Raw genomic sequence first — 72,089 nt, forward strand, 5'->3', positions numbered from 1 at the left:
TCAGTATCATCCTATTTTGATTGCTGTTGATTTGTAGAGAGTTTTGAATTCAGGAAATGTGAGACCTCTAACATTGTACTTCATTTTCAAACTTATTTTGGTTGTTTGGGGTCCTCTTACATTCTATATGAATTCTAAGTTGTTTTTAACATTTTCTGCTAAAATGAAATGTTGATGTGTTTAGAAGGATTGCTTTGAATATGTAGATCATTTAGTGTGGTACTAACTTCTTAAAATGCTTTTTATTTGTGTCATCTTTAATTCATTTCACTAACACTATAGTTTTTGGTGTTTAAATATTTTATTTCTTTGGTTAAGTTTATAACTAAGTAATTTACCCTGTTGATGCTATTGCAAATCCAGCTGTTCTCTATATTTCCCTTCAAGGTTGTTCAGTTTTGTATATAAACACAACTGCTTTTTCTATGTTTATTTTGTATTGTACAGCTTTGCTGGATTGTTTTTGTACCAGCTTTATTGAGGAATCTTGAGTGTTCTCCACATACAAGATCATATGAAAAAGGCAAAGATAAAGCTTACCTGCAGAAAGTATCTGCTGTTTGCCATGTGGGAATTAGAATAACATCTAGTAGACTTATGGACTAGCACTGCTAAAGGAGTCCACTGATACACCCATTGGTGTATCACTGCTATCTCCCTGCACAGACTCCCCAGGAGACTTCTTAAGGGATGGCCTACACTGACAGATGCCTGTTGTGTGTTGCTGGCAGCTGCATATAAGAAACATGATTGGGGCTAGTGCCGTGGCTCACTTGGTTAATCCTCCGCCTGTGGTGCCAGCATCCCACATGGGTGCCGGGTTCTAGTCCCTGTTGTTCCTCTTCCAGTCCAGCTCTCTGCTGTGGCCTAGGAGGGCAGTGGAGGATGGCCCAAGTGCTTGGTCTCCTGCACCCACATGGGAGATGAAAAATCACTTGGCTCCTGGCTTCAGATCAGCGCAGCTGTAGTGGCCATTTGGGGAGTGAACCAAGGAAGGAAGACCTTTCTCTCTGTCTCTCTCTCTCTCACTGTCTGTAACTCTACCTGTCAAAATAAATAAAAAATTTTTTTAAAACAAGAAATGTGATTGATCTCATGTGCTCATTTCAGACATGGATACCTCCATCTGGGGGTTCCAGAGCCTTGTGTGCCATGGGATGGTGAGTCTGTGTACACCACATGATGGCTTGCTGCAGCTCAGGTGCTGCTGATACTGGAAATGACCCCCTAAAATTATATCAAAATGTGGCCCTTTTAAGTTCCCCAGAAGCATCATCTGGGATGCCACATATGGTATTGAAATTTGAGGAGCCATATGTTATCACTAAATGCTTATTTAAAAATCTTTCATATTAATAAGCCTGAGAGCATTCTTGCCTTGGTTTGAATCCTGGCTCTGCCTTCAACCGTAGGTTCCTGCTAGTGCACACCCCGGCAAGCAGCAGTTGATGGTTCAACAATGTGGGAGACCCAGATAGAGTTCCAGGCTCCTGGGTGTTGCCTGCCATGGCCTTGCTCTTACAGGCATTGGAGATTGAGCCGGCAGTTGGAAGATATCTATGTCTCTCTTTCTTATAATAATAATAATAAATGAATAACATAATAAAAAGCCTAAACCCTGACACTGAGCAGGTGTTGGCAAAAGTTCATTCCTAGAATTTCAGCAAACAGTTACCGCAGACACAGGCAATGACACCTATGCTTACATTGTCATCTCTTTTAAAACCAGCCTGGAGGCATCTGGGAAACATCCCAGCTCAGTTAGTGGAGGAAATGAGCACCCAGTTGAGCCTGGAAAAGCCAGCTGGGTGGTTAAAGTGAAGGCAAAGCCAGGATGTTGGAGCTGCTTCCTCCACTTCTATCACTTGTCATGTCACACAGGGTGTGATCACACTGGCCCTGCCAACTCCACAGGCCATTTAGGTTTACCTGTGGGGCAGGTGCTTAATTGGAGTTTAAGAAGCCCATGTCCCACTCTGGAGTGCTGGAGTAAAGTCCTGCAACTGGCTGTTGACTCCAACTTCCTGCCAATACTTAGCCTGGGAACCAACAGTGATGGCTCAAGTGATTGGATCCTTGAACAGAGTTGTTGGCTCGGGCTTTGGCCTGGCCGAGCCCTGGTTGTGGTGGGTATTTAGAGAGTGAACCATCAGATGAAAGCTTGCTGGCTCTCTGCTGTTCAAATAAATGTCTACATGCAAAATTTAAGTGAAAAATAAATTTGCCCATAATATTGCTAGTATTCACTTGCTTTAACCCAGGGATACAGTAACAAGCAAGATGTGTTTAATTAGGGACTTGTGTTGTGAATCAGCACGTTAAAGCACCACCTGTGATGCCAGCATCCCATGTCAGAGCACTGGTTCAAGTTCTGATGCTCTGTGCCTGATCCAGCTGGTGTATATCTGGGAGAGAAGTGGGGTATGGCCTGAGTGCTTGGCTCCCTACCACCCACATGGGAAACCCCAGTGGAGTTCCTGGCTCAAGACCTAGTACAGCCCTGTTTTAGCCATTTGAGGAGTGAACCAACAAATGGAAGATCATTCTCTCTCTCTCTCTCTCTCTCTCTCCCCCCTCATCTCCTTCTTTCTCCCTCTCTCTCCATTTTAAATAAGTAATCTTTTTAAAAAAAGATTCAGTGATCCACCCATCATCCCCAGACATGCATGTTGATTGCTAAGCATTCACCACCACCAACAGCTAGTGGAGCTGTGTGATTTGGGAAGCTTGCAGTCTTGCAAAATAAAAGTCATCACCCCCACTTTACAGAGAGGAAAAAAGACAGTCTGACACTTGCCATAGGTGAAATAGGTATAGAGAAGGCCCTACTTCCAAGTTTAGCCTGATAGGGCTGCCAGATTTAGCCAAGAAAAAAACAGAAGTACCTGAAACAATAACACCCAAATGCCCAGTTCCATTTGCATGCTACATAAACATTGAAAGTCCTCTTAGTGTAATCATATCCCAAATGTTCCATGGAATGCAATATATTTGTTATGTTTTTTTCCATTCATCTGACATGTGAATTAATCTCGTTGATCAGAAATGCAAATGCATCTAAATATTGCATAGAATATTAAATAAACTGTTGAGAAAATTCATCTTGGAGTCCTGTATTTTTCCTTTAAAAGATATTTTAAAGATCTATATATTTATTTGAAAAGCAGAGTGACAGCACAGGAGGGAGAGACAGAGATATGTTCCATCCACGGATAGACTCCTGAAATCCTTGCAACACATGGGGCAGGGCCAGGCTAGAGCAGTGAGCCAGGGCCTCATTCCAGCTCTCCCATGTGGGGGGCAGGAATCCAATTACTTGAGCCCTTGGCGTTGCCTCCCAGGGTCTGCAGTAGCAGGAAGCTGGAGTCAGGAGCAGAGCCGGGCATCAAAAACAGGCACTCTGATGTGTAACAGAGGCAGGGGAACTCCACTTTTTCAATAAGTTATCCTTTCTGTTTTGAATTCCCTGTGGTACTGAGTAAAAAATTTCAATTGAGTATATTTGTGCGGTCTATTTAGGTTCTCTGTTCTGTTTGTCTAAGTCTGTCCTTTTCCCAGTGTCACAAATTCTTGATTACTGCATCTATAGAGTGAGACTTGACATTGACTGCAGTGAATCTTCCCACTTTGTTCTTCCCACTCTCCCAAGACTGTCTTAACTCTCCGTATGAATTTTAGAATAAGTTCAGCTAGACCTACAAAATCTTGCTGGGATAATGATGGAATTGCTTTAGAGTTATTTACTAATTTGGGGAAACCAGCACCTTTATTACATTTATCCTGTAATCCACGGGCACAGTACAGTTTCCAGTTCTTTAGATGTACTTCACCTTTTTTAAAATCAGTATTTTGTTATTTGGAGTGTACAATATTACACATATTTTGTTAATGCTATACATAAGCATTTCATTTTCTCAGATTAGTTGAAAGTGGCATAGTTAATTTCAGGTTCTACATCTCCATTGTGAGTATTCAGAGAGAGAATCAAATTTTTCATGTTTTTAAGCTGGAAAACATGCTAGAGAGAGAGAGAGAGACACTCAGGCAGCATGGCCCTTTGCAGTAGCCAGGAGAGGCCAGGCCCACACAGCTGGGACAACCTGTCCCCAAATCATCATGACATGAAGAGTGCAAGTCCCACTCACCTGGACCTGAATCCATCCCTGTGTCCTGAACTTGCTTGCTGCCTAGAAAACAAACTCCAGCTCAGCTGGTCACTTGACACAGGAGTGGCCTCTAACTGCTGTAGAATATGGAAGGAGCAGTGTTTGGCAATGATGACATCATGGAGTGTAGTCACAATGGCACCCTCCTAGATCAGCAGGTCTCAGGGTCAGGGTTCCCAACCTCCTGAGGAATAAGAATCCGCTAGCAGGGGGCCTGTGGTCTCTCCTGGAATCAAGAGAAAAGGGCAGATGTGCAGGAGATATACGTCATGGGCTCAGACCCGGTTCCCTCTGTCACTCTCTGGACAATGTCCCAGGTCACTGCCACCCTCCACCCTCCATCCTCCTTTTCCTACTCTACAATTATATTTTGTATTGACTTTTGAGCACTTGCATTTTGGATTAATATGAGTGCAATGTGTGCCCTCACAATTGACATACAATACCTGAGGTCCCCGTACTTTGCCTACCCTTGCAATGACCAGAACTGGGGAATCCATGTGGCACAACCTCCTGTCACATGACAGGCTTACCCTAGCACTGCTGATCCAGGCTGTGCCTCTTGCCCACCTCCCAGTTTCTCCTTGCTGCTGCTGTTGCTGTTGGATATCAGAATCCAGAGACTAGGTGGAGGGGTGAGGAAGGCTGCCTGCCACCTGCCTGGGACCTTGAGCCATCAGGGACCAGACTATCTGCAGGAGGAACAGGGACTCTGTTCTGGACACAGGCAAGAGGTGAAGTATTGAGTCACTGTGACTTCACCACCAGCCCCTGACACTGGTGCTGACCACACAGACACTGATGTTGACAATAAGCATATGGGGTCAGGAGCACCCACAATCCCTAGGGCTCCCAGATAAGGGACATCCACATCTGGGGGACACCTTCACTGTCAGCACCATTAGGCCCCTTCCAGCTCCTCGGCCAGGCATGGTTGCCTCTGGCTCCTGCAGGGACAGTGAATGCCTTGCAGGATTTGTGGAGCCTCCTGGGTCCTGCTGTGGCCAAGCTCCTCACTACTCTCCCTGTCCCAGGGGACCTGAGCTGTAATATCCCACTGGGGACAAGTGTGAGCCTGTGTGTGTGTGTGTGTGTGTGCACAAGCCCATGTGTGTTCCTAGCTATACAGGTTCCATTGCTGCTGTTGTATTCACCAGTCTCCTCATAACCCTTGTCTGGTCTCCCCTGGAGGTGAGGATGGAGGAAGGCCAAGGGCAGGGTCCTGTGAGGAAGCTGGGCCCTGGCTGGTGGAGGTGACTGTGGTGTGGTGCTGGGTGTGTTCTGCAGGGCAGGGATCCCCACCCCGCCCCAGACATCACCACATTCAGGGGCTCCAAGGATGAACCACTTCCCAAGGTCTCAGGCAGCTGGGTTACCAGGTGCTGCTGACCAGGCCATGGGTTGAGTAATACAAGAAGAAAGGTGGGAGAACTCACTTCAGGGACATTGCTTCTGTCACTCAGAGGGTCATATGGGGGCACCTCCCATCTGTCATCCCCCCTCTGCCATCCGCCCTCATCATTGGAGACTAAACAGGGTGAAGTCATGGCAAACATGTCCCTGCAGCCTGTCCTACCCTCCTGAGGCCCCACAGGGTCCCACTCCCTGCTCCTTAACCCTGACTTACACTGTGATAACCCCACACCATTGCTGGCCTGGCCAGGGCATGTGACCATCAGGGTTAAGGAAATGACACAGCTCCTCCTACACAGAGGAGCCTGAAGCCTCCCAGCCCTGCTCCTGCCAGGACAGTCATTCAGGCCTCACCTAACCTGTGCTTAGTCTTGGACCCCACCCTCTCTTAGGCTGCTACACTCCTGCCTGACAATTCTCCATCATCCCCTCATGGTCCTGCTTGTGCTGACCTCCTGTGAGTTCACAGCTTGCCCAGGAACTGAGCCCACAGTGTCCAGTGTCTCCAAGGACTGCACTTCCACAGTGTCTGCTCAGGACAGGCCACCAGCGTCCTTGTCCCAAGGAGACTCTTCATGTCCATGAACTCACCAGTTGTCTCCATCACCCACTGGTCTACTTCTTCAGTTGTTAAATTATAGTATATATAGTAATTATTCTTAGTCATTTTGTTTCTCTGCTCTAGGTTGAATCCAAAGATTTTGTTCAAATAATTAAAAGAAGAAATATTTATAGAAGATAATTCACATTTTTCCATTTCTAATGTTTAGGTGCCTATCAACAAACACTGTGCATTTTCTGTGAATCCATAGAGTCTTGTGGTTTCTGGTCCATAACATGAAGCATTTATTGAATGAATGAATTATTTTGAAACAAACAAGTGTCTGTTGCATGTTACAACAATGTAAAAAAAGCTCCAATATAAAAACATTTTAATAGGTTGTGAAATATATAATTATAAAATCTCTAAATATTACCTATAAAATTAGTATCTTGTTTTAAATTATTCTATAAAAACAAAAATAACACATTGGTAATAACTCGTGAGGTTCAAGAATATTCCCCATCAATACTATAAATCCCAAACACATAAAAATCCTACAGATATTATTTACATATTTAAACCAAACTATGATTATAGTAAACACATTCATTGATCAAGTACAATACATCAGAATTGTGGCTTAGAGACATTACGAATGCAATTATAGGTGCAGTTTCATCAATTTTCATAAATCTTCTACCATAGCTTCCCTAGCACTGTCTTTGTGCACCCATTCCATATATATGGTAGTGCAGCACACATCATACTGAAGACTACTTCCCTTTATTACTGAGCTGTTTATGTTACTGAGAAACAGGCCAAAATTTAATGCCAGTGAACACAAAAATGTAAAATTAAAACAAAATCTTGAAAATATCATTCTGATTTTTTTAATTTCATGAGTAGTATTTCATCTTAGGTAGCATCAAAATAAGCAATAAGAATTTATATAACACAAAAGATCAACTGTTCCTAAAATATTTATATTTTCAATAAAAATAAAAGCACTTTGTCAGTAAAGAAATAATGTCATATCTATTGCCAGTTTTAGGTTGTCAGAGATTTGAAGATAAGTGTGCAGCATAAAATATATATATATATTGTAATATAAAATGTGGTGTAAAAATTGTAAACAATATTTTAAAGGGATCATGCAGGTGAACGTAGTATAAACAGCAATATACTTGAATGACTAAGGTGTGTTCACACTGTATAAACTACAGCCCGTACTCACACGGTTTACCTGGCACTGCTGCTCTGCATCATGATCGGTCCCTCCATTAGAGAGACTGCAGCACAGGATTCAATTGTTTAAAACACTCTGAAGCATGCTAGTGAGATCATTTAATCCATAAGCAGTGCCCTCAGCTACTTCTTTGCTAGGAAACACATGAGCAAAACCTGTGATTCCCTTGCAGGCTTGTGCAATGGCAACCAGAAGGAAGACAGCAGAAAATCTTCTGGCAGGGAAAGTAAGATTCTGTGCTAGTCTTCCTGTGACATGCTTGCACATTATGTGACCTAAACTATGACAGCTGTATTTTAAGGACATATTTTCTTTCTAGAGGAATGTTTAAAAGTGGAGTCTAAAATTAAAAATTGTCATCCTATAATTCAGTAGTCTACGATCTGGGTTAAGTTTTCACACATGAGAACGTGCATTCCACAGGCAGAGCAAAAGTTAAACAGTTTCAATCAAACTCCCTAACTGGCTTCTCTCTTCCTGTTGATTTCTACTTCACTAGGCTGGAGGGGAAAGAGAGGGGCGCTCCTCCAATCCACCCCCACCAGCTCCCACCAGGAGCAAGGGCTTTGTAAAGAGAAAGCTACACTCCACCCTGCAAACATGAATGTGCAGCAAGAATGAATCCTTTCTCTAAGGGAAGCCAGGCTGGGGACATCCGCAGGGAGGGAACCAGATGCAAATGCACAGCCCTGCTCCTCCTGGGTGGGGGGGCTCCCGGTTGGGGTTGCTCAGTGCTCCTGAGATTACAGTGTCAGGCGCAAGCAAGTCAAAGCAGCTTCCACAACAGGCATCTTCTATCAGACCAGTGCTGGGGAGAAAGGCGTTTCAAAGGGTGCTTTTGTAAAAAGTCCAAGTGGTTGCCAAAATTATACTCCAGGGGGCATGGGTGCAGCAAGGGGAGGCACGGGACAAGGGCAGGGGCGCGGGGACAAAGCTACACAGCCGGGTCAGCAGGAGGGTCCAGTGGAAACTGGGGGGCGAGGGCGGCCCTGGACTGTGGAATGAGGATGTGCCCTGAAGAGGGCTGTGAAACGCAGGGAGTGGAGAGGAAGGAAGGGGCTCGGGGCTGCTGCGCCCTTCATGGTCACAAACGGAGCACTGCATGGCCGTTGTCTGGCTGGGCGGCCCCTGTCTGAGCCCCTGGACCCAGTGCCCAGGCCTCGCCAGAAGGGTCTGTGGCCCTCACAGCCCAAAGGCCTGCCAGACCAGTCAGGATCCAGGCTCCTCATTGAGCCTCTGAGGTCAAACCTGCCCCCTGCAGATCTGAAAGTAAGGGACGCATCCCCAGAAGGGGGCACCATGGAGCCCACTGCCCAGGAGTTGTCCCACCTCCTCCCCTCCCCTGGTGAAGTGGAACTGAAGCCACCAGCTGTCACCCAAAGACACCCCTCAGGCGGCTTAACCACCCTAGCGTCCCCCAAACAGGCCCAGGTGAACTCTGCGGTGTGCAGCACTTCCTGGTGTTGCATGCTTGCTGAATTCCAAGCCATCTCAGTGACTATCAGGGAGGAAGCACCATCTTAACAAGGTGAGTAGAGGCTGCTGTGGCTCATACCTGTGTGCAACCACATTACTATGTGAGAGGAATAAATCTGTGGTCCCCACTGAATCTGAGCTGGCCTGGCCTGGGTGGTGCTCCCCCCCTCACTGTATCACAGGTGCCAGGAATCAGACTGCCAGGGTGGGATACTGACAGGCAGCTGGCTCTGGGAACACCTTGTCTCTTTCTGTGCAGGGGGCAAGTTCGTGGGCTGAGAGGGGACCCCCTGCCCTTTGTGAGTTTGGGAGCCATGTACACCATGAGTGTGGGAATTCTGTGACAGAGATGTGGAAATATGTAGAAAACTGCCAGTGTCTTTATTCACTTAGAAAGAAAAATATTTGTATGGTGCCACAAAGGACCTCAGCCAAAACAGACATAAGTAAAAAGGACAAAGCAAGAGTAATTTTTCCATGGATTCGAAATATAAAGATATTTTCAATACATTCAGGAAGGTGTGCGAGCACACTCAAGAAAGAACTGTACCAACAAGGTTTGAGTCCACCACTTAATGTGAACTGGAGGCATGGGGTGGTGTCTGGGGCAGAACTTAATTAAATATTCAAAGGGGGCAGGGTTGGGGGAGGGACCTGAGTACCACTCATTTCCTTGACCTTTTTGGGAAATCTCAGAAGTGTCATGGCTTCAGGTGCATGATGAGAGTAGGGTGCCAACCATGGTGAGTTTATTACAATGACTTTATAATGAGCTAAAGGCCATCATGGAGACACAGTTGGCAGCCCTGTTGGTTATTTCCAGCTGGCACCTGTTGTAAGTGCCTAAACTGCAGGAGCTTCCATTTTCCACTGCATGGAATCTGGAGTGTTTGGTGCTGCAGCAGTCAATCTTCCTGCTAGCTATCCCCCACCCCGATACATCAATGCTACCCCACACATAGGTACAATTTTACGTGCCTTTTAAAATTTGTTTTAATTATTGTCATATATCACTTCTCAGCCTTTAGGCTAAGATCAAGTGTAAAAACTTATTTTTGTAAAGAAAATTAATTTTTCCCTATGGAGTCCAGAAAGAACACGGCCCAGCTGACACCTTGATTTTGACCCAATGAGACCTTTGTTGGTCCTCTGACTTCCCAAACACTAAGATCAGACAATTTTACTGTTTTAAGCACTAAGTTCCTGGTAATGTTTTAAAGCAGCAATAAAAAATTAATACTATCACTTAAAAAATACTGTCAGATAATGACATAGACACAGATGTATAAACTAACAGAACAGAAAAAAAAAAAAAAAAACAGCTTTGGGGCAAAGGGCCCAAATACATACAATGGGAAAAATACAATCTTTTCAGCAAATGGTCTGGGGGAAAGTTGTATCCACATTCAGAAGAATTAAATTAGATCCTTATTTCATACCATAGACACACATAAACGCAAAATACATTAAAATCTTAAATATAAGACCTAAAGGTGTAAAACTACCAGATAAAAGCATAAGAGAAAAGCTCTACAACATAGGCATGGGTGATAATGTTTTTGATAGTAACCTGAAAGCAACAAAACAAAACAGACAAATGTGACTACACAAAATGAAAGTTTTTGCACAACAAAGGAAACAACAAGTAGAGACAAGACAGACAAAGGACCTCAACATACATATCTGAAATGAAAACATGCACGTGAACATCATGCACATGGGAAATGGCTGGACACCACCAAAAATCAGGGAAACGCAAATTCACACCACAGTGAGCTGCCAGCATCACTTCCGTTAGAATGGCTTTTTTCACAGATGAAAAATAACATGTTTTTGTGGATACAGTCTAAAGAGAACTTGCGTATCACTGCTGGAAGTGTAATTGTACAGACAGTGTGAGAAACACCATGGCCATCCCTCAACAAACTAAAACAGAATTACCACGACCAGGTGCATGCACAGAAGAAATGAAGTAAAGTATGTTGAAGAAATACTTGCTCCCATGTTCACTGCAGCAGTTTTCACAAGAGCCAAACTATGAAATCAACCTACATTTCCATTTAGGATAAAGAAATAAAATGTAGTCAGTGGGATACCATTCAGCTGTTAGAAAGATACGGCTGATACTTTGGACAACATGGATGAACCTGGAGGATATCACGCTGAGTTAACTGAGTCAGAGAAAGACAAATACCACTCAGTCTCAGAACCCACGTGGAATGTTTACAAACTTAACTCAGAGAGGAGAAGGATGGCCTACAAAGGCTGTCATGGAGGAAAGGAAGGAATAGCAAGTTGTTACTCAACGCATACACAGTTTCAGATATGCTGGAGCAGTAAGTTTGAAATCTTTACACCTTGCAGTGATTACAGTCAACAACAACATATCACCTATTTTGAAATTGCTAAGGGTTCATTTCAAATGTCTTATCCCAAAAAACAAATAAGTTGACAAGGTGATGGACATATTAATTCACTCAGTTTAATCATTCCACATTGTTTAAAGATACAAAAGCATCAATTGTACCTCATAATTGTATGCAATACAATTTGTTAGTCAAAGATTCTATTAATATTGAAAGACATGTATTAAATTATTAATAGTGGAAATAATAAAGCAATTGAGAGCAGTACTATTTGGATGGATGGGCTGGTTCAAAATACTGTAATATATGTTTAAAAGTGTTTAAATACACATACATCGTACACATTTGTAAGATTTCACTGGGTTGAGCAGTGCCATTTCAGTGAAAGATGTGTGTTCATCACAGAAAATTCCATAAACATAATTTAAAGACATATATACTAAAGACATTACTGATAGGGCTACTTACAAGTTACTAATAGCACTATTTCTCTGGATTGTTATTTTCAAAAGTCAATCATGCATGCATGGAAAATAATGTGTAAAGACATGAGAGGGTACTTTAAAAAGTTCATAGAAAATGGAATTAAAAGATAATTATGGTGCAAAAAATGAAATTAATTGATAAATTTTCAGAATACATATTTGCATAAACTTTGAAGGCCCTTTATATTTCTTTAATCTTTTTCATTTTGAAAAATATTCACTAAGTACCGCATCTGTGGCTAGTCTATGTCCTAAGTGATAGTAATAAGGCATCTAACAAGACTGACAAAGTGTCTGCTCACAAGGAGTTCACATTTATTTAGAGAAAACATACAAAATCCAAAAAATGTAAATATTAGAACTGTAATCAGAGTTAAATGCTATGAATACAATCTCCTAAGTAAGTGGAATAGAGAATGGTGGAACTCTCCAACATATAGATGGTAAGAAAAGACTATTTTAAATTTGTATTCATGTATTTATTTAAAAGGCAGAGAGAGACAGGTGCAGAGACAGGAAGAGAGAGATTTTCCATCTGCTCATTCACTCCTCAACTGCCTACAACCACTGGTGTTGGGCCAGGCCAAAGCCTGGAACTCCAGCCAGGTTCTCTGACATGGGTTGACAGGGACCCAAGTACTGTAGCCATCGCCCAGTACCTCCCAGGGTACCCATTACCAGGATGTGGGAATGAAAATGGAATTGCAGGGCTTGTGTTGTGGTGCAGTGAGTTAAGCCAACACTTGTGATGCCAGCATCCCATATCAAGTGATGGTTCAAGTCCCAGCTGTTCCACTTCCAACCCGGCTTCCTGTTAATGTGCCTGGGAAGACTACAATGTCCCAAGTACTTGGACCTCTGCCACCCATGTGGGACCCCAGTATGAAGCTCCTGGCTCCTGGCTTCAGCCTGACCCAGTCCTGGCCTTTGCAACCATTTAAGGGGTGAACCAGCACATGGAAGTGCTCTCTCTCTCTCTGCCTTTCAAATAAATAAATTAAGAAAAAAACTGATCTCAGACTCAAACCCAAGCACTCTGGTATGGAATGCGGGTTTCCTGACTGATGTCTAACCACTGTGCCAAATGCTCACCCCAGAAAAAAACTATTTCTTACGATCTTTGTCCTTTTTTACATTGGTGCACACAGGTGGCTGAAATGTATCAGAAGTAGCCTTCATTTTATAAAGATCTACTATGTCTTCTTCCAGTTGTCTTTTCTCTTCTTCAAGCTTTATCATCTCCTCATGTTGAATCCTCTTCAGGTTCTCGAACTTGTCCTGTAACTGGGACATCAATGTGCAGTGTGACTCAAAGCACAGTGCAGCAGAACAGCTGAAAGAATATACTTGCCTTTTAGGGTTATCAAACAACTCAAACATTCACAATAAAAGAAAATACTCAGATGTGGGGTGTCCTTGATGTTAATTTTGACTATGTACCCATGGAATCAAATGTAATAGAACCCACAGCTGTGAACAAAAAAATCTGAATTTTTCATTTTTCCTAATAACCTATATTTTCTGAGTCAACATTTTCTCCTCAAAACATGTTCTAATAAAGTTTAATAAATCCATGCTCACTAAAAATACATGCACATTAAGATACACCATGGTGCTGGCGCCGCGGCTCACTAGGCTAATCCTCCGCCTAGCGGCGCCGGCACACCGGATTCTGTCCCGGTTGCCCCTCTTTCAGGCCAGCTCTCTGCTGTGGCTAGGGAGTTCAGTGGAGGATGGCCCAGGTGCTTGGGCCCTGCACCCCATGGGAGACCAGGAAAAGCACCTGGCTCCTGGCTCCTGCCATCGGATCAGCGCGGTGCGCCGGCCGCGGCGGCCATTGGAGGGTGAACCAACAGCAAAGGAAGACCTTTCTCTCTGTCTCTCTCTCTCACTGTCCACTCTGCCTGTCAAAAAAAAAAAAAAAGATACACCATGGTTTGTGAAACAGCAGCTGAGACTTGAATTGGGAAAGATGCTTTGAAAGAAAGTCTTATAATTTCCTTGTTAAGTAAAATCAGTTCATGTGGAAAACAAGAACTCACTTACGTTTTAGCTCCTCAGGAATTCTTATTCATCTATGGGGCTTAAAATCAATTCAATTAACCATACAAAAGAGGCAGAGACACCTTGGATCTCATTAGAGGCAGGCCTGCATCTGTGATATGATTTGTCAACAGCACAAAGATTGTTATATGCATCAGAGAAGCTATTTTTAATTCAAATTACTTATTCAAATTATGTACTTAATTAAACAGAGAGACATAGAGACCACTATCCACTGGCTCATTTCTCAAATGCCCATGAGCTGGGAACTACATCCAGGTCTAGCTTATGGGTGGCCTGGATCCAACCACATGGGGCATCGCCAGCTGCCTTCCAGGGTATGCATAAGCAGGAAGCTGGGACAGGGAGTAGTGCCAGGACTTGAACCCAGGCAATCTGACACAGGATGTGAGTTTCCTCACTGCTATGCCAAATACCTGCTCTAGAGAAGGTGTGCTTTTTAAAGTTATCATTTGCATGGAATGATACGATGAAGGAGAGGTGCAATCGTGGCTTAAGTTTTAAAAAATACATATGCTGGGGACTTTTGCTACCACACTAATGGTTAGTAGGCTGAGGTGACTGCCAAGAATGCAAGCAGTGTTGATTTCAGTGACTCTCAGTGCTGGGTGTTCATTAGTCATCCAGTGAGCCTGTAAGTCTCCCAATGTGTAGACTGCATACAGATCAATTACGTTAGAATACCTGGGTTGAAATCCACGGGACAGAGCCTTCAAAAGTTCCCTACATGATGTTAGAGTGGGAGAAGGACGTGGAAGGTCAGACAAGGGGCACAAAAACACAGTAGCAAGGACCTAGCAGGTTCTGGTATTTGACATCCCAGTGGGGTGATCACTAGCCTTCAGGGAAATGCAAATCAAAACCACAGGGAGACTTCACCTCACCCCAGTGAGAGTGGCTCTCATACAGAAATCAACAAACAACAAATGCTGGCAAGGATGTGGGGAAAAAGATACCCTAATCACTGGTGGTGGGAAGGTAAACTGGTAAAGGCACATTGGAAGTCAATATGGAGGTACCTCAGAAATCTGAATACTGACCTGCTGTATGACCCAGCCATCCTACTCCTGGGAATTTACCCAAACAAAAAGAAATCAGCATATTAAAGAGTTATCTGTACTCCATGTTCATTGCAGCTCAATTCACAACAGCTAAGATAGGGAATCAACCCAGATGTCCATCAGCTGAAGACTAGATAAAGAAATTATGGTATATATACACCATGGAATACTACACAGCAGTAAAAAATGAAATCTTGTCATTTGCAACAAAATGGATGCAACTGGAAACCATTACACTTAGTAAAATAAGCCAGTCCCAAAAAGACAAATACTATATGTTCTCCCTTATCTGTGGTAAATAATAGAGTACCTAAAAGGTAATCTATAGAAGTGAAATTGACACTTTGAGATGCGATGATTTTGAATAGCCTTTGTCTCAACTGTTGGGAAGATTTTTTTTTTCTTCATACTATTTGTTGAATTCTTTATTTAGTGTATAGTAAATATTACAAGTATAAAATTAACTGAAAATAAGTCTTTGTAAAAATAAGAATGGGAATAGGAGAGGGAAGAGGAAGAAGGGTGGGAGTGTGGGCAGGAGGGAGGGTAGGGTAGAAAGTATCACTATGTCCCTGAATCTGTAGATAGGAAATACATGAAATTTATATGCCTTAAATAAAGTTTTTTTTTTTTTAAAAGAAACAAATCTGGGTAAGACTTGAATTCCGCAGCCACTGACCCCATGAATTCCTGTGAGTGCATGTCAGGCCCACCTTAGGCCCGTGGTGACACACTGAAAGGAGTATAACCTAACACAGCACAGGCCTCTGCATAAGGCCAAGAACTTCAGAGGCTGCATCCATGAGCACCCCCTGGGGTGGGGTACAGGTCTTTGGGCTTTAACAGGTGCTGGGTCTCGCGGCAGCTGCTGGATGGGCTCAGAGCTCCAAAGCAAGGTCCTGAACTCCCTCTCCTGCCCTACTCTATAGCAGCTGTGGTCTTGTTCCAGTTTCTGCCAAGGTTTGTGGGAGGAGTGACAGAGGTTGTCTGGCTATGGAAAGCCCAATACTCAGTCTGCAGGCACAAGCCTTGGGGCAGGAGCCACAGGGTTCTGTCTGAGTCTGAATTTTATTGCAGTGGGCCTTGCACTGGAATTCAGCTCCCTCTGCCTCTCACAAGCAGGAAGTATCTCTCTCCAGACTGTGCTGCTTAGAGTAGGGGAGGGATGACACAGGCATCTCTTTCCTTTCTGATTTCTTCATTGCAATGCTTCTTCTTATTCTCCTAAAGGCACTATGGTCTCCCGCCTGGCATCTGTAGCTCTTGTGATGGTGACTTGATGTGTTGATAATTGTGAAACTTTCTGCCTCCATGGGAAGGTGGTCCCCAGATCATCTTACTCAGCCACCATCCTGCTTCCTACCACCATAAATGCCTTTTGAACTGAGTAATGGGCACAGGCTGGAAGAATTATAGGATTAAGTCAGAAAAAAACCTGGATCCCCATAATTTCAGCATAAAGGGAAATACTGCTGAGGAATAAGAAGACAAGAGCTGCAGGGAAAATCTAAATCTCAGGCATTAGTTAGGACCAAGTCAGTATACTGATAGAAATACGGACAGTAAGGCCTTCTTGATGAAGTTGCAGATAGAAACAAGGTATTAGAAACTTCAGTAAAGACCATCCTCAGTGTACAGTTGCAAAGAACATGGTTGAATTGTTCCTGTGTCTAAGGCATTATTCAGGACACAGTTTAAGAGCCACGAGCCAGGGTATCTGGCAGAAGGGAAATCTAAGGAGCAAAGCAGTCAAGGGTCTACACAACTTTTAACTACCTCCAGTAAAAAGAGGAGAGAAATTATTTAAAGATGGAATTTATAATTAAAATGGAAGGAGGAAGTAAAATTTTGAAAACCCTAAAGCTGGCCCTGTGAATAATAATTTTCATGTTCAGGAGAGAATACTAAAGATGTACCCAAGTGGCCATTTGCCAGGGATTAATGTGGCTGTCAGTTACCCAGGTTCTAGTCATGAAGACAAGGCTTTTCAGAGGGATCTGTGAGGCAAATCAGGGCCTTCACTGCAAGATTCCTGGAGAGGCCCCTTGGGAATCTCAGCATTCATCTCTCTGCTCCACCTCAGGACTCTGCTCCCCAGATTCTGGTACAGCATCCTGGACCACCACAGTCATCACCAAGTGAGCTCAGGTGTGGCCCGTCCCACTGCTACGTGAGGTACAAGCCAACATTTCTAGCAGCATCCACACGTTACTAATTCTGTGGCCACACAGACTGCAAGAGCTGTGGAAACACAGATGTCTCTATCTAGACAAAGGATAGCATGTGGACAATCTGGGGCCCAGGTGAAGACTTGACACAGGGCACAGCCACTGCATAGAATTCCCACCATGGCAATGCCTCATGGGATTCATACTTTTTGAAGTCAAGCAGCCTCAAAAACATCAACTGGTCTCTCGAGTTTACCCCCTAAGTTAGGAAGACCACTAAAAGTTGATGTAAAGTATATCAAACCGGCAGCACTTGCCTCTTTCTCAGCTTCTTTAAATGTTGCTTCTTTCTCCCTCACCCATTGCATAAACCTCTGTTTCAGCTGGTCTTCTTCTCTGTGGTATTGATTATGGAATTCTTGCCTTTTAGCTTCATAGATCTCCTGAAAGCTAAAAAGCACATTTGTATTACTCTCACATTAAAATGCCCACATAAATAAACATATAAAGATATATTTGTAGGCTAGGTTCTATAAAAGAACATTTACCAATATGACAACTTATACATCATGGGATATGAGTTGTAATATTCAACCTGAGTATATGTAGAGTATAAATAAAGAGCACTAAAAAGGGTACTATAATTTTTAACTACTTATAGTAGTGATTTCTTATTTCTGCCATTTTCTGTACTTCTTATATTTTGGCAATAAAATCTGAGGAAAGTTCTAATGATTGAAACTTCTTTCAAAATAGTTGAAATAGGAGCTGCTGTGTGGTATAGCAGGTTAAGCCATCACCCGTGATGTCAGCATCCCATATGAGCACCAGTTTGTGTCCTCGCTGCTCCACTTCTGGTTAGTTCCCTGCTAATGCACCTGTGAAAGCAGTGGGAGATGTACCAAGTACTTGGGCCTGTGCTCCCATGTGGGAGACCCAAATGGAGTTCCAGCTCCTGTCCTTGGCCTGGCCTAACTCCAACCCCAGCCACTGTGGCCATTTGGGAAGTGAACCAGTGGATGAAAGATATCTATCTCTGTCTTCCCAACCTGTCTTTCAAATAAATAAATCTTTTTAAAACAGCTGAAATAAAGCTAGGCATCTTTAAAAATATCATTCACTTAAGACAGTTCAATTTTGGATGTCATCAAGGAATCATAACCAATTGACTACTAAAGTACTATAAATACTGTTACAACACAAATACCATCCATCTTCAATAGCGCTAAATACATCTGCTCTAAAACTTTTTTACTTGACTTCAAGACATTGAATTAATGCTTTTCAACTCTTTCCTTCACCAAACCTTCTTAATTTCTTTTGCCAATCTTTGTCAGTTTTGCTCATATTCACCAATCTCTTCCCTGATTCTGTTTCACATAAATACAAAAATCAAAACAAAATAATGCCTTGGATACATATTTCAATATACACAAATATTTCACTTATAAATGAGCTCTTTTTATATTGCTTCTACTAGTTCCACCTAAGACTTAGGATGATTAAAAAACTTAAAATGAAGGATGGGTTGGGATGGGAGAAGTGCAATTATCTGCATGCCCAAATGACTACATTTTGTGGTTGTAAGGACTTTCTAAATTGTTCATCTAGTTGTTCCAGCCATGTCTGTACTCACCTAACTGGCTGGTTGTCCGGGCCCACATCAGTGAAACCCATTGACTGCAGTTTGAAGTACCTGAAACGTTCATAGTGCTGAGTGTGTGTCTGTTCTTTCAGGTCTTCCATATTGGTAGAAAGAAGCATATCCCGGAGCTTAACAAAGTCACAGTGATTTTCATTTTCCACTGGTCAGAAAAACAATACATCCACAACATTCACTGTCAATACCTGGTACTCAGTAAGCTTTCTCAAAAGAATGCAAGAATGGAAACCACGTTTAAAGGAAAGTCAACATTATCATCTGAATAACAGCAATAATTCTTTTAACAACATAACTGTGTTCCTACTAATACATACCAACTATGCGGAGTTTACTTCTAGATTAGCAAATTTTCTTTAAATTCAATGCATAAGTAAGAAATAAGAAATAGTAAAACAATGTGTCTTAATAGCATCCACTATAGGTTTTCACGGTCAGTGCATTAATACTTTACAAACTATCCTGAAGGTATTTCAGAGGCTTCTAATGAAGTATGTATTATAACATCACTGAAGGAAATACTTTCATTAAGTAAAATTCTACTAACAAAAATATAATATGCAAAACATAGATTATGCATGTGTTAGTTATAAAATCCCACTTATATCCCATACATGTGTTTCACTAATCAATATTCAATCAATAAATCATATGATTCTTTTGAGGACACACATATACTGAAAGAGGCAAAGATTGAAGAAAAATGCAGAAGCAGCTATATTTCTAGCAGATAAAGTAGGCTTTGAGGCAAAAACTGCAAACCAAGAATTAGAAGGTCATTATATAAAAACAGAGGAGTCACTTAATCAAAAGGATATAGCAGGACTGGCATTTAGTCCAGTAGTTAAGATGCCAATTAAGACACCTGCTTCACATATTGGAGTACCTGGATTCAGTACCAACAGTCAGCTCCTGGTTCTGGCTTCCTGCTAAGGCAGCTCTGGGAGGCAGCAGTGATGGCTTCTGCATCCACAAGGGTGGCCTGGACTGATCTTCCAGCTCCTGACTTTAGCCCCAGCCCAGTCCCAGTGACTGCGATCATCTAGCGAGTGGACTGGTAGGAGGACACTCTCTGTATAACTGTCTCTCTGCCTCTCAATTCAATAAATATATTCAGAATGACATAGCACTTATAAATATATTTGCATCTAAATATATATTTTCACCTAAATATAAATATATACTTACATAAAATACATTTGTACCTAAATATATAAATCAAATATTAATAAATCTTTAAGAACAATATAGACTGTAATATCATAGTAGCAGACTTAGAAATCCCTTTCAGAAACTGGCTGATTGGGGCTGGCATTGTGGCACAGTGAACTAAGCTGCTGCCTGCAATGTCAATATTCCATATGTGAGCACAAGTCCTGGTTGCTTTGCTTCCAAAATAACAATACGTCACCATCTTTTAAAAATAAATAAATAAAAAGTAAAAGAAAAAATAGTCAGGATATGAAATCAACCCAAGTGTCCACCACTCAATGAGTGGATAAATAATGTAGCAAATAAGCACAATGGAATACCATTCAGCCTTAAAATGAAGGAAATTCTGTCATTTATAACAACATGGGTGAACCGGGAGGCCCTTTAGCTACGAAATAAGCCAGGCACAAAAGGCAAATATGGCATGCTTTCAGTTATTTAAGGAATATTAAAAAGTTTAATTTACATAAATACTAAATAGTGGTTATCAGGAGCTGGATAGAGTAGTGGATAAGGGAGATTTTGGTCAAAGTATACAATATTTTGTTAGATAAAAGTAAAAGTTCAAGACATCTACTGTACATCACGGTTACTATTGTTAACATATTGCATTCTGAAAAATTTCAATATTGAGTATATATTAATATTCTCACCACAAAGCTTATGTATATGTTGATTAGCTCAATTTAGCCACTCAACAACAAACACATATTTCAAAGCATCGCGTTGTATATGAAAACTACATACAATTTTCTCAATTAAAAATTCTTTAATTAAAAAACCAACTCACATGTCTTTCTCTCGTGTTTGCCATTTCCAAAAGTCCTAGGATGACTTATTATTTATTGCATATGATAATTTGACAATATTTTATTTATATTTATTATATTTATTTTACGATGATTTTACTATAGCTTATTTTGTTTATATTTATATTATACCTACATAATATTACATGCAGTGTATTATAACATATAGTAATATAGTAAAACATGTTTGAAGTATGTTTCATAACTCTGAAATTCTAAAAATGTCTTAGAGACCAGTAAAGGTAGCAATCATCCATTCTCCAGTCCTTAGTCCCACAGTAAAGGAAAAAGATAAATTGCTGTACATTACAATGTTCCACCTCATCATGGTGCTAAATAACTAATATAACTGTGAAAGGAGCAATGTGCCAAAGATTATATGTTTTAAAATAGTCTGTCATAAGGGTGGCGCTGTGGCGCAGCGGGTTAACGCCCTGGCCTGAAGCACTGGCATCCCATATGGGCACTGGTTCAAGACCCAGCTGCTCCACTTCCTATCCAGCTCTCTGTTGTGGCCTGGGAAAGCAGTAGAAGATGGCCCAAGTGCTTGGGCCCCTGCACTGCGTGGGAGACCCAGAAGAAGCTTCTGGCTCCTGGCTTCGGATTGGTGCAGCTCCAGCCGTTGCAGCCAATTGGGGAGTGAACCATCAGATGGAAGACCTCTCTCTCTCTCTCTGTAACTCTTTCAAGTAAAATAAATCTTTTAAAAAATAGTCTGTCATAGTGTTATCTAGTGATCACTTTTAAAATGCTTTGTACATGTGATGGATTTAAGCATTAGTATTTATGCTTCGGTTTTGTTCAAAGTGCTTCCCACTACTCTGAATGTCAGAATTTATCCCGAGAGATATTGTGAATATGGCACATGGGGTTGAACAAGGGCATGATGCCTCGCCTCTAAATTTCAGCCAGAAGCCCAATGGGACTCCTATGAGAATGAATCACAGTCAATGTAAGCATCAGCTTAGATGAAATATAACCTGAGTTTCTCATTAGTAACTGTCGATGTACAGGCTAGAAAGAGCTAACAATATTTACAAGGTTAAAGTGCTATTTTGAGCCTACAGGTGACATACATGGAATGTTTAACTCCATATTTCCGGAGCCTGTGCTCTTTCATCACATTTACCTTGCAAAACTCCCCAGGGGTAGTCACGGCCTCTGACCATCCTTTTCCCAACTTTCACCTCATCCATGCTCCCTACCACAGCGAAAGGCAGAAGTGCCTAGAAAATAAGAGTGGTATTAATTGACTTCTTTCATACTAATGCGGTTGATGCTGTACAAAAATAAGAGATGAGAATGTCACAATACATCTGATTAAACAAAGGATATATACTGCATCAGATCTCAATACTTGACAGCATATATCTGCTAACAGATTTTTTGCCAACATTAATTTCAGATTATGCACATAATTGAAAATTATCTACTGAGTAGACCCTACAGCAAGGTATCATGCTGTGGAAAATAAAAAGAAAAAAGATTTTAGTGGACATATAAGTCTTCCCTATATTTACCCTGAAACACAGAGACATTGTTGAGAAAATGACATTCATACCACTTTTAACTCTAGTATAAAAAACAAAAGAAAATGGTACTAAAAAGAACTAAAACAATGTTAATGGATAAACACAGCACTTGCTTATAAGCAATACTATATGCATCCCAGTGAATTTGAAGTGCAATTTAGAGCAAAATGGGGTCTCTGTGGCTCATGACAGAGAGGTTCTCCAGGCTGGGGATGTCTCAAAAGTGATAATCAAAGGGATATTTGAGAAGATGATGATCAAAGTGAAAAAGAAAATAGAAGGTAAAAGTACATTTTGGACAAGATGTAAAGGAATATTTTTTTTAAACTTTTATTTAATGAATATAAATTTCCAAAGTACGATTTATGGATTACAATGGCTTCCCCCCCATACCGTCCCTCCCACCCACAACCCTCCCCTTTCCCACTCCCTCTCCCCTTCCATTCACATCAAGATTCATTTTCGATTATCTTAATATACAGAAGATCAGCTTAGTATACATTAAGTAAGGATTTCAACAGGTAAAGGAATATTTAAAATATGCTCAAGATCAATAGGAACTTATGTGTATTTGTCCACCTGAATAGAAGCTGTTATAAAGGAAATGTCTAAATGCAAAATTATCAAGTACTATGGCAATATTGAATAATTAACATTTCTTAGTCAAATAATTGTTCATGTATTGTATTGTATTGTATTGTATTGTAAGTATTCCCTATAATTGAGCTCCTACAGGTAGAGTTAGAGAGAAAAAGGCAAAATTGCAGACAAGCTAACTTACCTCTGCCAATTCAGTCTCCCTAGTCCTTACTGGTCTCCTAGGCATTCTATTTCTTCATGAATCAATCTTAGTAAGGCATGTGCTTCTAAGAATTTGCCAATTTCTTCTGGATTATCATATTTTTGCTGTTTAATTGTTCACAATTATCTCCATTAATCTTTTGTATTATGTAATACAGAGGCAATGTGTCTCTTTTAATATCTGGTTTTTATTTATTTGAAATGTCTTTTTTCTTACTTAGCTTATATAAGAGCTTTCGAAGTTCTAACTTTTCAAAGAGACAGCTTTTGGGCCAGTGCTGTGATGTAGTGGGCAAATCCGCTGCCTGCAGTGCCAGCGGCATCCCATATGGACGCTGGTTTGAGACCAGCTGCTCCACTTCCAGTCCAGCTCTCTGTTGTCCTTGGGCCTCTGCACCCTCATGGGAAGACCCGGAGGAAGCTCCTGGCTCCTGGTTTTGGATCGGCACAGCTCCGGCTATTGCAGCCAACTGAGGAGTGAACCAGTGGATGAGTGGATGGAAGACCTCTCTCTCTCTCTCTCTCTCTCTCTCTCTGCCTCTCCTTCTGTCTCTTTGTAACTCTTTCAAATAAATAAAATAAATCTTTAAAAAGAAACAAATACAGCTGTTAACTTTTTGCTATGTTTTCTTAGCCTCTATTGGCCTTATTTCTGCTATAAGTTTTATTACATCTTTTCTTCTACTACTTTTGGGTTTGATTTTTTTCTTGTATTTCTAGTTCTGTAAGGTGAGGTGGTAACTTGTTTACTTCAGATATTTCTGTTTGTTATGCCGCATTAATTACTCTAAATGTCCTTATTAGCACTGCTATACCTGTATTACACAGGTCGTGGCACATTATATTTTAATTTATTTTTTATTATTATTTGACAGGTAGAGTTATAGAGAGTGAGAGAGAGAGACAGAGAGAAAGGTCTTCCTTCCATTGGTTCACCCCCCTAAATGGCTGCTATGGCTAGAACTGTGCCAATCCGAAGCTGGTAGCCTAGTGCTTCCTCCCGGTTTCCCATACAGGTGCAGAGGTCCAAGCACCCAGGCCAACCTCCACTGCCTTCCCAGTCCACAGCAGACAGCCAGACTGGAAGAGGTGCAGCCGGGACTAGAACTGGTACCCACATGGGATACCAGTGCCACAGGCGGAGGATTAACCAACTGAGCCACGGCACTGGCCCCAATATTTTAATTCATTTCAAGAAATTTTTAACTTCCTTCTTAATTTCTTCCTTGATCAATTGTTTGTTCATGAGTACATTATTTAATTTCTGAAGTTTTATTGTTTCCAAAGTATTTTGTTATTTTGTCTACTTTTATTACAGTGTTTTTAGCAAAGATACTTGATATGGATTCCAGTTTTAAAACCTTGCTGACAACTGTTTTGTGACCTATCATGTGCTCCATCCAGGAGAATTTCCATGTGTTTAGACGAATGTGCACTCTGCAGCTAAATGGAATGTTCTACAGATGCCTCGTAGATCCAGCTGATCCAGGTTGCAATAAACTTTGCTGTTTCTTTGCTTATTTTCTGTCTGGCTGATCTGCCCATTTATGAAAGTGGGCTGTTAAGTCCCCTAATATTATTTAGTGGAGTCTATCTCCCTGTATTACAAATTGTACACAAAGTGTATTATCAAATACACTTTCCACCCCTTCCCATTTTCAAGCCCTTCTTGAAGACAAATCACCAAAACCATTGCTCTTTCCACACTGTCACAAGGTTCTCAGGAACTTTCCTCATTCCTTTTGGTTAATTTTTATTTTTCCCTTCTCTTACTGTGTATTCTCATAACCTATCTTCAGTAGCCGATTCTTTCTTATGTTTCATCTCTTCTGCAGTTGATGTCTTCTATCACATTTTTAATTTCATGTGGTTTACATTTCAGTTGAAAGACATGTTTGATAGTTGAAATTACTTCCGTCTATCAGAGAATAGTTATTTCTGTGTTCACTTGAAGTTAATCGAATTTTCTTTATTTGATTTGTATGCATCTCATAAATATAACATTAGGAATATAGTAATTCTTCTGTACCTGTCCTCTCATCTACTCCTCCTCCCTCTCCTGTTTAGTCTGAGAAAGAAAAAGAAAAAATCGAATAAAAAACTAACAGAACTCTTCCTCAGTAGTGTAGACAAGGGCTGTTCTATGTTATTGTTTCTCTAAGGTGTTTTCACTTTTTTCCCCTTTCTCTTTTCCCTTCCTTCCTCTCCCTCCTTTCCTTTTCAAAACTTAATTGCCTTTAAAGATGAACCTAAGGATGATACCTCTTTTGTGAGCTCTTAGACTTAACTTATGAGACATAATAATATCCTCCATTTAATACACTAAAAGAAAGTGATGCTTGGGGCCGGCGCTGTGGCACAGTGGGTTAACGACCTGGCCTGAAGTGCCAGCATCCCAAATGGGTGCCAGTTCAAGACCCAGCTGCTCTACTTCAGATCCAGCTCTCTGCTATGGCCTGGAAAAGCAGTAGAAGATGGCCTAAGTCCTTGGGCCCCTGCAACCATTTGGGAGACCTGGAGGAAACTCCTGGTTCCTGGCTTTGGATAGGCGCAGCTCCAGTCAATGTGGCCAACTGGGGAGTGAACCATTGGAAGGAAGACCTCTCTCTCTCTGCCTCTCCTTCTCTCTGTGTGTAACTCTGACTTTCAAATAAAATAAATAAGTCTTTAAAAAAATGGAAGTGATTCTTGAGATCAAGTTTTACTATTAAGTCTCATGATACAACTCTTTGTGGACAGAGGTCCTACACAGGAAGTTAGTGCACAGTGACTCTTGTTCATTTAACAAATAACTCTTAAGTATGACATCAGTGATCACTCAAGGCCCTTGACATGAGCCGCCTCAGTTTTGGAAGCCTTTTGCATCCACTAGCTCAAGGCCATAAGCAAAGTGGAAGTTCTCTTCTCCCTTCAGAAAAAAGTACACCCTTCTTTGGAGGCCACTTCTTTCCACTGGGGTCTCTCTCACAGGGGCCCTTTATGTAGGACATTTTTTTCCATAGTGTCTTGCCTTAGCCTGAAATGTTTCCTCTGGGCTTTCCAGCCAGACTGGAATGCCCTAAGGGCTGATTCTGAGGTCACAGTGCTACTTAAAGCAATTGTCATTCTATGAGTCTGCTGTATGGACTGCTTCCCATGTTGGGAGTCTTCACTCTTTTTTAATTCTGTCTATTCTTATTTCCAATCACTTAGTTCTACTTATATGATCTCTTTAACCATTTATTCCTATCTATTTGATCTTTATAACACTTAAGCTGCTATTCATATCAGCTAGTTTAAGAGATTTTGGGGTCCTATGGCTAGTTGTTAAGCTGTACCGTTAGAAGTCCGTAGGAATATATGGAGGACTACATTGTTTTACAGTTGTGAACTTCATACTTTTCTCTTTTTTTGATTCAAAATTTTAATGATAAATTGTGCCAGTAGAATCTTTTCAGAGGCAATGATATGTCAATAAATAATAGTTAAACTGAGTTCCTGAGAAGAACCTACCACATGAAAGTAGGTCAGAGTGCTATGAGTAACAACATGGCATTGTGTAAAATAGCATTATGTAAAAATAGTGACAGTCACAATACAAGCACAGCAGATTTCAGAATATGCCACTCATACAAATGCAAACCAGTACACAGGATTTTTTTTAGTTTAGTCATTGATAAACTTATAAGTGTTGTTTCTTAGATACATACTAAGTCGTGGATACATTATGCCAAGAATTTCAAAGAAAAATATGGGGGGAAAAAACCAACAACAAAAACAAACTTTTTTTGTTGCCAAACCCAACATTTACTGAAAAACGAAAAGAAACCAGTTGGCGTTGAGGCCCAATTTCAATTCATCAGAAGTCAGCTGAGGATGGGGAACAGAGGATGGCCAGCCCTGAAGCCCCCTTCCCAGGGAGGAACCAGCTCTGGGGGACGGGGCTGTCAGACTTCCAAGGCCAGGCTGGGGTCTCTGGTCCAGGAATGTGTGCCGGGGTAGTGGGAGAGGAGAGGGCAGATGGCAGAGGAGGCTGCTGGGCGCAGGGTGGGGGTGGGGGAGGCAGGGTTGGTCCAGGCTCAGGTGTTGACAGGGGGCAGGGAGCCGAGCTCAGGCAGCAGCTTGGGGTGAGGATCCATCTGGGCCAGGCTGCTCTGCTCCAGGGCAATGGCCTTGGCTGAATGTTTGCACTTCTCAGAGCCACGCTGGCACGTGAAATATTTGCTTTTGATGTCCCAGAAGTGGTCACCATAGTCAAATCCAAGTCCTCTCCAGTCCTGATGTTGCAGGAGCTGAAGAAGGCGATGCGTGAAAATCGCAGGTCCTCGTGGAGCATGAAGACCTGGACAGGGTTGATGCTGGGGTCGCACAGGTGGTTGATGAAGCGGCTTGTTGTCTGAGTCGAAGAAATGAGTCATCCTCGCTCACGTCGGCCTCAGCGTTGGAGATCAGCTCCCCAATGTACTCGCAGATGAAGGTGCCCTGGGGGATGGTATGCAGGGCGTGGACCCCTAGACATCTTGGCTGTCTGGTAGAGCTGCAGTCACACCTTGATGCCGCTCTGCACCACCTGGTTCTTGCAGTTACATTCGAAAATCAGGGGCCGCTCGATCTTGTTAAATTCCTGGAGCAGCTGCCCATGCTTATCACACCAGCGGCGGATGCTGAGCTGGCCGCACAGGCAGTTGGAGCTGGAGCAGTCGTCCACACACGTGCAGTGCTGCAGGTGTGTGATGCTGGGGTCAGTGTTCATGGTGAACTCTCGCAGTTCTCTGAGATGTACTTGTAATCCTCAGGACAGGGCTCCCTGTCCACATCATTGACACAGGGGATAGGCACGTTATCGTAGCCTCGAGCCACATCCCGGCAGATGATCTCCGTGCGGATGGCGCAATTGCCCACCCCGAGCCAGAGCTTGTGGTTGAGCTGCTTCGTGAACCACACGTCAGAGCGCTCCGGGGTCAGATCCCACGCGGTGTCCCCCTCCTTGTTGCGCAGCTCGGGGTTGGCGCCTTGGACAGGAACAGGAGCACGCAGTCGTGGTTGCTCTCCTGGGCAGCGACGTGCAGGGGCGTGTCCCCGTGGTACTTCACGGCGTGCAGGTCACAGCGGGTGTTCAGGAGGCCCTCAGTGATGGCAGCGCTGCCAGTGAAGGAGGCCCAATGCGAGCAGATGTTTTCCTCGTTGTCGGTGAGGGTGACGTCGGCATCCCGCGTCAGCAGCATGCGAATCACCTCATTGTGCTGGTGCTCCGTGGCCCAGATGATGGGCGTCCACCCCCCACTGTCCTGGGCACGGACGTCCACCTGTCCCGTGCTGAGCAGCAGACTGACCATCTCCAGGTTCCCAACTTTGGCTGCCTGGTGGAGGCAGGTGGTGCCATCCTCCTTGCTGTACACACAGCCGCCTCGCTGCACCGTGTAGCGCGCCACCTCCAGGTGGTGTCCAGCACGGCCTCCATCAGAGGTGTCCCCTTTGCTTGTCCATGGCGTTGCTGTTGGCTCCAGCCTGCAGCAGCACGTGGCAGATCTCCACGGAGCCCTTCTGGGCGGCTGCGTGCAGCGGCGTGCGCTCGCTCTGCTGTCGCTCTGGATGTTGGGGTCCAGGCTGTCCAGCAGCATCAGGATCACCTTTTGCAGCTCCCCCTGCTTCACCAGCAGGTACAGCAGTCAGGGGTGGAACCGGAGCTTCTTCCTCCTGACTCCTGGATGACCAGGGCCTTTTCCAGGGCTTCCAGGCCTGGCCCTGGTGGCAGCCCCATGGCTGACAGGCAGCCTCCATTGGGCAGTGTCAGAGAGGGGCCGGAACTGCCGATGGTGTCTGCAAGGGGGTCGCAGGGTGGGCGCTGTGGCTCCCCGTGCCCACGCATCTGGGGGCTGGGCTGGGACGTGTCCGCTCTCCCAGGAGCATCCTGGGCCAGGGTTGGGGGCACGGGCACTGCAGTGCCAGCCGGGGAGGTCCCCCATCCCCCCGGCCCAAGTCTGCCCGACCACCGGAGGACGACGCCCCCGCGCGCAAGGACCCAGCACGGCACGCCTCCCGCACCGCCGCGCCCAAGGCCGGACCCGCTGTTGCCAAGAGGAAGGGGCTGGTGGCCAGCAACAAGGGAGGCCGGGCGCCCCTGGCCAGGAAGTCCTCGGTCCGCAAGACAGCCACCCGTGCCCCCTCCGATCTCACAAATATGTGAAAATTAAACAACAGTCTAAACCCCAAAACAGAACGGAGAACATAAATACACCAAGATTAATAGAAATAAAGGCAAAAGACACAAAAGCTTAAAGTATATGTACAAAGCAATGCTTAGGGGAAAATTTATAGCTAAAAAGGCTTGTATAAAGAGGAAACAAGATCTCAAGTAAGTAATCTAACCATTCACTTTAAGATACTACAAAAAGAAAATCAAACCAAACCTAAAAATAGTAGAAAGGGAATAATAAAGATTTAAGTAGAAGGTAATGAAATATAGAATAGATACAAACACTGGAATATCAGACTCTTTCAAAGCCTTCAAAAATCAATGAAACTGATAGGATAAAAAGAGAATTCGCAATTTAGTAGAATTTAAATGAAACAGATGTCATTATCAACTTTACATAAATAAAAGGGATTATACAGGAATATGCTCAAAAATCTTACTTCAAAAAATTATACAGCATAGAGGTAATGAAAAAAGTTTAGAAGATAAGGATTACCAAACTGAGTCAAAAAACACAGATAATAAACTGTAACAAGTGAAGGAGTGAGTTAGAATTTTAAAAAATCATACACAAAGAGATGAACAGTTTCCCCACTAAATTCAACAAAATTTTTAAAGAGGGAAATGTCAATTCCTCACAAACCTTTCCAATAAATATAACCTGGCACACTCCCCAATTCATTTTCTAACTACACTGATAAATGAAAGAAATCACAAGAAACTAAGAAGCCAATATCTCTGATAAAAAAAACTCCTCCCCGGTGCCGCAGCTCACTAGGCTAATCCTCTGCCTTGCGGCGCCGGCACACCGGGTTCTAGTCCCAGTCAGGGTGCTGGATTCTGTCCTGGTTGCCCCTCTTCCAGGCCAGCTCTCCGCTGTGGCCTGGGAGTGCAGTGGAGGATGGCCCAAGTCCTTGGGCCCTGCACCCGCATGGGAGACCAGGAGAAGTACCTGGCTCCTGCCATAGGATTAGCGTGGTGCGCTGGCCGCAGTGCGCCGTCCGTGACGGCCATTGGAGGGTGAACCAATGGCAAAGGAAGACCTTTCTCTCTGTCTCTCTCTCACTGTCCACTCTGCCTGTCAAAAAAATTAAAAAAAAAAAAAACTCCTCAACAAAATACTGGTATAGAGCAGTATATATTTTAAATTAATACACTATGGCCAAATGGAATTATACTAGAAATGCAAATTGTTTACCATCTAAATATCAATTTATTTAATATATCAAATCAATAGAATGAAAACAAAAACCGCATGATCATTTCATTAGAGAAAACTGTCTGACAAATTATAAACGATAAATCTTCATGACAAACTGCCCCAAAACCTAAGAACAGAAGGGAACTTCCTCAGGAGCAGGTGTTGTGACATTGTGGGCCACTGTTTCGAAGGCCTATATCTCATCATATCACAGTTTATGTGGTGGCCACTCTGCTTCTGATCCAGCTTCCTACTAATGTGCCTGAAATGCACTGGATGGTAGCTCAAGTATTTGGGTTCCCACCAGCTCTGTGGCAGGAGTTCTGGGTTCCCAGCTTCAATCTGGGCCAGTCCCAGTTGTTGCAAGCATTTGAGGAATGAACCAGTGCATGGAAGACTCCTCTCTCTGTCTCTCCCTCTCTCTTTGTCACTCCTTTTAAACAAACCTTAATTTTAAAAAGAAGATTACTTCCTAAAATTGATGATAGTGTCTATGAAAACACTACAGCTAGCATTATAATGCCATGTGTGAAAGACTTCACCATAAGATCAGGAAAAGCTAAGGATATCCAATCACCACCTCTATGAAACATTCCATTAGAGATTCTAGCCAGAGGCATCTGGTTTGAAAATAAGATTAAAATTATCCTTATTCACATATAATATGATCTTATGAACAGAAAAGCCTAAGGAATCCACTAAAAATTATAAAATTAATTAATGCATTTGGCAAGACTGCAGAATGTAAGATCAGTATACACAAATTAACTGCATTTTCATATATTCACAATAAAACACCTAAAATGCAGTTAATAAAATAATTCTAGTTATGGGGTCAGCGTTGTGGCGCAACAGGTTAAAGCCCTGACCTGAAGCGTCAGCATCCCATGTGGACACCAGTTAAAGTCCCAGCTGCTCCCCTTCCGATCCAGCTCTCTGCTACGGCCTGAGAAAGCTGTGGAAGATGGCCTAAGAACCCATGTGGGAGACCAGGAAGAAGCTCCTGGCTTCAGATCAGCTCAGCTCCATCTGCCATCAGGGGAGTGAACAAGTGGATGGAAGACCTCTCTCTCTGCCTCTACCTCTCTAACTCTTTCAAATAAATAAAAGTAATTCTTTTAAAAATAATAATAATTCTAATTACAATTGCATCAAAAATAAAATACTTATAAATATATTTAACAAAAGGTGTACAATACTTCTATTCACAATATCCAGGATAGAGAATCAACCTAAATGTCCTTTAATACATGAATGAGTAAAGAAAACTTGGTACATATACACAAGGGAATATTATTCCACCATTTAAAAAAATCTTAAAGTCCTTAAGAGATGGGCCAATGACCAAAACAGACATTTTTCAAAAGAAGAAATCCAAACAGCCAACAGACACATGAAAAAAATTCAGGATCACTGGCCATCAGGGAAATGCAAATCAAAACCACAATGAGGTTTCACCTCACCCCGGTTAGAATGGCTTACATACAGAAATCAACTAACAACAGATGTTGGCGAGGATGTAAGGAAAAACGCACACTAATCCGCTGTTGGTGGGAATGCAAACTAGTAAAGCCACTATGGCAGACAGTTTGGAGATTCCTCAGAAACCTGAATATAACCCTACCACAGGACCCAGCCATCCCACTCCTTGGAATTTACCCAAGGGTAATTAAAGTCAAAAAAAGTTATCTGAACTTCGATGTTTATTGCAGCTCAATTCAAAATAGCTAAGACATGGAATCAACCTAAATGCCCACCAACAGAAGATTGGATATGTACTCTTTATAGAATATTACACAGCGGTAAAAAAAAAAAAAAAAAAAAAAAAAAGAAGGAAATCCAGTCACTTGAAACAAGATGGAGGAATCTGGAAAACATCATGCTGAGTGAAATAAGCCAGCCCCAAAGGGACAAATATCATATGTTCTCCCTGATCGGTGACAACTAACTGAGCACCTAAAAGGAAGCCTGTAGAAGTGAGATGGACACTATGAGAAACAATGTCTTGATCAGCCCTTGTCCTGACTATCTAGGAACAGCTTACTATTTTATTCTTTTTAGTATTTTCTTTTTCTACTTAATACCATTGGTTGAACTCTTTAATTAACACACAATTATTCTTAGGTGTTTAAATTCAATGGAAAATTGATCCCTGTTAAAAATAAGAGGGGGAGGGGTGGCGCTGTGGTGTAGCAGGTAAAGTCCCTGCCTGTGGTGCCCGTATCCCATATGGGCACTGGTTCGAGACTCAGCTACTCCATTTCTGATCCAGTTCTCTGCTATGTCCTGAAAAAGCAGTAGAAGATGTCCCAAGTCCCTGGGCCTCTGCACCCACATGGGAGACCCAGAAGAAGCTCCTGGCTCCTGGCTTCAGATGGGTGCAGCTCCAGCATTTTGACCATCTGGGGAGTGACCCAGCGAATGGAAGCCCTCTCTCCCCAACTCCTCTCTCTCTCTCTCTGCCTCTCCTCTCTCTAACTGTGACTTTCAAGTAAAATAAATGAATCTTTAAAAAAAAAAAACTAAAAGTGGGAATAAGAGAAGGAGGAGGTGCACAGTTTGGCACACGCTCACTCAGACTTACCCCTAAGAGTAAAGCTAGAAACATGCCATGGGAATCCAAATCCCATATGGGCACTGGTTCAAGCCCAGGCTGCCCTACTTCCCATCCAGTTTCCTGCTAATGTGCCTGGGAAAGCAGTGGAACATGAACCAAGTGCTAGGACCCCTATCAGGCACACGAGAGACTCTGAGGGAGTTCTTGGCTCCTGGCTTTGGCTTGGCCCAGTCCTGGATATTGCAGCCACTTAGGGAGGAAACCCCCACATGGAATATCTCTCTCTCTCCCACTCTCTCTCCCCCTTTCCACTCTCTCTCCTTCTGTCTCTAACTCTCTCTCTCTGTGTAACTCTGCCTTTCAAATAAATAAATAAATTTTTTTAAAAATGGTTCTCCCACTGTCTTAACAAAAAAAGAAAAAGAAGACAAATCCTTGGAAATATCTCAACCAACAAGAAAAAATATGAAAAATTAAAAAAACTGAAAATACTGTTCAAGATCTGTAGGATACTATCAAACAACCTAGCACATGTGTCTTATGAGTTCCTGAAGGTGAGGAAAGAGAATGGATAATAAGTCCTAGTTGATGAAATAATAGCAGAAATCTTCCCTAATTTGAATAAAGATAGGAACATTCAAGTGCAGACATGACCAGAAAGGAGCTTCACCACAACACATTATAGCCAAACTTCCTTTTTTTTTGCTCTCATGCAGTTGTTTAAAAGATTTATTTATTAGGCCAGTGCCGCGGCTCACTAGGCTAATCCTCTGCCTTGCAGCACTGGCACACCAGGTTCTAGTCCCAATCAGGGCACGAGATTCTGTCCCGGTTGCCTCTCTTCCAGGCCAGCTCTCTGCTGTGGCCAGGGAGTGCAGTGGAGGATGGCCCAAGTGCTTGGGCCCTGCACCCCATGGGAGACCAGGAGAAGTACCTGGCTCCTGCCATCAGATCAGTGTGGTGCACCCGCCACAGTGCGCCGGCTGCAGCGGCCATTGGAGGGTGAACCAATGGCAAAGGAAGACCTTTCTCTCTGTCTCTCTCTCTCTCTCACTGTCCACTCTGCCTGTCAAAAATAAATAAATAAAAAATAAAAGATTTATTTATTTATTTGAAAGGCAGAGTTACAGAGAGGGAGAGAGAGAGAATGGATCTTCCATCCACTGGTTCACCCGCACCAAGTAGCTGTAATGGCTGGAGCTAGATCAATCTGAAGCCAAGAGCCAGGAGCTTCTTCTAGGTCTCCCATGTGGGTGCAGGGGCCCAAGAACTTGGGCCATTTTCTGTTTTCCCAGGCCATAGCAGAGAGCTGGGTTGGAAATGGAACAGCCAGGATTTATTCCCGTACTCACTGCACCACAGAACTGGCCCTTATAGTCAAACTTTCAACAGCAAAACATAAAGAAAAGATTTTAAAATGTGTAGGAGAGAAAGACCAAATTACCTGCAGAGGACCTCCAACTAGACTGACAGCTGACTTCCCAACAGAAAGGTTACAGGATAGGAGAGAATGGAGAAACACAGTCCAAGTACTAAAAGAAAAAAACTGTAAACCCAGAATACTCTGCCCAGCAAAGCTCTCATTTATAAATGAAGGTAAAATGAAGACCTTCCAAAACAACAGAAATTCAAAGAATTTGTAATCACTCACCAGGCCTTACAAATGACACTTAAGGACTTGCTATACACAGAAATACAGATTCAGCAATATGAAAGAGTGAAGGCAGAAAATATCATAGTAAATGTACAAAGGAAATTCCAAACTAACAATAGGTATACTTAAGGGAAAAAATGGCAGGACCAGATAATTACTTATCAATAATAACCTTGAATATAAATGGCCTAAATTCTCCAGTTAAAAGATACAGGCTGGCTGACTGGATTAAAAACAAAACTCATCTATTTGCTGCCTACAATAAAAGCACATCACCAACATGATACACACAGACTGAAAGTGAAAGGATAGAAAAAGATATTCCATGGCAATGGAAAGTAAAGACAACACAAGCAGGAGGAGCCATTACAATAGACAAAATAGACTTTAGCACAAAAACTGTTAAAAGAGACAAAGAAGGGTGCTATGTAATGATTAAGGGTCCCATTCAACAGGGAGATATGTATATGCACCCAGTTCCAGGGCATCCGGCTATTTAAAACTAATGATAATGTATTTAATGGGAGACACAGACTCCAAAACAATAAAAATAGGAGACTTAAGCATCCCACTTTCATCAATGGACAGATCAACTAGGCTAAAAATCAACACAGAAACAACAGAGCTAATCTACACTATGGACTAAATGGACCTAACTGACACCTATAGAACATCTCATCCTAAAGCTGCAGAATACACATTCTTTTCATCAGTGCTTGAACTTTCTCTAGTACAGACCATGTGCTAGGCCATAAAGCAAGATTCAACATATTCAAGCAAACTGAAATCATACCATGTATCTCTTTGTCCACAATGGAATGAAGTTGGAAATTAACAACTTAACGGATTGTAGAAAATATGCAAAGTATGAACACTAACAACACATTCTTGAATGAACAGTGTGCCAGGAAATAAAAAAAAACTCCAGGAAACAAATGAAGATGACAACACAACATACCAAAACTTGTAGGATATAGCAAAAGCAGTGTTAAGAGAGAAGTTTATAGCAATGAGTACATCAAAAAATTGCAAACACAGCAACTAAATGACTAAAAATGCATTTCAAAGACCTAGGAAAATAAGAACAAACCAAATCAAATAGGAGGGAAAAATAATTAAAAGTAGAGAAGAAATAAAGTTGAAATAAACATAACAAAAGAACAGTGAATTGCAGAGCTGGATTTAGAAAAAAAAAAGCAAAATTGATACACCATTGGCCCAACTTATCAGAAAAAGGGAGAAGACCCAAATTAATAAAATCAGAGACAAAAAATAAGGTGTTAGATTGTATAGCATTGAAACAAAATGAATCAAAAAGAATTACTACAAACAGGTCTATGCCAACAAATTGGAAAACCTAGAAGAAATGGATGGATTTCTGGACACATTCAATCTACCAAATTGAGTCATGAAGACATAGAAAACTTAAATAGACCAATAAACAAAACAGAGACTGAATCAGCAATAAGATGCTCACAAAAAAGAAAAGCCTTTGTATACACAAACAATGGCATGACTGAGAATTTGTAAGTTCAACACTATTCACAATATTTACAAAAAAATGTAAACACCAGGAATAAATTTAGTAATGGATGGGAAATATCTCTACAATGAAAATTACAAAACATTACTGAGAGGGCGGAGCCAAGATGGCGGAATAGTGAGGGCGCGCACCGATAGTCCGGGAAAATTTAGTTTAATAAAAGGGGAGTTACGGTAGCCTCAGAAAAAAGAACCAGGAAAATATTGCAGACAAAACCCTTCTGGATCCAGTGGGCGTGAATCGGAGGACCTACTGGGAGAACAAGGTCGCCCACCGCGCGGGAAAGCCGAACCGCAGGACCGAGCCGCGGGACTGAGCCGCGGAAGCCGAGCCACGGGACTGAGCTGCGCAAGCTGCAGGGTCTGCGCGCAAGAGCTCGAAGGGGAGTGCAACAGCGGGGAGACTTGGGAAGTCCAGGGCTCCGAGTCCACACATCGGCGCTGGAAGGGGAGCAGACCTGTGTGGAGAGCGTGGGAGCCCACAGTTCGGGACATCAGCGGCAGACTCAACACACCAGCGCTGGAACGCGAGGTGAGCCGAACCTCAATAACCCCAGACACCGGCAGGCAAGCGGAGAGAGGAGACTAGAGGGAACGACCCCCGGGGCGGGGGGGACTTCACCAAGCTAACTGGAAGAGAGAGAGAGGGAAAAAAAAAAAAAGGTGACTGGTATGGACACGGGTTTCTCTCTCTCCGCTCACCTCTCAAGGGCGAGCAAGACAAAGAGCAGGCGCCATCTTGGACATACGTCATAAGCAGAGCGACCTCAGGTCTGCACCGGCCCTGAGCCTAGCAGTAAAACCTGACTCTGGGTGGGGCGAATTAACAGGAGATTAGGACTTAGTAAATTTATGGTGCTACTGAACGGAGACTGGGAAAAAAGAGACGGTGGGGGAGAGAACTCACGGAATTCACGTGAGCACTCTCCAGAGACGCTACAATTCCGTAACTTTGGCAACCCAGTGGGAGACTGAAGGAGAATTTGAGCCCACTCTAAGGGCCGAACAGATTCCCTGTGTGGTCCTTGGGAAAGAGCTTCTGATCTCTGGCTCCTGTGGGTATATCATTTGCCTGCTAACTACCTCCAACTTTGTTCAGCGGTGCAGAATAACTTCCCTGTTGAATCAAAAAAAAAAGAGAGAGAGAGAGAGAGAGAGAGAGGTTTACCACGCCTAACCTGGGAGTGTCACCTTTGGCACACCAAACAGAGCTCTCAGGCCACACCCATCTCAAGCCCTAAGGCTCCATCAAAAACAGATAGTCCACTTAATCTAGAGTCATAGTATAACAAGAAAAAGCACCACAGTGAAGAAACCAAATATCTCCAATATGACAAATAACAAACGCAAAAACCAAGGTAATAAAAACAAGGAAGTCACCATGAAGCCCTCAAATGAAAAAGACACCCCAATTCAAGATTATGAGGATGATGACATAGAAGAAATGCAAGAAGCAGATCTCAAAAAATTGATAAGAACATTAAGAAGTTCTCAAAAACAAATTCTTGAACTACAGAAATCCTTAATGGACAAGATAGAAAATCTCTCTCGTGAAAATGAAATATTAAGGAGGAATCAAAATGAAATGAAACAACTAGTACAACAGGAAACTGGGATAGTGACTGAAGTGAAGAATTCAATAGATCAAATGAAAAACACAATAGAGAGCCTTACAAACAGAATGGGAGAAGCAGAAGAGAGAATATCGGACTTAGAAGACAGAGAACAGGAAAGGATACAGTCAGACCAAAGAAAAGAAGAGGAAATTAGGAATCTAAAACATATTGTCGGGAATCTTCAGGATACTATTAAAAAACCCAACATTCGGGTTCTAGGAGTTCCTGAAGGCATGGAGAGGGAGAAAGGATTAGAAGGCCTTTTTAGTGAGATATTAGCAGAAAATTTCCCAGGTTTGGAGAAGGACAGAGAAATCCTAGTACAGGAAGCTCACAGAACCCCTAATAAACACGACCAAAAGAGACCCTCACCACGGCACGTTGTAATTAAACTCTCCACAGTGAAACATAAAGAAAAGATCCTAAAATGTGCAAGAGAGAAACGTCAGATTACTCTCAGAGGATCTCCAATCAGACTCACAGCTGACTTCTCATCAGAAACTCTACAAGCTAGGAGGGAATGGCGAGATATAGCCCAGGTACTAAGAGAGAACAACTGCCAGCCCAGAATATTATATCCTGCAAAGCTATCATTTGTGAATGAAGGTGAAATAAAGACTTTTCATAGCAAACAGAAATTGAAAGAATTTGTTGCCACTCATCCAGCCCTGCAAAAGATGCTTAAAGATGTGTTACACACAGAAACAAAGAAACAGGGTCATCAATATGAAAGAAGGTAAAGGAAGGAAACCAAGGAAGGAAAGCTCACAGCAAAAGATCACAGGGAATTCAAAGCATATATTAGAACTTATCTTTGGTAAATGGCAGGGCAAAGTTACCACTTATCATTAGTCACATTGAACGTGAATGGCCTGAACTGTCCAGTTAAAAGACACCGATTGGCTGATTGGGTTAAGGAACAAAACCCATCTATTTGCTGCTTACAAGAAACACATCTTTCCAACAAAGATCCATACAGACTGAAAGTGAAAGGCTGGAAAAAGATATACCATGCCAACAGAAATGAAAAAAGAGCGGGCGTAGCCATCTTAATATCAGACACCATAAACTTTACCACAAAAACCATTAAGAGAGACAAAGAGAGACACTACATAATGATTAAGGGATCAATTCAACAGGAAGATATAACAATTATCAATGTATATGCACCTAACTACAGGGCACCAGTTTATCTAAAAGATTTGTTAACGGACTTAAAGGGAGACTTAGACCCCAATACAATAGTACTGGGGGACTTCAATACTCCACTCTCAGAAATAGACAGATCAATAGGACAGAAGATCAACAAGGATACAGTAGATTTAAACGACACTATAGCCCAAATGGATCTAACAGATATATACAGAACTTTCAATCCTACAGCTAAAGATTATACATTCTTCTCAGCAGTACATGGAACCTTCTCTAGGATTGACCACATACTAGGCCATAAAGCAAGTCTCAGCAAATTCAAAAGAATTAGAATCATACCATGCAGCTTCTCAGACCATAAAGGAATGAAGTTGGAAATTAGCAACTCAGGAATCCCTAGAGCATACGCAAACACATGGAGATTGAACAACATGCTCCTGAATGAACAATGGGTCATAGAAGAAATCAAAAGAGAAATCAAAAACTTTCTGGAAGTAAATGAGGATAACAGCACAACATACCAAAACTTATGGGACGCAGCAAAAGCAGTGTTAAGAGGAAAGTTTATATCAATAGGTGCCTACATCAAGAAATTGGAAAGGCACCAAATAGATGAGCTTTCTATTCACCTCAAGGATCTAGAAAACCTACAGCAAACCAGACCCAAATCTAGTAGGAGAAGAGAAATAATTAAAATCAGAGAAGAAATCAACAGGATTGAATCAAGAAAAACATTACAAAAAATCAGCCAAACGAGGAGCTGGTTTTTTGAAAAAATAAACAAAATTGACACCCCATTGGCCCAACTAACTAAAAAAAGAAGAGAAAAGACCCAAATCAATAAAATCAGAGATGAAAAAGGAAATGTAACAACAGACACCACAGAAATAAAAAGAATCATCAGAAATTACTACAAGGACTTGTATGCCAGCAAACAGGGAAACCTATCAGAAATGGATAGATTCCTGGACACATGCAACCTACCTAAATTGAACCAGGAAGACATCGAAAACCTAAACAGACCCATAACTGAGACAGAAATTGAAACAGTAATAAAGGCCCTCCCAACAAAGAAAAGCCCAGGACCAGATGGATTCACTGCTGAATTCTACCAGACATTTAAAGAAGAACTAACTCCAATTCTTCTCAAACTATTCAGAACAATTGAAGAAGAGGGAATCCTCCCAAATTCTTTCTATGAAGCCAGCATCACCTTAATTCCTAAGCCAGGAAAAGATGCAGCACTGAAAGAGAATTACAGACCAATATCCCTGATGAACATAGATGCAAAAATCCTCAATAAAATTCTCGCCAATAGAATGCAACAACACATCAGAAAGATCATTCACCCAGACCAAGTGGGATTTATCCCTGGTATGCAGGGATGGTTTAATGTGCGCAAGACAATCAATGTGATACACCACATTAACAGACTGCAGAAGAAAAACCATATGATTCTCTCAATAGATGCCGAGAAAGCATTTGATAAAATACAACACCCGTTGATGATGAAAACTCTAAGCAAACTGGGTTTGGAAGGAACATTCCTCAATACAATCAAAGCAATCTATGAAAAACCCACAGCCAACATCCTATTGAATGGGGAAAAGTTGGAAGCATTTCCACTGAGATCTGGGACCAGACAGGGATGTCCACTCTCACCACTGCTATTCAATATAGTTCTGGAGGTTCTAGCCAGAGCTATTAGGCAAGAAAAAGAAATTAAAGGGATACAAATTGGGAAGGAAGAACTCAAACTATCCCTCTTTGCAGATGACATGATTCTTTATTTAGGGGACCCAAAGAACTCTACCAAGAGACTATTGGAACTCATAGAAGAGTTTGGCAAAGTAGCAGGGTATAAAATCAATGCACAAAAATCAACAGCCTTTGTATACACAGACAATGCCATGGCTGAGGAAGAACTTCTAAGATCAATCCCATTCACAATAGCTACAAAAACAATCAAATACCTTGGAATAAACTTAACCAAGGACGTTAAAGATCTCTACGATGAAAATTACAAAACCTTAAAGAAAGAAATAGAAGAGGATACCAAGAAATGGAAAAATCTTCCATGCTCATGGATTGGAAGAATCAATATCATCAAAATGTCCATTCTCCCAAAAGCAATTTATAGATTCAATGCAATACCAATCAAGATACCGAAGACCTTCTTCTCAGATCTGGAAAAATTGGTGCTGAAATTTATATGGAGGCACAAGAGACCTCGGATAGCTAAAGCAATCTTGTACAACAAAAACAAAGCCGGAGGCATCACAATACCAGATTTCAGGACATACTACAGGGCAGTTGTAATCAAAACAGCATGGTACTGGTACAGAAACAGAAGGATAGACCAATGGAACAGAATTGAAATACCAGAAATCAACCCAAACATCTACAGCCAACTTATATTTGATCAAGGATCTAAAACTAATTCCTTGAGCAAGGACAGTCTATTCAATAAATGGTGCTGGGAAAATTGGATTTCCACGTGCAGAATCATGAAGCAAGACCCCTACCTTACACCTTACACAAAAATCCACTCAACATGGATTAAAGACCTAAATCTACGACCTGACACCATCAAGTTACTAGAGAACATTGGAGAAACCCTTCAAGATATTGGCACAGGCAAAGAGTTTCTGGAAAAGACCCGGGAGGCACAGGCAGTCAAAGCCAAAATTAACTATTGGGATTGCATCAAATTGAGAAGTTTCTGTACTGCAAAAGAAACAGTCAGGAGAGTGAAGAGACAACCGTCAGAATGGGAAAAAATATTTGCAAACTATGCAACAGATAAAGGGTTAATAACCAGAATCTACAAAGAGATCAAGAAACTCCACAAAAACAAAACCAACAACCCAATTAAGAGATGGGCCAAGGACCTCAATAGACATTTTTCAAAAGAGGAAATCCAAATGGCCAACAGGCACATGAAAAAATGTTCAAGGTCATTAGCAATCAGAGAAATGCAAATCAAAACCACAATGAGGTTCCACCTCACCCCGGTTAGAATGGCTCACATTCAGAAATCTACCAACAACAGATGCTGGCGAGGATGTGGGGAAAAAGGGACACTAACCCACTGTTGGTGGGAATGCAAACTGGTCAAGCCACTATGGAAATCAGTCTGGAGATTCCTCAGAAACCTGAAGATAACCCTACCGTTCCACCCAGCCATCCCACTCCTTGGAATTTACCCAAAGGAATTTAAATTGGCAAACAAAAAAGCGGTCTGCAGCCTAATGTTTATTGCAGCTCAATTCACAATAGCTAAGACCTGGAACCAACCTAAATGCCCATCAACGGTAGATTGGATAAAGAAATTATGGGATATGTACTCTTTAGAATACTATACTGCAGTAAGAAACAACGAAATCCAGTCATTTGCAACAAAATGGAGGAATCTGGAACACATCATGCTGAGTGAAATAAGCCAGTCCCAAAGGGACAAATACCATATGTTCTCCCTGATCGGTGACAACTGACTGAACACCAAAAAGGAAACTTGTTGAAGTGAAAGGGACACTATGGGAAATGGTGACTTGATCAGCATAGCCCTGACTGTTAATGAACAACTTAATACATTATCCCTCTTAGTAGTTTTTTTGTCTGTTCTACTTAATATGACTGATTTAATTCTGTAATTAATACACAGTTATTCTTAAGTGTTGAAATTTAACTGAAATGTGATCCCTGTTAAACATAAGAGTGGGAATAAGAGAGGGAAGAGATATATAATTTGGGACATGCTCAAGCTGACTTGCCCCAAATGGTAGAGTTAGAAACATACCAGGGGACTCCAATTTAATCCCATCAAGGTGGCATGTACCAATGCCATCTCACTAGTCCAAGTGATCAATTTCAGTTCGCAATTGATCATAATGAAAGGACTAAGAGTCAAAGGGAGCACATAAGCAAGTCTAGTACCTGCTAACACTAACCGATAGAATAAATAAAGGGGAGAGTGATCCAACATGGGAAGCGAGATACTCAGCAGACTCATAGAATGGCAGATGCCCTAAATAGCACTCTGGCCTCAGAATCAGCCCTAAAGGCATTCAGATCTGGCTGAAATGCCCATGAGAGTATTTCAGGCATGGAAAGCCAAGACACTCTGGAAAAAGATCTCTGTGAGTGAGATCTCAGTGGAAAGAACAGGTCTTCAAAGAAGGAGGTACCTTTCTCTGAAGGGAGGAGAGAACCTCCACTTTGACTATGACCTTGTCTAAACAAGATAAGAGTCGGAGAACTCAAGGGGCTTCCATAGCCTTGGAAACTCATGACTGGAGCAGAGGGAGATTACTGATGCCATAGACAGGAGTGTCAATTGGTAAAGTCAACAACAGGAGTCACTGTGCACTTACTCCTCATGTAGGATCTCTGTCCTTAATGTGCTGTGCATTGAGATTTAATGCTATAACGAGTACTCAAATAATATATTTCACTTTGTGTTTCTATGGGGGTGCAAACTGTTGAAATCCTTACTTAATGCATACTAAACTGATCCTCTGTAAAAAAAAAAAAAAAAAAAAAAAAAAAAAAAAAGAAACTATCAACTCCCAACTTGACTCTCACTGGGATTAAACATGACAATAGGTCTGATCTGATTTCATCATCATTTAAAAAAAAATCATCTATTATTTTTCACTTTATGTTTCTGTGTGGGAGCAAACTGTTGAAATCCTTACTTAATGTATACTAAGCTGATCTTCTGTATATTAAGATAATCGAAAATGAATCTTGATGTGAATGGAAGGGGAGAGGGAGTGGGAAAGAGGAGGGTTGTGGGTGGGAGGGACGGTATGGGGGGGAAGCCATAGTAATCCATTATTCGTACTTTGGAAACGTATATTCATTAAATAAAAGTTAAAAAAAAAAAAAAGAATACTATACCGCAGTAAGAAACAATGAAATCCAGTCATTTGCAACAAAATGGAGGAATCTGGAACACATCATGCTGAGTGAAGTAAGCCAGTCCCAAAGGGACAAATACCATATGTTCTCCCTGATCGGTGACAACTGACTGAACACCAAAAAGGAAACTTCCTGAAGTGAAATGGACACTGAGAAACGGTGACTTGATCAGCATAGCCCTGACTGTTAATGAACAACTTAATACTTTATCCCTCTTAGTAGTTTTTTTTTGTCTGTTCTACTTAATATGACTGGTTTAATTCTGTAATTAATACACAGTTATTCTTAAGTGTTGAAAATTAACTGAAATGTGATCCCTTTTAAATATAAGAGTGGGAATAAGAGAGGGAAGAGATGTATAATTTGGGACATGCTCAAGCTGACTTGCCCCAAATGGTAGAGTTAGAAACATACCAGGGATTCCAATTCAATCCCATCAAGGTGGCATGTACCAATGCCATCTCACTATTCCAAGTGATCAATTTCAGTTCACAATTGATCATAATGAAAGGTCTAAGAGTCAAAGGGAGCACATAAACAAGTCTAGTACCTGCTAATACTAACTGATAGAATAAATAAAGGGGAGAGTGATCCAACATGGGAAGCGAGATACTCAGCAGACTCATAGAATGGTGGATGTCCTAAACAGCACTCTGACCTCAGAATCAGCCCTAAAGGCATTCAGATCTGGCTGAAAAGCCCATGAGAGTATTTCAGGCATGGAAAGCCAAGGCACTCTGGCAAAAGAAAAAAAAAAACAAACAACAACAACAAAAAAAACCTAAATGAAAGATCTCTGTGAGTAAGATCCCAGTGGAAAGAACAGGTCTTCAAAGAAGGAGGTACCTTTCCCTGAAGGGAGGAGAGAACCTCCACTTTGACTATGACCTTGTCTAAACAAGATAAGAGTCGGAGAACTCAGAGGGCTTCCATAGCCTTGGAAACTCATGACTGGAGCATAGGGAGATTACTGATGCCATAGACAGGAGTGTCAATTGGTAAAGTCAACAACAGGAGTCACTGTGCACTTGCTCCTCATGTAGGATCTCTGTCCTTAATGTGCTGTACATTGGGATTTGGTGCTATAACGAGTACTCAAACAGTATATTTCACTTTGTGTTTCTATGGGGGTGCAAACTGTTGAAATCTTTACTTAATGTATACTAAACTTATCTTCTGTAAAAAAAAAAAAAGAAAGAAATTATCAATTCCCAACTTGACTCTCACTGGGATTAAACATGACAATAGGTCTGATCTGATTTCATCATCATTTAAAAAATCATCTATTATTTTTCACTTTATGTTTCTGTGTGGGAGCAAACTGTTGAAATCTTTACTTAATGTATACTAAGCTGATCTTCTGTATATTAAGATAATCGAAAATGAATCTTGATGTGAATGGAAGGGGAGAGAGTTTGGGAAAGGGGAAGGTTGTGGGTGGGAGGGACGGTATTGGGGGGGGAAGCCATTGTAATCTATAAGTCGTACTTTGGAAATTTATATTCATTAAATAAAAGTTAAAAAATCAAAAAAAATGAATAATGGGATGGGAGAAGTAGTAGGAGATGGGATGGTTTGTGGGTAGGAGGGTTCTTATGGGGGTAAAACCACTATAATCCAAAAGTTGTACTTTCAAACTTATATTTATTAAATAAAACTTTTTATTAAAAAGTAAAAAAAAAAAAAAAAAAAACATTACTGAAAAAAATGACACCAAAATATGGGGAAAAAACTTGTATATTGGTGAATTAGAAGAATTAATATCATCAAAATGTCCATATTATCATATGATGGTTACATGTATCTTTGAATATGGGAATTAAGATTAAATGAAGCCGTAAGAAAGTACTGATTCTTGGAAAACATTTTCAAGGTCAAGAAAATGTCTCCTTGCACTGGATTTTGGGGAAAACACATTATTAATCTTGTTTTTGTCAGATACAAATGAAACATATGACTAATATTGCTACTTATAAATGGTATCTTCATTCTCACATGTAAAACAACTAAACAGAAGCTTACATTCATGGAGGCGTTCACCTGAGCCGTAGTTTCATCATCTGTTGGGAAGCGGTATATTTGGATGCCATTGCTGCTCAACTCACTCATAATCCTACTCTTAAACTTCGGTAAATCACTCTTAGAAATCGTATCTGCTTTGGCAATCAATGGTATAATGTTCACCTATTAAGAAGAAAGACAAACAAATTTCACCTCTAATGATTTGTTGTTTATCTTGTAGTTTTCAAAAAGTCTCACAACCTCTGAGAATAAATTTGTGTAACCAGATGGAACTCTGGTTATCATATCTTCCTTCCAAATATTTTTCAAAAATCATTAGTACCTTTTAATATTCATCTTTTATAATTTGTTTAGAATGTTGTTTTTCTCCTAAAAGTCTCTCTCACTCCCAACACATTTTGAGTTAGTGAAATGTAAGCTATACTATGAAACAGACCATCTATTTCATTATCAATTTTATTTCTTATTAGACTGAGTGACAAAAGTCAGAAGAAACCTTTCAACACAATTGGGGAAGAGGATTTTGATGTCATAGCTCTCATTCGTGCACAGCACCTTCTCCATAAAGACATCCTAATCAGGGTCTCATCTTCACCTATCTGTGCCCGACCTAAATGTCCTTGCAGACAGAGGCCAGCATTGTGGTACAATGGGTTAAGCTGATGCAGACATCCCATACTGGAGCACTGGTCCAGGCTGCTCTGCTTCCCATCCAGCTCCCAGACAGTCTGCCTGGGGAAGCAGCAGAGAACGGTCCAAGTACTTGGGCCCCTGCCACCCACGTGGGAGACCTGGAAGAAATTCCAGGCTCCTGGCTTCTGCCTGACTCAGCCCTGGTCATTGCAGCCATCTGGGGAGTGAACCAGTGGATAGAAGCATTCTCTTTCTTACTGTCAAATAAATATAAATGTCCTTGAAGAGAGGCCAGCACTGTGGTGTAGCAGGTAACCTCCACCTGTGGGGCCAGTATCACATATAGGTGCTGGTGCTTGTTCTGGCTGCTCTACTTCTGATCCAGCTCCCTGCTAATGCGCCTGGGAAAGCAGCAGAAGATGGCCCAAGTCCTTGGGCCCCTGCACCCACATGGAAGACCTGGAAGAAGCTCCTGGCTCCTAGCCTTGGACTGGCCCAGATCTGGCAATTTGGAGAGTGAACCAGCAAATGGAAGATCTGTGTGTGTGTGTGTGTGTGTGTGTAACTCTGCCTTTCAAATAAATAAATAAATCTTTTTGGAAAATGTTCTTGAAGATGGATTTGCTTGTTTCCCAAAGACCACATGAATGTAATAGACTTTTTTGGTTACCGTAGTTTAATGACTGAGTGTGAATGTGTGTGTGTGTATCTGTGTGTGTGCATGTATGAGTACATGTGTGTGAATGTGCATGTGTGTGTATGAATGTGTATGAGTATGTGTGTGCATGTGTGTGTGTGTGTGTGTGTGAAGGGCACCTTTCTAACAAATATATTAACTTAAATTTGCAAAAATGAATTATTTTCACATTTAAAGTTGAATATTTACATATTTTAGGTTGAAGCTTTACAAATAAGCTTTTTCCCAGTTCTACTATATGATCATTCTCACATCTGTGTATTTATACTGAAATAGCTAAACTTGCAGAAAGTAAAAATATCCAAAATTCTAAAATATACTTTACTACTGTTATAATATTGAAATCATGGCTTCACAATGTCACAATGTGACAAACAGACATCAGTTTTATTGGATAATTTTTGTTTTAGATTTCTCAAATCACTTTAAAAAAACACTGGGCAAATACAAGGCTTCAAATTAAAACACAGTTGTTCAAAATTTTGTCAGAACGGGCCATCAAAGGAGGTGCCTTTCTCTGAAGGGAGGAGAGAACTTTCACTTTGATTATGGCCTTGTCTAAATAAGGTTGGAGTCTGTGAACTCAAGAGCCTTCCATAGCCTTGGCAGCTTATGACAAGAGCCTCAGATGATTACTGACTCATAAATAAAAGTGTCAACTGTTGCTGGTGCTGCGGCTCACTAGGCTAATCCTCTGCCTGTGGCACCGGCACCCCAGGTTCTAGCCCTGGGTGGGGCACTGGATTCTGTCTTGGTTGCCCCTCTTCCAGGGCAGTGGAGGATGGCCCAAGTGCTTGGACCCTGCATCCGCATAGGAGACCAGGAGGAAGCACCTGGCTTCTGGCTTCAGATCGGCGCAGTGCGCTGGCCGTAGCAGCCATTTGGGGGGTGAACCAATGGAAGGAAGACCTTTCTCTGTCTCTCACTGTCTAACTCTGCCTGTCAAAAATAAGTGTCAATTATTAAATCAACAACAGGCATCACTGTGTACTTACACCCCATGTACCATCTCTGTCCTTAATGTGTTGTACTATAGCAGTAAAACTGGTCTTCAAACAGTACTTTATACTTAGTGTGCCTATGTGGGTGCAATTGTTGAAATCTTTACTTAGTATATACTGAGTTGATCTTTTGTATATAAAGATAATTAAAAATGACTCTTAATGAATAATGGGATGGGAGAGGGAGTGGGAGATGGGATGGATTGCGGGTAGGAGGGTGGTTATGGTGGGGGGGGGAGGAAACTGCTATAATCCAAAAGTTGTACTTCTGAAATTTATATTTATTAAATAAAAGTTCTCTAAAAATTGCCAAGTTTTGATATCTAAACCTAACATCTTCAATTGTAAAGGGCAGACAAATGCTAAGGTAGATTCAAGCCTAAACCAAACATTTAGCATTGTATTGATGAGAAAGGTCAGTAAATACATCCCCTAATGGTGATGAATCATTCACATAGAAAGAAATGGAAATTTCCTACATTAACAATCCTTAGATGTTCATTTTTGAGAGGGAAAAGGCATTTATAGCAAGGATAACTAAACAATCTGGAAAAGATGACAACAGACACACTGGCTGGCCCCTTTATATAATGGTCCTTGTGAAAAGGAGGGCTTTCCTCTATCTGAAAAGTGGCTTGATGTTAGCAGACACTGTGTCCTCAACTATGAATATACTACTAATCAGGAAATTGAGGCAGCTCTTAACTGAACTAGAAATAGAATTTATTTCAACTTCATGTCATCTAAGATTACATACAAAGATTTTTTTTCAAGCTTGAACAACACATAATTAAAGCCATGGCTCTTATGATAAAGGGAATCTAGCTTTAGAACTTTTATTCTTGTCTAATGAATAAAGTTGAAGAGAAATATTTTATCAGGAATGAGTGCAGAAAAGAATCTGATGATGTGACAGTTTTATTCATGTGTATGTTGACTCTATACTGCAAATGTAATTACATGTTTTGAGGGCCAACATTTTGGTGCAACAGGCTAAGCCTCCAACTGTGATGGCAGCATCCCATATTAGAGTGCTGGGTCAAGTTCTGGCTGCTCTGCTTCCCATTGAGCTCCTTATTAATGAGCCTGATAAGACAGCAGCAGATGAGTCAAGGTCTTGGGCCCCTGACACCCCCAGGAGAGGCCAGAATGCAGCCATGGCTCCTGGCTCCTGACTCCTGGCTCCCTAGCATCAGCTTGGCCCAGCCTCATCCACTGCAGACATTTGGTGCATGAACTGCGAACCACTAGCTGGAAGCTCGCTCTCTTTCTTGCTCACTCGCTCACTCTCCTTTTCTATCTTTTGAATAAATAAAAAATCTTTATATTTATATATATACACACGTAACCTTTTTGTGTGAAGTCATTCTAGATTTATAGAGAACTGTACAAACAGTTCAGAGAAAAAAACTGAGACTTCATGGTCCCCAAGCTGTATAGCCTAGAAAGTGGCTGAAATCAGAAAGCTTAAACTCAATGCCCAAGCTTTAATCCCAGGAAGTTCAAGACATTTTTTCAAGGTCACAGAAGTATGTAATAATGCAAATATTCAAAAGCTACTTCCAGTGATAGCAAATCCTATATATTTTATATATACAACATTATATTCCTTCTGTAGGGATAAGACTAAGTTGAATGGTCTAGTTTTTCTATACATTCCATAAAATGATTTTCTATGCATTCAACCTGAAACATGAAAAATTCATAATCTGAAAATGTAATCAAATGAATAGGTCTCATAAATTTCCTCAAGAGCTTTCTAAAGCCATGAGAATAAGCATATTGGCAAAAAGAAGTCATCGTGTGTCTCAAACTTTTGCGAGAAGGAACCATGCTTCCCCCGGCTGCTTCTACTCAACAAGGAAGAGCTTCTTCAATGTTCTTCTATTCTGAATCCTTGATAGAACCTGCAGCCACAATCAGTAATGTGTCATGTTCCACACTATCAGTGGCTTCAGATGAGCACAAACAGGATTCTTTATAGTATCATGTAATGAATCTAATGTTTAAAATATTGGTAAATGATCGTGAGCTAAGTTCCCTCTTAGTGGATTTTTGACTTGAATTTTCATTTTCCAAGCCAATAGAATATTTACTTTGCCTACAAAGAAGCTAAAATTAAAATCAACCAAACACTAAGGTTTTGCCACCACAAAATTCCTCCTATGTTAAAGCCCTAAGCCTCCAGTACCTCAGAATGTGTCTATAACTGGAGAGTCTTTAAACAGGTTATTAAATTTACATGATGCTGCTACAGTGGGACCAAATCCAGTCTGACTGGTGCCCTTAGAAGAGGAAACTGGGATATACACAGCGACACAAGACGAAAAAGCCTATGATGATGAACGGAGAGGAGTCATCTGCCAGCCAAGAAAACAGGTTCCAGAAGATACAAAACCTACTGACACTCTAATCTAGGACTTACAACTTCCAGGACCATGACACAATAATTTTTTATTGTTTAAACCATGCAGTTTATGATATTTCATTAAAGCAGCCAGAGAATGAATACAAACACTTTAACAGGAAAAAATTACATATCCACATATTACAAAATAACAGGTATTCATGTGCAAATGCTTCAATATACCTTATTATTGCAAAATAAATATTAAACTTTAAAAGCTGATGATTTATCACACGCACCTTACTGTCAATGTTCTTCATTGTTATTATGTCAAGGGACTTCAGAGAATGTCCTGTAGGTGAAATGAAGTAAAGGCACACATGGACACGAGAATCGTGGTACTCAAGGAATGTTTAATCTTCAGTTCTTCTTGAAGATAGGCCTCAAACTGAGCATTTGGTAGTCAACGATTGGTTGGTAGCTAAAAAAATAATGAGCATAACAGATTAATAAAATGTGAAGTCTGTTTTTCACCATTTAATAAACAATATGTATGCTAAACAAGTTTCTATGGTGACTGAAAAGGTGAATAATATGTCCATAAAAAGGTAATTTCTGCATCCAAGATGGCTTAATAGGGAAAAGATGTGCTGACTTTGACCATGGGAATATAACAGAAGAAAAGGGTGGAGCTGCATTCTGCAGGGTACAGTTGGAGAGAAGTGTGCAGTGGAAATTCTACAGAAAGCAGAGAGACACCATGGAGCAGCGAGGACGGTACAATCACACAGCAGTGGCAGGGCATCACCAGCAACTCACGCAGCTGCTGGCTGGAGGGGACACCATCTATCTGCATCCAGGTGACTGGTGACCAGCAGGGAAGAGGAGACACCTCAGCAAAGCAGGTTGAGACTGCTGCAGCCTACACATGACAGGGAGTTTACAGAGGGATAGATCCGTGGTCCACACTGACTTTGAGTCTGGCATGAACAATTGGCGGGGAGCAGGGCACCCACTTAGGCCTGTGAAGTGCTCCCCTCCCATCACTCTACCAAGGCACCCAGACTCATTTTGCTGAGGCAGAGCAGCACCATCTTCTATCCAGCAGACATCTGGCTCTGGGAAAGCAGCCGCTCCCTCCACTGCTAAGAGTGGACCCCCCACACCCTGTGACTGTGGGAGCTATGTGGGCTGTGACTGGGAATTCTGTGACTGTTGGATAGGGCGTGGGTGTGGTTGTGTAATCATGTGTCTGGCTTCAGAGGCTCAGAGTTCCCTGAGTGTCTTGGGTGGGTCATTGCAGAGGGTTCTTCATGCACCTGAATGGGTGAGGTGCATACCAACTGTGGGCTCACATTGAACAAATGGTTCACTTGGTAGAGAGAAGCTGAGGCTGTGATCATGACAGCCAAAGTGATCATACCCACCCTCTGCTGACAACCGAGATCTACCATGCCCAACAGGGGTGTCACCCCAGACTCTTACTCCACACTAGAGTGTTAACCAGGGCTCCATGGCCACACCCAGCACATGCTTCTGGATATCCACTGATGGCATAGACACTCCACTAAGCCACAGTGGTATATTTCAAAGACAAAAGCCCTCAGAGGAGAAAACCAAGTGTTTCCACAAATGTCTAAAAATAAATGGAGAAATACAACAAACATGAACATTTATCACCTCACCACAGTTAGCACAGCTATCATCCAAAAATCAAAAAATAGGCCTGCGCCGCAGCTTACTTGGCTAATCCTCTGCCTGCAGCACCAGCGCCCTGGGTTCTAGTCCCAGTTGGGGCATTGGATTCTGTCCCAGTTGCTCCTCTTCCAGTCCAGCTCTCTGCTGTGGCCCGGGAAGGCAGTGGAGGATGGCCCAAGTGCACCTGGCTCCTGGCTTTGGATCAGCGTGGTGCACCAGCTGTAGCAGCCATTGGGGGATAAACCAATGGAAGGAAGACCTTTCTCTCTGTCTCTCTCTCTCTCACTGTCGAACTCTGCCTGTCAAAAAAAAAATGCTAGTGATGATATAGAGGAAAAGATAACCTAATCCAATATTGGTGGGAATGTGAACTAGTACAAACATTATGGAAGACAGTATGGAGATTCCTCAGAAATCTGAAAATAGATCTACAATACAACCCAGCCATTCCACTTCTGGGAATTTACCGAAAGGAAATGAAATCATCATACGAAGAGTTATCTTTACTCCTATGATTCTAGCAGTTCAACTGACAATAGCTAAGGTATGGAATCAACCCTAGACTGAAGAATGGATAAAAAAATTTGGTATATATATATGATGGAATACCACTCACCCATAAAACAGTATGAAATTCTGTCTTTTGCAACAAAATGGATGCAACTGGAGAACACTATGCTTACTGAAATACACAAAAACTCAAAATATTATATATTTTCCCTGACTTGTGGTAACTAATATATACAGTACAAAAAAATAATGTTTTGAGTGAAACTGACATTTTAAAATTTGATTATTATTTACAGCCCTTGTCCATATTCCTAAGGAACAGTGGTTTTCTACTTACTACTTGTCTTCACTACAAACCAACAATAATAGCATGTGTATTCATTCATTTCACTTGTAAATGATCAAACTGGGAGAATCCTGTGGCAACTGGTGAAAAGTATTGGTGGGAATACCTAATTCCAACGATCACTCTAGAATTACTGGATGAATTGACACATGAGTTTCCACAAATACAGGGGGAGATGCAGGGCAAGCTGAAAAGGATTGAGACTGGAGTGTTAATAAGGCAGATAAGAAGCCAAAAGTAAGATGGACAAGTATTAGAGGCACTGCTTCTGGGTTCATCTTTGGTCCAGAATTCCATTTTAATACATGGCATCACTCATGTGCCTACAAACTGACATTTTAGAAAAGCACCTACATCATCCTTCCCTGAACAATACCTCTAAAATAAGGAAATATTTTTGCTCAGACAGCTACATATCTATTTCTTAATGTTTGTTTATTTTTATCTACCTGAAAAGCAGGGAAAGAGTGTGTAAAAATCATCCATCTGTTGCTTCACCCCCCAAATTCCAGCAATAGCTGGAGTTGGGCCATGTGAAAGCCTGGAACCCAAAACCCCACCTGAGTCTCCCACATGGGTGGTAGGGGCCCAAGCACTTGAACCATCATTTGCTGCCTCCCAGGATGCATTAGTAAGAAGTTAGGTAAGAAGCAGATTACCTGGAATTTGAACCAGCACCTGAAATGGGCTGCAAGGGTTCAAGTGGCAGTTTAGCTTGCTGTGTCACAATACCTACCCATGGTCATACATCTAATATCTTGTCAGTGTTAGCAACAGGAAGACTAAGTGCCTCATATGATTTGTCACCACAATGAGAATGTCATCAACAAGAGTCAGCATGGGTAGAACAGACATATTCACATACACAAGAGAAATCTTTGTCTGCAGCAAGTGTAACATTGACTTCCAACAGGGATCTGATAAAACATCACAGACCTGGAACATTTTCTGACCATCTTCTGTTAAGCAAAATATACTCATACAGCAGACAGCAGCAAACACCATGGCCCAATTTCTGCTATTTTTGGGATAATAAGTGTCTTTAGGTAAAAACAGAGAAAAACAAGGTTTGGGCCAGCACTGTGGCACAGTGGGTTAACGCCCTGGCCTGAAGCGCCGGCATCATATATGGGTGCCGGTTCGAGACCCAGCTGCTCTACTTCCAATCCAGCTCTCTTCTATGGCCTGGGAAAGCAGTTGAAAATGGCCCAAGTCCTTGGGCCCCTGCACCCACATGGGAGACCTGGAAGAACCTCCTGGCTCCTGCCTTCGGATCACGCAGCTCCAGCCATTGTGGTCAACTGGGGAGTGAACCATCAGATGGAAGACCTCTGTATCTGCTTCTTCTCCCTCTGTGTAACTCTGACTTTTGAATAAATAAATAAATCTTTTTAAAAAAAAAGGTAGGCACTCTAGGCCTTGACATGTGGGAACATTATATCACCACAAAGTAGAAGAGCAAGACAGACGCATATACAGTCATGGGCAGCCAGTCAGTAGCAATTCTGCAACTTCTCCTATTGAAATGAAAATTCCCATCACAAATACAGAAAAATACATGACATATAAATGGAAGAGTGGATCACTAAAATTATTCCAAGTTCTGAAAGGAAAGTACTGCCAACCAAGGATAGTTTGTTAAGTCAAACTATCTTTCATAAGTGAAGGAGAAACAAAAGCATGCAAAGACAGGAAAAATTTAAGGAATTCATCACCACCATGCCAGGCTTCCAGAAGATGCTTAAGGGACTCCTTCATACAAAAACAATGAAATAAACCTACCATTTAGAAGGACAATGCCCACGAAAAAGAACAAAGGGTAATCAAAATAAGCAGAAGCAACTTTTAAATTATAGGACTAAGTCATTACTTATTAATAAGAACTTTAAATGTAAATGATCTAAATTCCCCAATTAAAAGAACCAGACAGGCTGAATGGATAAAAGAAAAAGGCTCAACAATATGCTGCCAACAAAAATTTGCTTCTCCAGAAAAGACACAGAGAGACTGAAAGTAAAAAGATGAAAAAACACACTCCATGCAGGCAGAAACCAAAAGCTTTTTGAATAGGGGTGGCTATAAATATCCCAGACAAATTAGACTTTAATGTAAAAACAGACACAACTGGTGACCATATAATGATCAATAGGTCAACTCAACAAGAAAATACAATGGTTTTAGATGAACATATACTTAAAGCTAGATTGCCCAAACATTAATAGATCAAAAGCGACAAATAAGCTCCAGTACAACAATGGTAGCGGAATTCCACATTCCACTTTCATCTATGAACAGAACATCTAGACAAACATATCAACAAAAACATATTAGATTTAGCTATATAATGATACAGGACCAATGAACACATCAGATACTTAGAGAACGTCCCATCAAACAGGTACAAAATGCACAATCTTTTCATCAGCACATGGAGCATTCTGTAGTACAGACATACATTATGGCACAAAGCCAGCCTCATCAGATTAAAAAAAAAAAGGCAAAATAATATCATGCATCATTTCTTACCATAATGGATTAAAACTAGGAATCAGCAACAAAAGAAACTCTAGTAATTTCACAAATATGTGGAAACTGACAGTATGCTTCTCAGTGAACAGCAGGGTCACTGAAGAAACCAAAAGGAACATTTTAAATTCCTTGAAACAAATAAAAATAGAAACACAACATACCAAAACTTCTGGGATACAGCAAAACAATATGAGAAGGGATATTTTTAACAAGAAGTATATACATAAAAAATAGAATACCAATTAAACACACTAACTATACATCTCAAACATCTAGAAAAACAGTAACAAAAATGAGAAGGAAAGAAATAAAAAGGCAGAATAAATGAAGCAGAAACTTAAAATGCAGTACAAAAGATTGATAAGAGTTTTTTTTTTTTTTTTGACAGGTAGAGTTATAGACTGTGAGAGAGAGGGAGAGAGAGCGAGAGAGAGAAAGGTCTTCCTTCTGTTGGTTCACTCCCCAAATGGACGTGATGGCCAGCGCTGTGTTGATCTGAAGCCAGGAGCCAGGTGCTTCCTTCTGGACTCCCATGCAGGTGCAGGGGCCCAAGCACTTGGGCCATCCTCCACTGCCCTCCTGGGCCACAGCAGAGAGCTGGACTGGAAGAGGAGCAACCGGGACTAGAACCTGGTGCTCATATGGGGTGCCAGCACCGCAGGCAGAAAATTAACCAAGTGAGCCACGGCATCAGCCCCAAGAGTTGGTTCTTTGACATAAGTAAAACTGACAAACTTTAGCTGCGGTAAACTAAGGAAAAAAGAAGGTACAAATAAGTAAAATCAGATGTGAAAAAGTAGATGGGACAACTGATAGAACAGAAATACAAGGGTCATTAGAGATTACTATAACAACAATATACCAACAAACTGGAAAACATAGAAGAAATGCACATATCTCTGGATACAAACAACCTACCAATATTTAACCATGAAAACATAGAAAACACAAACAGACAAATGAGTAATTAAATCAATTCAGTAATTAAAAGTCTCTAATCTAAGGAAAGCCAAGGACCCATGGGTTTCTTCACTGCTGAATTCTACCAAATTTTTAGGGAAAACTAACACCAATTCTTCTCATACCAGCCCTCAAAACTGAATCAGATGAAACTCTCCAAACTCAGTCTACGAATTCAGCATTACCTTGATTTCCCAAGCAGAAAAGGACACAACAAATAAAATAGATAACAATATGCCCGATGAGCATACATGCAAAAGCTTTCAACAAAATGCCAGCAAATCAAATCCAACAAAACATCAAAAAGATCATACATCATAATCAACTGGGATTTATCCCACGAAAACTGGGACGGTTCACATTCCAGAGTCAGTAAATGTATATTATAATGGCTCTAATCAGAAAGACAGAAAATAACAAATGCTAGTAAGGATGTGGCCAACATGATGCTTTCTTCTTGAAACAGTTTCTTCATTAACTTTCTTCATTAACAGTTGAAGTTTTCTGTATTAAAAATAGAGCCAGCATCAAGGCTCAATAGGCTAATCCTTCACCTGCGGCGCCGGCACCCAGGGTTCTAGTCCCGGTCGGGGCGCCAGATTCTGTCCCGGTTGCCCCTCTTCCAAGCCAGCTTCTGCTATGGCCCGGGAGTGCAGTGGAGGATGGCCCGAGTCCTTGGGCCCTGCACCCGCATGGGAGACCAGGAGATGCACCTGGCTCCTGGCTTCGGATCAGTGCAAAGCGCCAGCAGTGGCGGCCATTTGAGGGTGAACCAATGGCAAAAGGAAGACCTTTCTCTCTGTCTCTCTCTCTCTCACTGTCCACTCTGCCTGTCAAAAAAAAAAAAAAAGTCCCATCCTACTTCAAGCCACATTTATGTTAATACAGTAAAGAGAAAGATTACAAATGATTAACCATCCTAGAAACCAGATAGTAGTATTTTAATAGAACAAAACTTCACAAAGGCGCAGTAGAATTACGGAATTCATTTTATCTAGTGATTTGCATTGGAAACTGGGTGGGACATACTTCTAATGAATTCTGTGACTTTATGATTTCATGCGTAGTGTAAGACTTCCAGCCCTACAGGAATCACAGGCCTGGGTTAGGCCACTGTTCTGACTCAGCCATCAGGCAACTACGCCCACTTCTTTCTGCATTATCAACGCTAGCACCCTTCATCTGCTTGACACCAAAAAAAAAAAAAAGCCAATTTCAGCGACTAATTTTAAAAGAGCAAGCTAAAAGTCTCAAAAGTACTTTCATCCTTCAAAGACAAGACTCTGGCATAACCCTATTTCTTTCAGCCCCTCGATTTTTTTTTTTTTTACTTTTTAATAATTACATTTTTTACATTCCACAGGAGATTTTCTATATTTCTGATGGACACGCAATAATTTTACATATTTATAGGCTACACTGATAATTCAGGATATTGATCCTGCAAGGACGGATCTCTTTTCTCTTTATCATTACCTTATGTTGGATCCTGCGAGCTCCTGTCTTGTAGTTGTCTGGCCTCCGCGTCGGCGCCCAGCGACTTGGGGGCGGCCTCCCGTGCCCCTCATTGCCGCTGCCCACTCCAGCCCTGCAGGTCGCCCCGGGCCGCCGCCCGGGCTGCCCCTGCTGTGGCTTCGTGACTTCGGGGCGCCGCGAGTCGGAGCAGGAGCCCGGGAGCACCCGGAGCCCCGCTTCCCGGCACCAAGAGCGAGCGCCCCGCGCGGAGAGGGCGCGGACGCCACCTGGAATGCCCGGGAGCCAAGGCGGGCGCCGCCTGCCGCGGTCCTCACTCGGGGGACGCGCTGTGCCGCAGCCTCCCGGCCCAGGCTCCACCTTCCGCGTCCTTGGTCCTTGACCTTTCTGCCTGGGCCGCCTGCCATGCCCCGGGGGTCCCGTGGCACTTCGGCCTGGGACCCTCTGCACGCCGGGGCGCCGCGTGCCCAAGCATTCCCAACTGCGGACTCGGAGCCGCAGGGCGCAGGCGGTTGGCTCGCGGGGTGCGGGCCCCGCGCGGGCGTCGCCCGTGAGGAGGGATGAGCCGCCTTCTCCACCGGCCGCCACCGCCGCCCTCCTGCTTCGGGACACCACGGGATCCGTTTCCGGTCCGGCTGCGCCTGGCTGAGCGGCTCCTGTGGGAGAAATCTCTGTGCATGAGGGAGCAGGAGCTCCGGTTACCCCTTGGCTCTGAGGCAAAGCCTGGCCTCACTCTCAGCCACCAACATGCGTCCACCAGCAGCCAGGATGCGGTCACCACAAACAGACCCGCCCTGGGACTCACGCAGAGACACCCTGGGGCTCACAGGGGCCTCTGGCCCCTCACCCTCATCCTCAGCCACCTGCCCGCACCGCGTCCCGCAAGTACATTCCCATGCCATGGGTGGCGTGCGTGCACATTCCAGCCCCAACACAGGCCTTAACCTCAACCTCATCCTGTTAGGTAGGAATTCAGTTATGAGCTTATGTGTGTGTGACATAAAGGCCTAAAGAGAAGACATCTATGTCCAGCATATGCATCTGTATCTCAAAGTCATCCTGACAATGTTTCAGGGGCAGCCCGGTATTCGGTATTCGCATCCTGCCCTGCCCCCTTCTACCTGATAACCTGCCAGGTGGAGGTCCCTGCCCCTTCTGCCTGACAAATCTTCCACAATCTCCCAGGTGCAGCCCAGTGTCTGCACTTCAAACACCCTGCTCCAGATCCCCATTCTCCAGGGGTCCTGCTCACCCTTCCTCTAAACTCAGGATGGTGCCAGCTAGGCTTCCTCCTGTCAGATACCTTCAGGGGAAAACTCAGAAGTTTTTCTATTTACATCCAAAAAGCCCTTTGTTCCAAGAGGAGCAGAGGTCGGGAAGCAAGACCCATCTCCTTAAAAAAAAACCCCAGCCTCAACCGGACTGCGCGCTCAGCCCTCTGCCTCTCTGCTGAGCCGCCCGCCTGGCCTGGTCAGGTGTAATTTCTCCACTCAACCAAGTAAGCTCTCTCCTTCCCCCCCACCCCAGTCTCTCAGGTCCTGTCTGGAGAGGTGCTCATCCGTTCTTACCGATGTCCCTTCCCTAATAAACCTTGCTATTTTACCTCCCACTACTCTCTGTCTCATGCCTGAATTCTTTCTTGTGCGAAGACAATTTCTCCGGTAACATTTTCTCTCTGGGATCCCGGCATTTCTACAAAGCGGTGGGCAGCCCCTCCAGGGCCACTCCTAGCTTCCTCCTTTGTTTCCTAACCCCATGGGACAGCCCACGAAAGTGGGGGTAAGTGGGCTGTTGTGTGTCTTTTCCTTAAATGGGAGAGAAAAGATTGTTGCACTGGGCACCGAAAGAGATTGGTTGCTGTAGACAGAAAACTAATACAAGACGCACTACCTATTGTAGCTCTTATCCATAATATAATCAAATGTGTATAAAGTATTAATATTTTTTAAAACTTCCTTATTTGAAAGGGAAAGAGAGAATCTCCCATTGCTGGTTCACTCCCTCAATATGGCTAGAATATCCACAGCTGGCCAGGCTGAAGCCAGGAGCCCAGAACTCCCACCTGAATCCCCACGTGCCTGGAAGACACTAACATATTTAAACTATCATCTGTTGCTTCCCAGGCAGGGCAGCAGAGAGATGGATCAGAAGCAGAGTGGCCAGGGCTCCAACCTGCACTCAGGTATGAGAAGCAGGTATCTTAAGCCTCCACTTAACCCACTGTGACACAATGCCCACCCTTATTAAGCCTATTGCCCCGAGTCCTAACCCTGTATTTCAAAAACATTTTCCAACAAAGTGACTAAAGTACTAAGGTGATATTCATTTTCTTTGATATTCATTTTCTTTTCCTAATAACTATTTAAAGCAATGCACCACTTGCACCTGCCTTTGCTTCAAGCCTTTTTCTACTATATGCCTAGTCCTGTCATAAGTTTCACACAAATCGTTTCTATATTTAAGTTATAATGAATATTTTTAAATGCTTGTCTAACTGGTGAGATGTTTGTGAATGTTTAAGAGGAAAAACGCTGACTCACAGCATTTGCTCACATACAGGTTAACACTGGCCTGTTGTTGATTTCAAGCCACCTGCATAATGCCCTGGAATGCAGAGCTCTCACTAAGTGCTAAGTGCTAGGTGCCAGCCAGCTTAGGAGCACCACTGGAGCTAGGTCATCCCCCACAAAGCAATATGTGAACCACATTTTGATTCACTCTGCCTTCCAAATAATTTTTTTTTTTTTGACAAGCAGAGTAGACAGTGAGAGAGAGAGAGACAGAGAGAAAGGTCTTCCCTTACCGTTTGTTCACCCTCCAATGGCTGCCACGGCACTGGCCCAAATAATTTTTTTGAAAATATAACAAATGAGAAAACTAGGTGAAATACAAAAGAATTAAACATAACATGTTGCATATATATACTGTAGCTTAATGACAAATTAAATCTAATAAAAGCATAAAGGGAGGAGGCAAGAAACTAAAATGACTACAAGTGCAAGAAAGAGTTAATGGTGTAATATAATTTCAAAAAAAACTATGATAGTCCATGTAACAAGATAAAAGGATGCAGCCAGCTGAACTTGTCTCTGCTGGTCAAAATTTTAGGAAATTCATGTTCAACTCTAAGGGGCACACTGGAACACTGCATGTCATCCCATGATTTGCAGAGTTCCTGATACAGTGTTTTTTATTAAATAACCAGGAATAAAGGCATCAAGGGAGGAAGAAAGGAAAAGGAGAGGAAGAGGGAGGAGGGACAGGAAAATGATGGAAAGAACCCAAAGTGGAGTGCTTAGCTGCATAACAGAACCTTGTATATGCAAAGTGAAGACTTGGAGAGGGAATAAAACAAGCATTTTAGAGGAATAAAGCCTGAAAATGCATGAAGATCATCATATGGAAAAGGTATTACATTTATTGTGGGATGGCCAAAAGAATGGCAAAAGGAGAGCAAGTTCCAAAGAACTAATTTTCTATAACATATGAAAGGGACTTTATCATAAAGTCATTCAGTAATTGAATAGTGGTGGAGGAATGAGCATTTAACCTAGTGGTTATTCCACATTGGAGTGCCTACATTTGATGCTCAGTTTTGGCTCCCAGCTCCAGCTTCCTGGAATCCAGACCCTAGAAGTCAGCTCTGATGGCTCAAATGAGTGGGTTCCTGCCACTCAGCTGGAAGACCTGGATTATATCCCTGGCTCCTAGCTCCAGTCCTGGCCAATACAGGCATTTGGAGAATGAACCAGCAGATAGAGCGCTCTCTCTCTCCCCTTCTCAAATACATAATTAAAAAAATTTTAAATTTATAAATTAAGTGTGTCCACTTAAGCCTTAAATTCACATAGGAAAGGAATGAAAAATGGGCATTGTCACTAATGATGAGAGTGTATCTTGGCATAGTATCTACAATGATTACCCAATTTTAAAACTTCGAACACTTTCTGACCCAACAATTCCATTTATAAGAAAATAGTACAAAATATACATGAAAAGATAGGTCTGTTCAGTGCTGCAGCATTATAAGAAATAGAGAAAATATCACCTTTCAACTACCCAGAGGGGACTGGCTACTGAAGAACAAGACATCTATGCACCGAGAAAGTACAGAACTTAAAAGGAATAGGTTGCTGATACAAAAAGTCAGCCAAAGATTAGTTATTGCTGAGTTGAAAAGATATTTTCTCTCTCCGATTCTTTAAATTCTTTAATAATGTGAGAATGGTATTTTTTAATACTTAAAACTATGTTGTCCAGTTGTAAAAGCATTCAACAAAAGGTTGGAAGATTACTCACTGCTGTGGTCTGAAATATTGGGTGCCTCTAAAAATGTGTATGTTGAACCCCAATCACCAAAGCAAGATGTCAAGGGGTAGGCCACTGGGAGGTGATTAGACTGTGAGAGTTCTGCCCTCATGAAAAAGGCTTGATGGAAACTGTTTCTTCTGCCATGTAAGGATACACTGAGGGGCTGGCGCTGTGGCACAGCAGGTTAACACCCAGGCCTGAAGCACTGGCATCCCATATGGCCACCGGTTCAAGACCTGGCTGCTCCACTTCTGACCTAGCTCTCTGCTGTGGCCTGAGAAAGCAGTGGAAGATGGCTCAAGTCCTTGAGCCCCTGTATCCACTTGGGAGACCCAGAGGAAGCTCCTCGCTCCTGCCTTCAGACTGGTGCAGTTCCTGCCATTGCGGCCAATTGGAGACTGAATCAATGGAAGATCTCTCTCTCTCTCTCTCTCTCTCTCTCTCTCTCTGTGTGTGTGTGTGTGTAACTCTGACTTGAAAATAAATAAATAAATATTTTTTAAAAAAGAAAAAGTGTGGATGATTGAAAAATAAAGGTGAAACAGACCATTCTTTCAAAGAGAAGAAAAAGGGGAAAAATTGGTGGTTTGGTAGCTCAAACTTAGATACAAAATTTGAAAAAAAGAGAAAACACCACAGGAATGCCATTAGTAATTAAGACATAAACAAACACTATTTAACATAACTGAATATCCATGTATAAATTTGATGTTCTCCATCATAAAGAGTTCTGAAACCCAAGTTTCACTCTTTTGGACATTTTATTTTTTGGACATACTACTTTTTTAATGTAAATTTTAATATACATTAATTTAATAATTTTTTATTTAATAAAAATATTTTAAGATGAGTCCCTAGTACAGAGACTCATCTTAAAATGGAACTTGATTCAAACTGACACTCAATAAAGCAATCAGCAAGCATCGACCCAACCACTTCCTAAAATAACTTCATTTAAAAAGTTCTCATTGGCATGGGTATGGCACAGTGAGTTAAGCTGCTGGTTAGGGTGCTCACATCTTATATGGAAATGCCAGTTCTAGTCCCTACAGCACTTTTTCAGATCCAGATTCCTGCTAATGCATCTGGTAAGGCATCAGGTAGTGGCTTAAGTCCCTGGGTCCCTGCCACTCAAGTGGGGAGATGGAATTCCCAGCTCCTGATTTTGGCCTGGCCCAGCTCTGGCTGTTGTGGTCATTTGGGGAGTGAACCAGCTATGAGCAAAATCTCTCTCTCTTTTCTCTCACTTCCTCTTTTTCTGCCATTCTTTCAGATAAATAAAATAAAACTTTAAAAATAAAAGGTATTCATTTTTGGTACTTAAACTGTACAAATATCCTCATCAAGATAGTATTTTTCTTCTCACCTATTGGTAAGTTCTGGAATTTTAATACGTTTTCCTTTGCTGTTAAATAGGAATAGTCTTCTGAATTACTAACAAAATCAGGAGACTCAAAAATGTAATCATGATTTAAACTGTCATTGATATTTAACTGCAAGGAATATAAAAGTTAAGAAAAGTTAATTCATGTGCAACCATAAAAAGCAAGCCTTTGACATCTGGGTCTACACCAGTGTACTCAGTCAATAGTTTCCAATTTTACTGAAGCCCAGAGAGTTCTATTGGGAAGATATACTTAACTGTTTCTTCATCATTATTTTTCTTTGTCGGCATACATGTTGGTTTTTCTGCCATGTCAGACAGAAAGAACTGAAAATGAAGAAATAAAGTCTTAAAAATGTACTTACAAAGGTTACATTCTTATTTTATATCACCACGGACCTGTTTTGAGTTGTAGCTGTCTTGCTACAGAGGCTTCTACACAATAAATAATATACATTCAAGATACGTGGTAATGCATGTAACCATAACACAAAAGCTTTCTAGGAAAGGTAACTTCCTTTTTGAAATCAAGAGGACAAAGAGCACTCACTCTTCATTAAAGGACTCTACAGTCATGAGAAACTAGAGACTTTTGTTTTAATCCATGCTATACCAACCAAGAAGCCTGCATAATTGCTTAACTTTCCAGAACAGCTTACCAGGGGAGTCTGGGCATTAGAGTACAACAACTGAAGGAGAATTAGACAGAGCTTACAGAATATAAAGGAGTCCCTTGGACACTGAACTAACATAATGATAATTCTCACAAAGCACCTACTATGCATCCAGCATTGTGCCCAGGGCCTTGTGCTTTACCTCATTTAGTGCTCCTAGGAGCCCTGAGGTGGACAGATTTTCATTGCCATCTGCCAGGTGGAAAAAAGACACAGAAAGCCAAAGGAACTTACTTGCCCAGAGGTCCAGCAGGTCTGAACTGGTCCCAAAGCTGGTGTTCTTCCTACTGGCCACACTTGTGGACCAAATCACCATTTCCTGTGTTTGCAACAGTTGCAAAAAAGGTGGGGAGGATACAAGGGAGTCCTGTGTGCTGATTTCCCAGCAAGACCACCTGGGATGGCCCTGCTACCCTACTCTTGAGAGCAATAGCACAAAGATATGAAGAATAGGAGGCTTATTTTAAGAGGAAATATTATATATGGGTAATGTAAAAAAAGAAAAATTAACTAAATCAAAAAATGACTCTCTGTGGTGATCTCTTCCCTGGATCTACTCTGAAAATTGCTACCCTTTAGAATATATAAATTCTCTCATTTTCCCTAACATTAGATGAGTTCTCTTCTATAGATAACATTCTGTTCTGTGGCATGGTTTACTCTAGCATAGATTATACAAAGACGCTATATTTGTTTATGTTGGGCATCACAGTAACTTCTAGTCATTTAATTACAATTGGTAATAAACATTTAAATTACTGGGAAAATGTTGCTCCCTAACTTCTTATTCACTAAGAATGCAAATAAGTTACTACAAATTCAAGAGTATCTGTTTCTGTATAACTGCCCAAGTCTAGTTTGAATACCAGACATTGGTTGGCGAGTATTTCAAAACCCAATTATAAATGAATTGCAGGAGACCAGCATTGGGGCATAGCAGGAAAAGCTGCCACCTGCAATGCCAGCATCCCAGCCCCTGCCTATGTGATCATCTGGGGAGTGGAGCAGCAGACAGAATATCTCTATCTCTCCCTCTCTCTCAATAACTTGGACCTTTTGGCCTTGCAGTTAAGAGACTGGTTGGGGAGCCAGAGCTGCACCAGAATAGGTAAAGCTGTGGCCTGTGGCACCACCATCCCATGTGGGTGCTGGTTCAAGTCCCAGCTGCTCCACTTCTGATCCAGCTCTCTGCTATGGCCTGGGAAAGCAGTAGAAGATGGCCTGAGTTCTTGGGCCACTGTACCCATATAGGAGACTCTGAAGAAGCTCCTGGCTTCTGGCATCAGATCTGCCCAGCTCCAGCCATTACAGCCACTTGGGGAGTGAACCAGCAGATGGAAGACCTTTCTCTTCGTCACTCATTCTCTCTGTAACTCTGTCTCAAGTAAATAAATAAATCTTAAAAAAAAAAAAAAAAAGACTAGAGCAAAAGTTCTCAAAACATGGTCCCTGAGCCTTGAGAATCTCTGAGACTTTTTGATGGGGCCCAGGATGCTCTCTCTTTTCTTTTTCTTTTTCTTTCTTTTTTTTTTTTTAACAATACCAAGGTGTGATTTGCCTATCCCACTGTGTTAACACTTACAGTGATGGTTCAAAAGCAATGGTGGATGAAAACGCCTGCTGATCTTCAGCTCAGCAGTGCCACAAAATTGTATTATTGCTCATTGTGCTACTTTCCACACACGTTCACAATAACAACAGGAAATAATGTAGAACGAGCCCTCATAAAGCACTTATGTTGTACATAGACATGCTGGTTGTCTTGAGAATAACAGGTTCTGTGAGTGGCAAGAGATAGTTATTTCTTTTTATGAAACATTGTCAATTATAAGAAAAACTGACGAACACTGGTATTTGGGTTTGGATGTCTCAAGACAATTTCTGGGAAATAAATGAGGTGTGATATAAAACATCAAGAAAAATAACCAAGGGGTCGACTTTTGGCCCAGTGGTTAAGATGCCAGTTAAGATACCCATATGCCATGTTGGAGTATCTGAGTTCTATACCCACTCTGGCTCCTGACTCCAGCTTCCTGCTAATGAGGATTCTGAAAGACAGCGGAGATGACTGAAATAATTAGCTTCCTGCCATCCACATGAGGGACTCAGATCTGAGTTCCTGGCTTGTGGCTTTGGACCAGTCTAGCTTCAGCCTACTCTCTCTCTCTCCAAATCTCTCTCTGACCCTCTGACCCTCAAATAAAAAAAAATTTTTTTTAACAGGCAGAGTGGACAGTGAGAGAGAGAGACAGGAAGAAAGGTCTTCCTTTGCCGTTGGTTCACCCTTCAATGGCCGCCGCAGTGGGTGTGCTGAGGCCTGCGCACCGGCTGATTCGAAGGCGGGAGCCAGGTGCTTCTCCTGGTCTCCCATAGGGTGCAGGGCCCAAGCACTTGGGCCATCCTCCACTGCACTCCCGGGCAATAGCAGAGAGCTGGCATGGAAGAGGGGCAACCAGGACAGAATCCGGCGCCCTGACCGGGACTAGAACCCGGTGTGCCGGCCCCGCTAGGCGGAGGATTAGCCTATTGAGCCATGGCGCCGGCCTCCTCAAATAAATTTTTAATATGTAATAAAATAACTAAAAATATATTCTGTAACTGATTAAATTTGAGCTTTAAAGCTAAAGTTTGAGTTTTTGGAAAACTTTTATCCATTTTTTTAAAATTTATTTGACAGGTAGAGTTATAGACAGTGAGAGAGACAGAGAGAAAGGTCTTCCTTCTGTTGGTTCACTCCCCAAATGGCTGCTACCACCAGCACTGCGCGGATCCGAAGCCAGGAGCCAGGTGCTTCCTCCTGGTCCTCCCAAGCACTTGGGCCATCCTCCACTGCCCTCCCTGGCTACAGCAGAGAGCTGGACTGGAAGAGGAGCAACCAGGACTAGAGCCTGGTGCCCATGTGGGATGCGGGCACCGCAGATGGAAGATTAACCAAGTGAGCCACGGCGCCAGCCCCTATCCATCATTATAATCTTGACAGCTTCCCAATACTTAAAAACTTTTCCAAAGATATTGGTGATTATGACAAATATAAACTTTTTTTAAGGTTTATTTATCTATTTAATGAGATAATAAGAGAGGGAGGGAGAGAGAGAGGGGTCCTCTACCAGCTGGGTCACTCCCCAGATGGCCACCACGGCCAGGGCGGGGCCAGGCTGCACCCAGGAGCCAGGAGCTCCATCAGGGTCCCCCATAGGGGCGCAGGGCCCAGGTGAGCAGAGCCGGGATGCAGGCGAAGCCCTCCCAGAGAGAATTCTAGCCCGCTTCCTGGTCACTGGGGAAGGGGAAACTGGGAATAAAGGAGCAGGAAGCTTGAGAGAGAAACACACGAGGGAGGGGGCGTTGGTCCCGGTCCCCTGGCCGTCCCACCCAGGCCTCCAGGACCCTAGCCTCGCCCCCCAGCAGTTCCCGGAAGGTTCAGAGGAGCCATTTCTTGCCACTCCCCTTGGTCAACTCTGAGGACCACAGGCTCGCTCCTGCCCGCGTGGCCTCCCCCCCTCCCCCCGCCCAGCTCCCCCAGCCCTGGTCCGGACCCGTGGGTTCCTGGGGTTGCTTCCACTCGGGGGAACTCTGCTGGGAGATCCTGTGAGCGAGCGTCCGCACACATACATGCACACGGGTACACACACACACGCACAGGTGCACATGCATACAAGGGTGAACAAGCACGGATACGCACACGGGTGCACACAGGTACACGCAGGCACACACGGATGCACACACGGGTGCACACGCGCAGTCTGCAGGGCCAGCCCAGCTTCCTCTCCCCTCGGGTTCCCCCCCCCCCCCAGGGAACCCCAGACCCCCGAGCGGTGGCACCAGGTGGGCCTTGGGATCCCAGGGAGTGGCTCAGCCCTTAGCCCCCCAGGCCCCGGGGACTTCCCAGTGACGCCCCTCCCAGCAGAGAGCGGTGTGGGGGGCGGCGGGCAGGCCCCTGCCTGGGGAGAGGGAGGCGGCCAAGGACAGAAGGGACTATGCAGAGCGGGCTTGGGGCACAGACCCTGGGGCCCCACAGGGCGGGTCCGGGGCGGTTTCGGGCTGGAGTTGCTGCGCCCTCGGGGAGACCCGCGGGGGGCGGAGCTCCCAGCTGAGGCTGGCGGCTGGGGAGTGAGCAGCGGATGCGCGAGGGTGCGTTCACGCCGGCCGGGGCCTGGGGCTCCTCGCGGCTCAGCGGCGTCCCCGTCCCGCGCAGGCATCTCCTCGCCCGTGAAAAAGAGATGGACAAGTCGCCATTCAACAGCCCCTCGCCGCAGAACTCGCCGCGCCTGCCCAGATTCACGCAGCACCACCGGCCCGAGATCGCCACGCACAACGGTGAGCGCGGGGCGGGGCGGGGGCTGGGCGGGGGCCAGGGGCAGAGTGCGCACACACAGGCGGGGGGTGGGGCGGAGCCGGGGGCAGAACGCGCACACAGGCGAGGGGCCGGGGCCGGGGCCTTGGGGCAGAGCGCACACACAGGCGTGGTGGTGGTGGTGGGGGGGACCGGGGCCAGGGTCGAGCGCTGGGCCCAAGCCCCGCGCTGACCGCTCCGCCGCGTAGGCGTCGTCCGGAGTCCGCACCCGTCCTCCGCCCTGCACTTTCCCACCACGTCCATCCTGCAGCAGACGGCGTCCACCTACTTCCCGCACAGGGCTATCCGCTACCCCCCGCATCTCAACCCTCAGGACCCGCTCAAAGATCTCATGTCGCTGGCCTGCGACCCGGCCAGCCGGCAGCCTGGTCCGGTGAGTGCGGGGTGGCGACGGGCGGAGGGGGCGCGGCGACGCTGGCAGGGTTCCGCGGGTGGCAGAGGGGGCGTGGCGCCGCGGACAGGGTTCCGCGGGCAGCCGCAGATTCCTCCTCCTTGGCTCCTGCCAGGCCCCCGCAGCTATGCGCTTCCTGCCCTCGGGTTTCGCATTTGGGAGCGGAGGGCAAGGTGGCACCTTGTGAACAGAGAGGCGGGGTGCAGGGGTCCCAGCCCCCTGGACCTCCAGCCGGTCTCGGGCCTGCCCAACCCCCGTAGCCCTGCGGGCGCCTTGGTCCCTCCGTGGCCGCCCCCCACCCCCGCTCAGCCTGGGCACCCAGTGCTCTTCCCTTGCCGGAAGGCTCTGGCCCCAGTCTAGCGGAAGGGGCTGCACGCGTGTCCACTCCTCCCTCCCCCTCCCCCCGCACCTACCAGGCTCCTTCCCCGCCCCCCCCCCCCCGCTAGCGGGAGCCGCCTCACAGGAAGCCGGTGGGAATCGGGGCTCCCCTGCAGGACCCGCGGTTTGCCCTCCAGAGAGCCCGGGGCCACGTGGTCAGGGCCAGAGGGGCCGGGGGGGGGGCGGGGCAGCACCGGGGTCGCAGGGGTCTCAGGCCCCAGGTGTCCGCGGGCTTCCAGAACGAGGATCCGGACTTCACAGCTCTGGGGACTCAGGGGGACGGAGCCCCGGGCTGGCTCACTCCATTCTGGGTGTTTTTAGGATACATTTATGATTTATCTGAAAGCAGAGTTGGGGGCGGGGGCGGGGGAGAGAAGAGAGAGAGAGAGGTAGGGGTGTTCCATTCACTGGGTCACTCCCAGAATGGCTAGGGCAGAGCCAGGCCAGAGCCAGGAGCTCCATCCGTGGTTCCCCTGCAGGTGCAGGGGCCCAGGCACCTGGGCCATCAGCCGGGGACCCGGATGGGAAGTGGAGCGGCCGGGACTCGAACCAGCACTCCATGGGTGCTGGCATTGTGCACAGCCCGCCGTGGGCCACATCTCGCCGTGCAAGGGAGGGTTCCGCCTGGCCCTGGAAGCCCCCTACCCCCTTCTATACTTTTCCAGCTGAGAACCCTGGATCACAGCTTGGTGACCTCTGTCTGCCCCGCCCCGCCCCCTCTCACACCCAGGCCAGGAACCAGCTTCCCTTGAACTGCCAGGAAGCTGGCCCCAGATTCAAATCCTGCCTCAGCCAGCTTGAAGGCCCAGGCTTTCCCCGCCCACTCACCTGTGAGGTGGGGGAGGGCAACTGTGTCCTGAGAAGACTCCCCTGGGGGTTAACGGGGCTGTGCCCAGGGCCTGGCATACAGTAGGCACTTAATAGATGTGGACAGCACATAGATCCCCTCCCTGGAAGCCACACGGGACTCTGACCACAAACCCAGGCTCCTGCCCCCAGGCCTGGCTAGGCCCCTGCTCCCCTCCCCCTCTGCAGCCCCTGACCAAGTGCCCTGGTCACCCTGATTAGAGTGAGGGAGTGAGGCCTGCAGACCTGCGGCTGTCCTGCCTTGCCCCACGCAGCAGTTTGGAAGTTACCAAATGCCCTTGGTGACAGGCGGCCCCCAGGACCGTGGGGCGCGGGGTGCCACGGGAGTGCGTGCAGAGGGCCGGCTGTGTGACCCCAGGCTTTGGACACCCTCTCTGGGCCTGGCCGGCCCTTCCCTAATGGGCTCTTGGTCTCTCTCCTCCCTGCAGCCTACTCTGCACCCAACACGTTTCCTGCAAACCGTTCCTTTGGGATTAGGACCAAGGGATCCTGTGGGCAGCTTTTAGGCACAGGTGGGGGCCGAGAGGCCGGCCAGAGGGGGGCAGGGAGCCAGGCAGAGGGGCCGGCCTGGCCTGGGGGGCACACGGAGAGGAGAGGGGAGCCCGCCCGCCTCTGCTGCCAGCCACAGCCCGGGCTCCGGGGTCCTCAAGCAAGCCTGGGCTGCCTTCTCCTGGGCTCCCCCTCCTGCCTCCTGCCCAACATCTGTCCAGATGGGGAGAGGCCCAGAGAGGCCGGGGACCTGCCCAGGGTCACACAGCCATCAGCTGGAACTTGCCTCACCCCCACCCCGTGCCCCAGGCCCAGTGGCCTGGGGGGAGACCCTGCTTCTGGGAGGGGCTCAGAGCAGGGATGTGAGTGACCCCGGGGCCCACGTGTCCCCCAACCTGCCCGCCTTCGGGGACCCTGGGCCTGAGACAGTAGGAGGGGCCCCAGAGCCCCAGCCCCCCACCGTGTTGTTGGGGAGGGGTCTCAGATGCACAGAGAAGCCAGCCCAGAAGCTCCAGGTCATGTGGGGGAGGTCCCCGAGGCCGTGGCTGGACCCTGCTGCACCATTCTGGGCCTCGGGCACAGGGCGGGGGCCAGCAGCTCCCACACCCAGGTCACTGGGAGCCAGGGCGGCACTGACGGGGCCCAGACCCCCTCCAGTGGGGGCTTTGGGCTCCTAATTGATTCAGAAACCAAAGCTAATAGGGCTCAGGCCTGGTCCTAACTCTTCCCCCGCCACCTGCCTGAGAGCAGAGGGAAACCAAGCCAAACAAGGCCCCAGCAAGGATGGAGTGGGGAGCCAGGGCGCAGGGAGAGGAGGGGAGGGGCCTCCCTGGCAGGGCTCACAGGGAGGGGGGTCCACAGTGGGTCAGGGCGCTGGGACAGGTTGTGAGTGTTGGGAGGGGCTGTGAGGGCAGGCGCCGCCTGCTCCCTGCAGCCAGGGAGAGGGGAGGAAGCCAGAGCCCCCCTCTGGGCCCCCTCAGGGCTGATTCCAGCTCTGTCCGCACTTCCTCCCCCATTGGTGTTATTCCTGGCAGTGTGCCACTCAGCCCGCCACCCGCCCCCAAGCCTCCTCCTCTGCAGCCCCTCCCCCAATCAATACCCATTGATCTCCACCCCCACCCCCAGTGCATGCCTAGCCCTCTGAGCTGGGCTCACCTGGACACCCCAGCCCCCAGCCACCCGCCAGCCCTGGGATCGCCCCAAGG

General features: G+C 43.7%; 1 protein-coding gene, 1 long non-coding RNA gene and 1 pseudogene across 3 annotated transcripts in view; 1 reads left to right on the forward strand and 2 right to left on the reverse strand.

The window, feature by feature from the left end:
* Nucleotides 1-6,392, forward strand: part of LOC149120399 (uncharacterized) — a 25,207-nt gene extending 18,815 nt beyond the window's left edge. Inside the window, exon 3 of one of the 2 annotated variants that reach the window (XR_016225648.1) lies at nt 5,972-6,392. This is a non-coding gene — a long non-coding RNA (uncharacterized LOC149120399). Of the gene's footprint in view, nt 1-848; nt 1,044-5,971 lie in introns of those variants that run through there. The other variant, XR_016225649.1, reaches the window with a different exon arrangement.
* Nucleotides 6,393-12,800: 6,408 nt separating this feature from the next.
* Nucleotides 12,801-50,858, reverse strand: LOC149120400 (septin-14-like). The gene is made up of 6 exons (XM_089321439.1): nt 50,823-50,858; nt 45,846-46,007; nt 21,800-21,896; nt 18,626-18,794; nt 17,307-17,439; nt 12,801-12,980 (listed from the first exon to the last, which is right to left on the reverse strand). The coding sequence occupies exons 1-6, from the start codon at nt 50,841-50,843 to the stop codon at nt 12,801-12,803; spliced, it is 762 nt and encodes a 253-aa protein (XP_089177565.1). The 5' UTR covers nt 50,844-50,858.
* Nucleotides 27,062-30,435, reverse strand: LOC149120401 (histone-lysine N-methyltransferase EHMT2 pseudogene; annotated as a pseudogene).
* Nucleotides 50,859-72,089: the final 21,231 nt, after the last annotated feature.

The sequence above is a fragment of the Oryctolagus cuniculus genome, chromosome 19, assembly GCF_051225735.1.
Source record: "Oryctolagus cuniculus isolate XC-2025 breed Fujian yellow rabbit chromosome 19, ASM5122573v1, whole genome shotgun sequence".
Taxonomy (NCBI): domain Eukaryota; kingdom Metazoa; phylum Chordata; class Mammalia; order Lagomorpha; family Leporidae; genus Oryctolagus; species Oryctolagus cuniculus.

Bases quoted from the DNA above. Each gene is read 5' to 3' on its own strand.
- LOC149120400 (XM_089321439.1), bottom strand. From the start codon at position 50,843: ATGAAGAACATTGACAGTAAG. The intron at 18,795-21,799 runs GTAAATGTGATG...TTTTCTGACCAG, and splicing joins CCCCTGGGGAGTTTTGCAAG to TGGAAAATGAAAATCACTGT. The intron at 17,440-18,625 runs GTGAGTACAGAC...TGTGCTTTTTAG, and splicing joins CCGGACAACCAGCCAGTTAG to CTTTCAGGAGATCTATGAAG.